Source organism: Phyllostomus hastatus, unplaced genomic scaffold (assembly GCF_019186645.2).
Source record: "Phyllostomus hastatus isolate PE091 unplaced genomic scaffold, TTU_PhHast_1.1 phas_scaffold_39, whole genome shotgun sequence".
Taxonomy (NCBI): Eukaryota; Metazoa; Chordata; class Mammalia; order Chiroptera; family Phyllostomidae; genus Phyllostomus; species Phyllostomus hastatus.
Window position 1 is genome coordinate 11,830,197 of NW_025334028.1, and position 72,089 is coordinate 11,902,285.

A 72,089-nucleotide genomic window follows, 5' to 3' on the forward strand; every position below is an offset into this window, starting at 1 on the left:
CTCTGTCTTAGTGGGAAAGGCTGATAGATATTCATTAATCACTCAGATGAATATGTAAACTACAAGCTAAAAAGTGCTATGGAGGAAAGAACGCTTCATACCATGAGAGTTCAAAGCAGGAGGACTTGACTTAATTTGAAAAAGTGCCCTTTGAACCCAAAGGTGAGTAGGAGTTACCTGAGTTACAGAGGTGGGGCATTAGCATTCCCAACCAGAAGGGGACAGCACTGCCATGCATTCTGGCAGCTGAAAGAAGAATTCCAGGGGGGCTGAAGTACAGAGAAAGGTGGAGAAGGCATGGGGCAGGGCTGAGAGGACAGTGAGGTGTTGGCAGCCTGTGTATGTGTTTTGGCTTGCTAATCTTACCCAGGCTTCTTGTTTTACCCTCTATTCTTGTCTGTATTATCCTTTCATAAAAACAATACTTTTGTGGAACAAGATGGGATATAATTTAAAAGTTATTATTCCAAGTTGCCCTATAAGCTGACTTTATCAGACATTGCATGAAAAGCAATTTTACCCACTCATGTCCCCGCCCCCAACACCAAACTGGGTCAGCACGCCTCAGTGGTGGACACAGGTGTGCTGGCTCACTCTGAGTGAGCCTGTGGACTTGAGAAAACTCATTCGCTTTTCTCTGGAGGCTCATGTTATTCTTCCTCTGCAGCACATCAGGATCCTGGAGTCAGATAATTCTTTTTAAAAGATGGCTTTGTTGACAATTTAGAAATAGCCTGTCTTCTGATTCTGTAAAAACATCATGGTCAGCTGCTTCTTAAAAGAACTCCAGGAACAAAACAGGTGAATAAAAAGGCAGTATTTTTTAGTTGCTTTTTTTATTATAAACTTTCATTCTGCCAGCCCTGCTGAGGATTAGAATGTGTTAGTTAAAGATTCCTAGTGGAAAGCTTGGTGGTTAGATGTTCTTCGCTTCATCTGTTGTCCCTGTTCTCGATATAGAGTTAAACCAAGGCTTTAATAGGAACAAAATAAAACATATCAATGTTGGGTTACCTTTCCTAGTCAGGAAAAGGTCTATTTCTGAGCCCTTACTCAATATAGTAAAACATGTTTCATTCATCAGAAAGGGGAAGAAAGGAAGAAAGAGAAAATGAATTGGAGATACCAGCTGAAGTGGTTACAAACATGGTTACCCACATTCTCTCTTAGCTAGACTGAGCTACTTCCTAAGCTTCAAAGCACACCAGACACATCACTACCATGGGACTTTAGGACTGGCTGCCCCCTCTATCTGGAATTCTCTTCCTCCCTGGAGCCACAAGTCTCACTTGCTCACCTACTTCTAGTTTTTGATTGATTGTTACCTTCTCAATGAGACTCACAATGATCATCCTATTTAAAATTGATGACACATTTGAACTCCTAGGGTATTCTTCTTACCCTATTTCAGAAGTTAACAAACTATGACTCCTCGTTTTTGCAAATAAAGTTTTATTGGAACACAAGCATATTCATTTGTTAAGGTCCATAGGCTGATTTTGCTTTACAACAGCAGAGTTGAGAGACACTAGACTGCTAAGTGCGTGGTAGGTCTTCAATAAGTATTTGCTGAATGAATGAATGAATGAATGAGTAAATGAATATAAAGTATTCTGAAGAAATTAGGCAGTTAGTTATGACCATTATTTTAATATATACAAAACTTTTCTAAAGAGGAGGAGGATATGCATTTTACCAGCATATATTCTCAACCTACCACATAGAAAGTTGTGAGTATCACAAGACTTTTTCAGCTACTGTGGAAAGTGTGCTCTTATAGGTTTGTCTCTGAGCATTATAGACCTGCTTACCTCTACTAGAACACCTACACGATTCAAAAATAAACTCTAGAGGAAAAGACTTTTTTAATGAAAGTAAACATCTTTTGCAGCTCTAAGACATTGGGCTGTTGTCGGGAAGTGCTATTTTCATGTTCAGACAGAGGAATGGCTATTTTTACATTACAGCCAGACAAGACTTAACTTTTGAGCTAAATGGGTAGGTGCATTTTCAAACTATGTCTTTATTTTACTTAAAAGAAGAAAGGAATAGCTAGGCTCACCTTTTGACCAAGGAAATAAAAGCTTCAGCCTTCTACTTCCTCAGCAATTGATAACATTTTTTATATGGGTTACATTTCTTGATAACATCAACAAACACTAATTTATGTAAAGTGGTTTCTTGTTTGTTCATGCAAAATCTCCACATAGTCACTGCAAAAACACTAAGGTTGGATTGCATCTAACCCAAATTCTGAAATTTATTTTTTATTTCTGTCCACATTTAATCTCCACTTCAGTGGTATTTTTTCAAAACTACAGAGATATCAACTTCCTGATCATTTTTAGATAGTTTTGGAAAGTGAACGTGACCTAAGAGTTATGAATGGACCAACAGGGTCATTCCATGACAGCCAAGGTCAACCGGGGGCAACTGCATTGGGCACAGTCTGTAGACATTTTTGATGGTCATGACTGGGAAGGTGCTACTGGTGTCTTAATGCTACTCAGCATCACCAGGAATACTGGTGAACATTCTGCAATTAAGTCCCCTCACCCCCTTCCTTATGTTTTGACAAAGATTTTTTTTTTGTCTAGAATGCTAGTAGTGCCAAGGTTGAGAAGGCTTGCCCTGTGATATAGTTAACATTTCCCCTTTTCCTTTCTAAGCCATTTGCTTTCTTGTTGCCTAGGGTTAATAATAAGTGCCCATTTCCTTCTTCACCGGGAAGAGATAATGACTGTAGATGCTCTAAAGCATTCAAGCATTAAAAATCCCTAAGGAAAAAAAATCATTACTATTTATTAAAATAGAATTATATGTCTGCAGATTTCATGTCTATATTGTCTCAGGGCTGCTTTTTAAAAGTTTAAATAGTTTAGGAGCACTAAAGACCTATATGTTAGCTGTCCCTTTGTGGGGTTGGAGAAAAAAGGCCACAGAACACAAGTTGTAGAAATCCAGGTAAAAAATCCACAGCTGGCATGTTTGTTCTTCTTTGTTCCTTTGTGGTTGTTGTGTTCCACAGTGCTTCTCCTTTCTCTGCCCTTGTCACTGGCCTGCCTGTCTCCTTTCTTCTCCTGAAGGATAGCTTTGCTCCAGCCTCTCATTCCTTCCCCTTAATTCACTGGTATTTCATCAGTTTTCTTTTGTTACTCACACATTCCCCTGGGGTCTTACCTGTCACCAAATAGCTTATAGGCATTTTTTTTTCTGAATAAATACAGTGCCCTTACGAGTTGAATAAAATTTTCTTCTAAATACAAATATAAATATTTCCCCTTAAATGTTTAATAACTTTATGCCACCTAGCCCTTCTCAATTAAGTAATGGATAAATTGTAATTAGTACAAAATGAAAACCAGAGAAAAGAATCACTTCATCGAATTATTTATTTGGGGCTGAAAAGAGAAACCTGTGGCTTTAAATTAGTTTCTAAATGTCTAAGACACCTAAATCCTCAAACTGTTGTTGGAAAAACTGTTTGTTTTTTAATTTTATAGAAGTCCGGGTTATGGGGACGTAAGGCTGGCATGGTTGGAGTAAGCTTTAAGGGTTGGAACCTCCTATCTTCAACATACAGACAATCTTCTCACAAGAGTTTATGCAAACTAAAAGAATATATCTTAAAATAGGATTATGTGCAGGTTTGCATAAGAGTCTGAGGCTAGTGATCAGTATAAAGCACAAGATGTAGAAGACAGAGTTGGATAGGTCATTGGTCCTCTCCATTATGTTCTTTCTTAGGTTTTTTATATATTTTCTTAAAAGAGGTTAGTCTGTCTTTATCAGTTAAACTCAAGAGTAAATGTAATTTACTTCCCATTTACACCCACTCTAACAGCCCACGTCCTTGCTTGCACTGGCCTACAAGGTCTAAAGCTATGGCTACCGTGATCTCGCTGACCCCACTTCCTACTCCTCTCCATTCCCTTGCTGTGTTCCACAGCTCTGGCCTCCTTGCTGCTCCTCCAACCTTTCTGACACACTCTGGCCTGGGGCTTTTGTACTTGCTTTTTCTTATGCCCCAAATGTTCTTTCCTAATTTATCTACTTGACTCACCCTCTCCCAACCTTAATGTCTTTGCTCCAGTTTCTCCTCAGTGAGACCTCTTCTGACCGTGTTATTTAACATTGCAGACTATGCCTTTGCTTCTTCCTTCAGCTCTCTTGATCTTTCTTCCCAGCTAAACAGTTTTTCTTTTTTATATAATAATAATGATTTAACAATCTAAGTTATTTACTCATTTATAATGCATTGTGTTTGTTTTCCACCTTTTCCTGCTAGAATGCAAGCTTCTGATTGGTAGGACATTTAACTGTTTTTCTCACTAATGTATCTCAAGAGTCTAGAATAGTACCTGGCTCATAGTAACCATTCTGGACATATCTGTTGAATAAATGAATGAGTTGGTTCAGCACAGACAGGGACAGAGGGCTGTAGTTAGGGCAGCAGCTTTTATGAGAAATTTGCAACGCTCAAGAGGGCACCTTGGTGACACCACAGAACAAAGACAGAAAGAAGACAAACAGAGAAGGAGTAAAGGAGATTTTATATATTGCACTTTACAATTTTCCTAGGGTTGACCTTGCTGGCAGGCATCTGGAGTCTAGGAAAATGCTTGGATATAGGTGCTCCTAAACAGCTGTCTCCAGTGTGTTTTAAGACTGTGTGTGTGTGTGAGAGAGAGAGAGAGGGAGAAAGAGAAACAGAGAGAGAGAGGGAGAGAGAGAAGAGAGATGGGAAGGCATTGCAGTGGTGTTGCTAAGAAATTTCCCATCACTCACTTGATCTCTCAGACCTCCCACCCTTATACTCAATCTTTGTGCTCCTACCTGCAGCATGCCATCTGGTTTTATTTTTATAGCCAGACAAAGATGACAAACTCAAGATATCTCTGGGTATAACCAGGGCCACAGTGAGACAAAACAACTTCATTTTTACGAGACACAGGACAAAGATGAGTCATCAGACAAAACAAAGGTACTTTTCCAAACCCACCTGTTCCCCCTTGGGAAGCTGTTTTAACTTGATATTCCAGTAGCTCTGGCTGAATTAGAAGGCAGAATGAAAAGGTTATTAGGAGACAATACAGTCATATCAGCTTATGCTCCCTTGCCCAGTATGAGGGTGCTCCTAGTGAGCATGGCTCTGAGCCTGAGATCTGTATTAGTTTGGAGGATAAGTATCAGACTGCCTGGGTTTAAATCCTGGCTCCATTAGTGGATAGGTATGTGGCTTAAGGAGAGTGATCTAATCATTTTAACCCTCCATTTCCCTATCCGTAAATAGTACCATGATACTACTGTAAAGGTAAAATGAGCTAATATACATATAAAGCATATTGCCTTTGTAAAGTGTAGCTCTTAGCATGACCTATGACATAGGAAGGGCTGCCTATATGAAAATGCTGGCTTTACTACTTACTTTCCATGCAACTTATAGCAAGATACTTTACCTCCCTTTGTTTCAGCTTCATTTTCAAGAGGGAAATTATTTATCTCTAAGGATTATTATGAGGACCCAATAAAATAGTTTAGTCAAGTTACTTAGGAAAGACCTGACACACAGCAAGTGAGCAAAAACAGGCAGCTTGTATTCCTCTTATTTACCACTACAATTTCTATGACTTACTATTACTATGAGAAGGTTGCAAAGAAAAAATAACCCTTAAACTTTACTCTCAGAGAGACTTCTGTCTACAATTTTTAGAAACACTTTCCCTCACCCTTCTATCCATATCCCTTTGTGTATCACTCAAGTATAATCACTTATCAATAGAAATTGGTGAATGGTATCAAGATACCAGAGTACAGGGGTGCCCTTCACATTCTTAACTCTATAAGCACTCAGGAAGTTTCTTGGATTTTAATTTCAACCATGTATTTGAGTGCAAAAGATCTTGTTTTTCCAGTTCATGTCACTTATACTTGGACTTGGTGATATATGGAAAATAATGGAAGAGATAAGAAGCTGGATATAACTGAGGAATAACTAACTGGTCACTGTGGGGCAGATTATGAGTTGTCTACCTAAACCTATTTTGTCCTTCTTTCTGTAACAGTAAAACAGCTGGGTCATAGCGGGGCACTCTGCTTTTCAGCTGGGGACTCTATTTCCCAGATGCTTGTAGCTACTTATACTTTTGTGACTCATTTCTTGACAACAGAGTGGCAAACGAAGTGATATGTGCCTCTTCCAGGTTACACCCTTAAAGAAATGGGTAATGCATAGTTCTTTTCCTTTCTTCTTACTCTTTGGGATGTAGATATGATGGGGGGTGTGGAGCAGCTGTTTGAGACCCAGAGGTGGAAGGTTTATAAAGGGAAAGGCAGAGATCATAATCTCTGGATCTTTGTATGTGAGACAACAATAAACTTTTATCTTGTATTAGCCACTAGACTTTGAAATCTTTTAGCCTGTAACAAATACAGCCAAATTAACTCAATAAAAGTGATATTTGACTCAACCACAATCACAAAGGAAGACAATTTCAAACAGTTTGAATGTAATAAAGACATTTTCAGAAAGGAAATATGTTAGCCTTTGAGAAAGATCAATTTAAACTCAAGGAACCAAATAAAGTCTTGAACTTTAAAGCAGTTTCCAGTCTTTTTCTCATACGTTGTACCATGATGAAGAGCCAGCTACAGTGATTAGAATAACTCAGTTGTATTTGGAATGTTAGCAATTACCAGAGCTCTTTTGGATTTGTGGTAAATACCATTTTCTACAGTTAGAATTCAAACAAGGATCAATGAGATTATCTAAATAATTTATATTCAGTCCACTGATAGAGTGACATAAATACCAAAGTAAATAGTGATGAGGCAGTGTCCATGGCATTGTGGATGAGATGAGACAAATTCACATGGACCCCCGAAGTCCTGTGGAGGAAAAGGGGTGGCATGGCCACTCTCTCAAGGGGAGAGCGCCCTGACCCTTGCCTTGGCAAGCTTTCTAATAGCATACATCAAAGAAGGTTCTCATTCATTATGCACAGGTTTGCCTCAGGTGATTACTTTTTACAGATAACAAAGGAAAGGTTGTTACTGATTACTTCTTACAGATTAACAAGGAAAAAATATTGCAAATGCAAGGGAATGATAAGAGCAATTGTTCTGGTTATACTCCGTCCTTGGGAGAATTAGTACAAACTTCAGGAAGTTACTTTAAAAATATGCAGTAAGCCTTTGCTGGTTCAACTCAGGGTAGGGGAGTTTTAGCAAGAGTAAGTCACAAAGCAGCCTAGGTACAGTGCAGGCCTGGTTTCCCACGGGAGAGACAATTCATGGGTTTGGTGTCCTGTGTGCCGCCACACGCCTATGGGCTTTCCAATAGGGCCAGGCTACATTTGCCATTTCGAGTGGATAGGTTTCCTATAAATAGATCTTAAAATTTAGGATAAAAGGTAAGTATATTAAAGTGTCAGCAAGAGGTCAATGCCATCACATTGGGAATGACATGCTCAAGACTTGCAAGTCTGAATTATTTATTGTGGACCTGTACTGTTTTTATATTTAAATATATATATATTTAATATATATTTTATATATAAATAAATATATATATATATTTAAGCCCTGGCTGGCATAGCTCAGTGGATTGAGCACGGGCTGCAAACCAAAGTGTCACAGGTTGGATTTCCAGTCAGGCCACATACCTGGGTTGCAGGCCACGGCCCCCAGCAACTGCACATTGATGTTTCTCTCTCTCTCTTTCTCCCTCCCTTCCCTCTCTAAAAATAAATAAATAAAATCTTAAATATATATATATATTTAAAAAATTACATGCTAAGGTTGCAACTGACTGCTTATAAGTTTAGAATTAATCTACGATTTAGAGGTAGTTTACTGCTCCATAAGAGTAAGCCTCAACTTACTCTTAGGAAGTCAGCTTGTCAAAATATACTAAAACTAGTCACACATTTGGGAATTAACATGTTAATGGAAGTTGAAAGAAGCAGGTTCATGTTGCAATGTTAAGTCTAAAGTAAAGAGAGCCTTCTCTCAGGCTGCAAGGTGTTGCCAAATTGCCTGCAATAATGGCCATGTGCTGTGCTTTCCTTCAGTAAATGTTTGCTCTGAGATTTGGGCTCTTGAGTAGACCCACCATAGATAATACCCTCTCTGTGGGCCAGGTTTGTCTGAGATTATTATACCTGACATTCTAGGTTGCATACAAGTCTCTTAGGAGTTTGTTCAGTACGATCCAACACCTGTGTATCCTTTTATATGTAGGTCAATGAATAAAATAAAGTTTCTGAATATTTAGAGCTGAGATCAGATCACTGAACTCAGTAAACGCCATTGATTGAGATTTCATCTGCAATAGCTATTCTCAGGTTCATGTAATCACTTGTGTTTTTATGATAATTTTATGTTTGGGAAGCACTCTTTTTTATTATTTAAACAGTGCTCAATTTAAATTGGACATATAAAGAAAGGAAGGTAATACTGATCTTGAAAATAAATGATTACTCCACTACACACCAATTAACTTGGGGGAAAATATTAATAATACTAAATGCTCACAAGAATGCAGAGGAATTGGATCACTTGGATATTCCTGGTGAAAATGCAAATGGGGCAGTTACTCTGAAAAAGAGTTTGGCAGTTTCTTATACTTACCATACAACCTAGCAGGTGCACAATTGGGCATTTATCCTGGAGAAATGAAAGCTTATGCTCACACAAAACTTGTACACAAATATTCTCAACAGTTTTATTTACAATAGGCCTAGTTGGAAATGACATAAATGTCCTTCAAAAGGTGAAATGATAAATGAACTGAGGTAAATCTATACAATGGAATACTACTCTGAAATACAAAGGAATCAATTATCAATACATACATCAGTTTGGATAGGTTTCAGGGCATTATGGTAAGTTAAAAAAAAAGCCAGTCTCAAAATTACACACTGTATAAGTTCATGTGTATAACATTATTTTTAAAAAATATTTTAAATTGGCCCCCAGCTGCCACACCACCACCTCCTAGCAAAGCATCCCAGGCCCCACCCGGGATGGCAGCCGCACCAAGTCCATCTCACTCATGTTTTTCCATCGGCTCCACCTGTCCCAGCACTGTCCTGCTCCTTTACTCAAAGGAGCTCAAAGAGTGGGATGAGTTTGAAGATATTTTAGAGGAAAGGAGGCATGTCAGTGACTTGAAGTTTGTGATGAAGTGCAACACCCCTCTTCTGTATAAGAGAATCATTCTGCGCAAGCCCAGCGGTATATTAATGTAGTGTCCTCAATTCTACAGAGGTGTCCTATGTCAATAAACAGCTTTCCAAGGAATTCCTCCGGTCCGTGGACGCCCTCTGAGAGGAAGCCTCTCAGATATTGGATGAAATGAGCCACAGCTGTGTCTGGGAGCCATTCGGTTTTTTGCCCTTGCACTGAGCAAACTATTTAAACAAATTTTCTCAAGTGTGTAAATGAAGAAGGTATTCAGAAATGACAACGAGCCATCCAGGAGCACCCAGTCGTCCTGCTGCCCCGTTATCAGAGTTACATCGACGTTCTGATGTTGTCCTTCCTTTTATACAACTGTGACTTACCTGTACCTGTCATAGCAGCAGGAATGAGCTTCCTAAGCATGAAAATGGTTGGGGAGCTGCTGTGGATGTTGGGCACCTTCTTCATGTGGCGCACCTTTAGCAGGGACAGACTCTACTGGGCTGTGTTCTCTGAATATGTGAAAACCCTATTACGGAATGGTTATGCTCCTGCTGAATTTTTCCTCCAAGGGACAAGAAGGTGCTCCACCAAGACACTCACCCCTAAATTTGGTCTTTTGAATATTGTGATGGAACCATTTTCAAAACAGAAGTTTTTGACACTTACCTTGTTCCACTTAGCATCAGTTATGATAAGATATTGGAAGAAACTCTATGTGTATAGGCTTCTCGGGTCTCCTAAACCAAAAGAGTCTACAACTGGATTACTGAAAGCCAGGAAGATTATCTGGAAATTTTGGCAACATCCACATGTACTTCAGATAGCCTCTATCCCTGTGATCCCTGGCAGCTGGGAGGATGAGCTGAAGCCCATATAACTTGGTTCCCAGGTACATTCCTCAGAAACAATGGAGGACATGCCTTTGTCACTGAGGTTGCCTATAAAGTGCAGCTTGAGCAGATCGAGAACCTGGTGCTAAGCCTGTGGGTCCTTGTCATTGCTGTCCTGCTCCAGAACTAGCCACCCATGGATTTCAACACGCTGGTGGAAAAGACTCTGGCTGAAAGGCTTAACGCAGACCTTTGGGGGGTTTCTCACTTGTCCGGATAATGAAAACTGCAGATGAGGTGATCCAGTCCAGCATTCTGCTGCATGCCAATATCCCCAGCCTTCTCAAAGACTAGGTGGCTCTGAAACTGGATGCCAGAGACTCAGAAGTGGTCAATGGCTTCATCTACCAGCATATCACCCCCTTCACATGCTCAACTTATGGGAACCCATTGCTCAACATCTTTGTTCCTCCCTCTTTAGTAGCTCTGGCATTGCAGGTGGCACCTGGGTGCAGTAAAGAGGATATCTACAGTTACTTTTGCTTTCTATACAATTTTTGTTGGAGGAGTTCATCTTCCTTCCAGGAAATGAGCTACAGGACTTTGAAGAAGCTTGTCACCTGCTTTGTAAAAGTGAGACCATTCAGGTGACAACAAGGGACATCCTATTTACAGAGACAAGAAAAACTCTGCTAGAATTTTTAATAGGACCCTTTAAACCTTTTATGGAATGTTATCAGATCATTTGCAAATACCTCTTGAAGAAAGAAGAAGACCACTTCACTGAGAAACAGTACTTGGCTAGAGTTAGGACGTTCACCAGTCAGCTTCTTGATCAAAGTGCCTCACAGTGCTATGATGTATTATCTTCTTTTTTAAAACATATTTTATTGATTATGTTATTACAGTTGTCTCATTTCCCTCTTTATTACCCTCTGCCCTGCACACCCCCTCCCACCCACATTCCCCCCCTTTAGTTCATGTCCATATGTCATACTTGTAAGTTCTTTGGCATCTGCATTTCCCATATTATTCTTACCCTCCCCCTGTCTATTTTCTACCTACCATCTATGCTACTTTTTCTCTGTACCTTTCCCCCTCCCACTCCCCTGTTGATAACCCTCCATGTGATCTCCATTTCTGTGGTTCTGTTCCTGCTCTAGTTATTTGCTTAGTTTGTTTTTGTTTTTGTTTTAGGTGTGGTTGTTAACTGTGAGTTTGCTGTCATTTTGCTGTTCATATTTTTTATTTTATTTTTCTTAGATAAGTCCCTTTAACATTTCATGTAATAAGGGCTTGGTGATGATAAACTACTTTAACTTGACCTTATCTGAGAGGCACTTTGTCTGCCCTTCCATTCTAAATGAAAGCTTTGCTGGATAGAGCAATCTTGGATGTAGGTCCTTGCCTTTCATGACTTCAAATACTTCTTTCCAGCCCCTTTTTGCCTGTAAGGTCTCTTTTGAGAAATCAGCTGACAGCCTGATGGGAATTCCTTTGTGGGTAACTTTCCCCTTATCTCTTGCTGCTTCTAGGATTCTCTCCTTCATTTTACCTTGGGTAATGTAATTATGATGTGCCTTGGTGTGTTTTTTCTTGGGTCCAGCCTCTTTGGGACTCTCTGAGCTTCCTGGACTTCCTAGAAGTCTATTTCCTTTGCCAGAATGGGGAAGTTCTTCATTATTTTTTCAAATAAGTTTTCAATTCCTTGCTCTTCCTCTTCTCCTTCTGGCACCCCTATAATTCAGATATTGGAATATTCAAAGATATCCTGGAGGTTCCTAAGCCTCTCCTCACTTTTTTGAATTCTTGTTTCTTCATTCTTTTCTGGCTGGATGTTTCTTTCTTCCTTCTGGTCCACTCCATTGATTAGAATCCCAGTTTCCTTCCTGTCACTGTTGGTTCCCTGTACATTTTCCTTTATTTCACTTAGCATTGCCTTCATTTCTTCATCTAATTTGCGACCACATTCAACCAATCCTGTGAGCATCCTGATTAGTAGTGTTTTGAACTGTGCATGTGATAGGTTGGCTATCTCTTCATCACTTAGTTGTATTTTTTTTCTGGAGATTTGATCTGTTCTTCCATTTGGGCCATTTTTTTTTTGGTGCACCTGCTACATATAAGGAGCAGAGCCTTAGGTGTTCACCAGGGCGAGGCAACCCATGTCACTGCTTTGTGACCCTGTATGTGGGGAAGGGGTCAAGAGGGAACAATGGCGCTTACTCTGCTTTCTGCCAGATTTGAGTTACTGGCCCTGCTACCCACAAGCAATTTGGGCCCTTCTGGTGCTGACTCCCAGGAGGGTGAGCTTGAGTATGTTCTAGGACCCTGGGAGCTCTAGGAGAGGACCTGTGGGTCTCTCCAACAAACTCTCCTGTGAGGGTGGGAGTTTCTCCTCCTGCCATCTCAACCCCCACAGGTGTTTTCAGTCTGTGGTTTGAGGCTTTATTTCCCCATGCTGGACCCCAGGTTGTGAGGTCTGTCTCGCTCCCCAGGTGTTCCTCCCAGTTTATCAGCACATGAATGTGGGACAGCCCACTCCACCAGCCACTGCCTTGCCCACCCCGGTCCTCTGCTGCCACTTTGCCATGAGTCCTCTCATGTTCCACTGCCCATCTCCACCCCTCCTACTAGTCTGGATGGATGTTTCTTCTTTAACTCCTTTGTTGTCAGACTTCTATACAGTTAAATTTCTGTCAATTGTAGTTGTTTTTGTTTTTAAATTGTTGTTGTCCTTTTTTTGGTTGTGTGAGGAGGCACTATGTCTCTACCTATGCCTCCATCTTGGCTGGAAGTCCTATTATCTTCTGATGTACAGAAAAATGCCTTAGCAGTTTTGGTGAGGCTAACTGGGGTAGAGAAGAAGAAGGTAAATAATAACTGTATATTTAATGTGAATGAACCTGCCATGACAAAATTAGAAGAAATGCTTGGTTGTAAGATACCAGTAGGAAAACCAGCAACTGCAGCAACTCCAAAACTTTAATAATTGCCAAATGGTTATGGAAATTTCAGTCATAAAATCTCCAAGGACTCTTATTACAGCAAATAGGGGTGTAAAGGGAAAGATCCTTCTTTCTTCCAAGACTTTGAGACTCAGGGCTCCGGGAGAGGAAGGCGTGATCAGTTAGAGCAATCGGTGTGATCATTTCCACCACCGTGATCCAGAAGGCATTTGTGTCCAACCCTGTGTGTTTTTAAATAAAACAATCTTTTGGAAACAGGTTTGGAAAAGCAAAAAGAATATTTTAAATTATTTTTAGTCATTTTATTGTGTTTTTCCCATTACCATTAAGCCCCCTTATATGCCTCTCCCCCTGCAATTTTGACCCTGTTGTCCATGTTCACGAGTCCTTTTCTTTTTGCTCAGTCCCTCCATCTCCCACTCTCCCCTTACCTTAGCTGTCATCCTGCTCTCTATCTATGAGTCTGTTCCCATTTTCATTGTTAGTTCAGTTTGTTCATTAGATTCCACATATGAGTGAAATCATATAGTATTTGTCTTTCTCTGACTGGCTTATTTCACTTAGCATAATGTTCTCTAGCTCCATTCATGCTGTTGCAGAGGGTAAAATTTTCTTCTTTTTATAGCTTAGTAGTATTCCAAAATGCAAATGTCCCATAGTTGTTTTATCCACTCATCTACTGATGAACACTTGGGCTGCTTCCATATCTTGGCAATTGTAAATAATCCTGCAATGAATATAGGGGTGCTTATGTTCTTTACAATTAATGTTTTGAGTTTCTTCAGATATATGCACTGAAGTGGGATCACTGGGTCAAAAGGTAGATCCATTTTTAATTTTTTGAGGTATCTCCATATTGCTTTCCATAGTGGTGGCACCAATCTGCATTCCCACAAACAATACAAAAGTGTTCCCCTTTCTCCAGATCCTCATCAACCCTTGTTTTTTTTTTTTGTTTTTTTTTTTTGGTTTATTGATGATAGCCATCTGACAAATGTGAGATTGTATCTCATTGTGGTTTTTATTTGAATTTCTTTGATGATTAGTGATGTTAAGCATCTTTTTCTATCTGTATTGGCCATCTGTCTGTCTTCTTTGGAGAAGTGTCTATTCAGGTCATTTGCCCATTTTTTAAATTGGGTTGTTTGTTTTTTTGGTGTAAGTTCTATAAGTTCTTTATAAATTTTGGATATTAATCCCTTATCAGATGTATCAGCAAATACATTCTCCCATTCCATGGGCTGTCTTTTTATTTTGATAATGATTTCCTTTGTTGTGCAAAAAATTTTTAGTTTGCTGTAGTCCCATTTGTTTATTTTTTCTTTTGTTTCCCTTGCCTAGGGAGATATAGCTGATAAAATATTGCTATGAGCCATGTCTGAGATTTTGCTGCCTATGTTTTCTTCTAGGATTTTTATGGTTTTTGTTTAACATTTTAGTCTTTAATCACTTTTCATTGTATTCTCATGTGTTGTGTAAGAAGATGGTCTAAGTTTCATTTTTCTGCATGTATCCATCCAATTTTCCCAACACCATTTATTGAATAAATTATCTTTAACCCATTGTATGTGCTTGCTTCCTCTGTCAAATATTATTGACTATAAAGTTCTGGGATTATTTCTGGACTCTCTATTCTGTTCCATTGATCTATGTGTCTGTTTTTATGCCAATACTAGGCTGTTTTGATTACTATGGCCTTATAATAGAGTTTGATAATAGGTGGCATGATTCCTCCAACTTTGTTCTTCTTTCTCAGAATTGCTGTTGCTATATGGGGCCTTTGGTGCTTCTGTATAATTTTTTGAAATATTTGTTCTAGTTTCTGTGAAATATGTCATTGGAATCTTGATAGGAATTGTGTGGAAGCTATAGATTACTTTGGGTAGTATGGACATTTTAATAATGTTAATCCTTCCTATCCATGAACACAGTATGTGCTTCCACTTACTTGTATCTTCTTCAGTTTCTTTCTTCAATGTCTTATAATTTTCTGAGTACAGGTCTTTTACATTCTTAGGCTTATTGTTAGATATTTTATTCTTTTTGAGGCAATTGTAAATGGGATTGTTTTCTTTTTTTCTTTTCTTTTTTTTTAAAGATTTTATGTATTTATTTTTAGAGAGGGAAGGGAGGGAGAAAGAGAGAGAGAGAAACATCAATGTGTGGTTGCTAGGGGCTGTGGCCTGCAACCCAGGCATGTGCCCTGACTGGGAATTGAACCTGCGACACTTTGGTTCCCAGCCCATGCTCAATCCACTGAGCTATGCCAGCCAGGGTGGGATTGTTTTCTTAATTTCCATTTCTGTTAGTTTATTATTGGCATATGCAAATGCAACTGATTTCTGGATATTAGTTTTGTATCCTGCTGCTTTGCCAAATTCATTTGTCAGTCTTAGTAGTTTCTTGGTGGAATCTTTGGGATTCTCTATGTACAGTACCATGTCATCTGGGAATGAGAGAGTTTTACTTCCTCCTTTCAATTTGGATGCCTTTAATAACATTCTTGAAATAGGAAAATTATATGGATCAGATTAGCAGAGAACAGATCAATAGTTGCTAAAAGGTAGTGATGGGGGTGAAAGAAAAGTGTGATTATAGAGGATATCATCAAGGTGTTCCTTTGTCATCATGGAATAAATATAAGTGATAAAATTTCATAGAACTATATGAGACAATGAGTGTATGTAAAAACAAGTGGGATTTGAATAAAGTGTATAGTTTACTTCAGTGATTTTCAACCAGTGTGCCACAAGAATTTTTAATACATGCAATACCTGACTATTTAGTCAGTGGCATATACCCCTTTTCCCTTAGACTGTCAACTAAAAAAAATAACAACAGCCAACACAACAATAGCCACCAAGTGTGAATGGATCAAATTATACATAGCTTTTATGAGACTAGCAAAAAATATATTTTGGTGTGTTGCATAATTTTAGTAATTAGTTTATGTGTGCCATGAGAGGGAAAAGGTTGAAAATCCCTGGTCTAATTAATAGTATTTCTGGTTTTGATAATGCACTACAGTTATGTAAAATGTTACTTTTGGGGGAAGCTGGGCGAAGGGTTCATAGGACTTTTCTGTACTATTTTTGCAACTTCTTGTGAATCTATAATTATTTAAATATAAAAATTTTAAAAATAATGATTACATTAGCTTACCAGCTATGAAAGTTTCTTTTTTGTCTTTTTATTTTATGGGGGTAATGAAGGGGGGATCATGCCAAACTACTTTAATCAGAACAGTCCTGCATTTATCTGTTTATCCATTGGGGAAGAGTTCTGATGAATGGAGAATTTCTGGGATAAAGTTTGAAAAGAACTTCTAAAAAGTTACAGAAAATTTTTCAGATAATTAAAATCAAGTCATGTGCAATAATTTAGGAAAAGTAAGTGTGGTGTGCTTTATAAGGCAGTGTGATTATTGTAACAAAGGGTTATAGCTTTCAAGGGAAGTGATTATAAGTAACCAGATATTTTAGATATGGTATCAGAATTGGTTTGTTATGAAATTATAGCTGCTGATGTTAACCATAGCTAATATACTGTTTGTTGCAGTACAGGGAAATGAAATTGTTGATGGACTCTTCCTAGAAGTTATTTAAAACAAGCAGCTAGTGGTGCAGTGATTTTTTTCAATCTGAGAGCCTGTGAGGCAAGACAAGACAGCTACAAAACTGCTTAGCTTAACTACCACAGGATTTGTTGCCAATATAAACCACATCTCTAAACATTAAAAAAAAAATTGTATTTGCTTCCCCATGAAATTTTGTCCTCCTTCAGAGATTTTGGACAGCAGACAGCCTGAGGTGGTCGTCAACCGCCTCATGTAAAGGTTTCTTGTAGCATCTGTGGAGGCAAAGCTTTCCTGGTTGGACCTGACCAGATGTGGTTTGACCCTTCAATCTCCATCCCCAACATATCTACTCAGAGCCCCAATAAGTTTCTTCTTCCGGTGACTGGTGGCTGATTACTGCTGTGGTCCTGAGATGGGTCCTCTGAGTAATTACAGAGTTAGCTTTGTGGTTGTCTTCCAGGAAATGGCAAGTACCACTTGCCCTAGTGTGTCCCTGCAGATTTCACTCGGGGACAACAGGAAACAAATGCCATATAAGGACATCCTGTAGCACTGCTGCTTTTCTGTGGACAGCTGAGTAGTAGACATGTTCTCAGTCACCATCTCCATTTCTCCTTCCTAAAGCAATCTGAGGCTTATCATTGAGAAGTATACACACAGTGATCTTCAAAAGGATTTACGTGAAGTTTCACACCAGAATTTTGAATTCTTGGTTTTGACCTTCCTCTACTTACAATGATTCTGAGAATGGTTTTGCAGCTAACTTTTTAAACACTGTTATCTTACTGCCAAGTCTCCTGGAAAGTTCTTCAAAGAGTTTCTCTGTTTTCATCATTTATTTGAGAGAACAGTAGCTTTATTAGCTTGTGGCCAAAAATGAATTTTAAAAATATAACTTAGTTCTCAGAATTAAACTTAGTTGCAGAAATTTAACTTTTCTCTGAACTGTTAAATTTGGATGTGTAATGTGAAATTGGAGTAGGACAACAGGAAGCCTGCTGTTTGTGGGGAGACAAGCCAGACAGGATCTTCTCAGGTGTCCTCACCGTCTATTGCTCTTGGCTACTTGTCCCATTTTCCTACCACAAAAGGAAATGTGAGGGAGTTGTAATGTGAAAGGAGGCCATAGGAGGAAAAGCTTTGGAATGTCCTGGAATATTATGAGGCCATTAAAAATAATGAATTAAAGCTAATCCAAATAATTTTCAAGAATTTCCACAAATTATTGTTGAGAAAGGAAAACAAGATGCAAAAGAGTGTGATGCTTTATGGAGCACTTAGCATTCATCTCTCTTGCTTGTAGGTTGTGCATTAGGCAGGGGCAGTTGATAAATCAGCATTGGTAAATAGGAGTGTAGGCTGGACATATACATAGCCTCTCTCCCTGACTCAAAGCAACTTCATCCACTTGCCCATTGTGCTTGCAGTAGCTGGCTGATGGCAGAGGATGGCTTATGTTGACTGGCTGAGTCATTTTTGTGTACCTAATTATTTGGTGCCCTTCAATGTTGGTGCTCCCTTGTGAGTGTTCACATGTTTACACGTATTATGAAACTCCTAAGACCTCATGGTTGATCTCTATTGTTTCATTATGTGTCTGTTTCCCAGTGTCCCTTTTTCCTGATATTCCAGGTTTTCTCCTTTTAGGCTTCTGTAATGAGTTGAACAATGCCTCTCCAAAATTTGTGTCTACTTAGAACCTCAAAATGTAACTTTACTTGGAAATATTGTCCTTACAGATGTAATTAGTTGAATATCTTGAGACAAAATTATTCTGGGTTTAGAATGGGCCCTAAGTCCAATGTCTGGTGCTCTTGTAGAAGAGGAGAGGACACTGAGAGATCCAGAGAGAAGGCAGTATGAAAACAGAGGCCAGGATCAGCATGATGAGTGTGTAAACCAGGGAATGTCAAGGATTGGGGGCAGTCACCAGAAGCTAGAATTGAGGCTTTGGATGGTTTCTTCCTCAGAGCCTCCAGAAGAATCAACTGTTCTGACACCTTGATTTCAGATTTCTGGCACCCTTGAACTATGAGGAAATAAAATTAAGTCAATCAATTCATGGCAATTTAAATAGCAGCTCTAGGAAATCAGCACTGTATCTAACCAGCCAACCAACATTTGTCACTGTCTTTGAGTCCATGTATATTCTAAACTTAGACTAATTTTATCTTCACAAAAAGTAGATGATAAGAGCTTCCATAACTGGAAGCTCTACCTATTGAGGGGATTTCCCTTATTATTTTCTTTCAAGGCTACTACCCTTTGGACATCTCTCACACAATAAAACTGACATATTAAGTGAAAAATTTCTGTATATTGAAAGACATCTTTAAGAAAGTGGAAAAATAAAGTGAGATAAAATATTTACAAAGATAAAATATGGCAAATAACTAATAGCAAGAACATAAAAGATATCTACAAGCTAATAAGAAGGCCACAATGAGATATCTTTTTAAAACCCAATCAATTGGCAAAATGAAGAAGTCTAATACCATTAGATATTAAGATAATGGAGAGGATGTGGATTCGTATACTAGTGTATACTTCACTGGTAGGAGTATAAATTGATTCAACTATTTTGGAAAATAATTTGGCATTATGTTGGCATTAAAGTTGGAGACTCATATAACCTATGCTAAATAATTCCACTCTTAGATATGTTTTCCTACAAGGAAAAATATTTTGCTATATAACTTGAGTAAAAATTAAGCCTCCAAAGATTAGATACACCTCCTTTTAAATAAAAATTTACATTACCAATACACTTGTTAAAAAATCTATTTATTTTTAGAGAGAAGGGCAACAAGGGAGAAGGAGAGGGAGAGAAATATCAATGTGAGAGAGAGAGAGACATCCATCAGTTGCCTCTCACTTATACCCCAACCGAGGGCCAAACCCAAAACCCAGGCACATGCCCTGAACGGGAATTGAATTGGTAACCCTTCATCTCTCATAATGACGCCCAACCAATGGAGCCATATCGGTCAGGGGCCCAATATACTTTCAAGAAATATTCATATTGTGGTAAAACAATAGTTCTAAAAGGCAAAAGGAATAATAGTAGAAGTTGCAGAATAGAGGTTACTTCTAGTGGAGAGAGACAGGGTACAAGATAGGGAAGAGAATGTAGATAGCTGTTGGAAATAATAAATATTGTATTTTTATTCTAGATGGTGCACACATAGGTATTTATTGGTTAACATACAAATATGCATGTAACTGTGTAAGTATATAAGTAAGTAAAGGTCAAGGTAAGTAAAAGTCTGGGTCAAGAATGAGACTGTGCCATAGACAAAGAGTTATGATTAGTTAAGTCAAGTTATGATTAGTCAAGTCTTAGGCACCTAGTATTGGAAACACACCTGGACTTTTCACTGTACAAAGATGTTCCTGGTTGAATCAACATTGGGATCAAGAAGAGCCCTGGACCTGGGACAGAAGGAGAGACAGGATGGGTTTGAGAGGGAGGGGAAAACAGATCTGGAAAAGTCACAACATGGCCTAGGGAGGAAAGCTTGTCAGAAATTCCCTGTGAGAGATGGTCCAGGAGCTTGGAAAACAGATGCTTAAGCATTCATTTTAAGCTCTGATATAAGTAACCTCCCTTATCCATACCCCCCAATAAAAGTCAGCTACAGAGATAAGATAAATAATAATTTTAAAAAGTCTTCATTCAATCACTTGTTCATTACACACATGTTTGTTGAGGTCCTACTGTGGGGGGTACAGCACTAACATTGTAGCAACACACCAGACAGGCCAATCTCTGTCCTCATGGGGCCAATATATAATTTTCCAGAAGACATTAAATGCTAATGCAAAAAACCAAAGCAGCAGAAAGGAGAAGGAGAGCCAGGAGTGAAGGTGCTTCATACTGGTGGTGTTTAGAGTGAGTGAAGAGAAAGCAAGCACAGGGATGATTACTTGTACAACGGGTGAGAACAAAGGAATGGAGACAGTGAACAGGGATTCAGGATTTAGGATTCAGGATTCTGCAGAAGCAGGAACTTACAATTACAAATGTCTAGGAGGACATAAGTCTCTTTTACAGAAAATCATAGAAATATTGGAGAAGGCTCTGGATTGTTCATCGTATGTGGAATGGTATTTGCATCACTTAGTTTATAAATTAAAAGAAAAGTTCATTCCAGGGGTTGAAGAACTTGGGACCACTGCCCCTATACTTCCAACACGTCAACTGTGAAGCTGTTTCTCCACCTTCTTCTGCATCACTGGTTCTTAACATTGAGGAGCAGTAGAGAACAACGGGCATCTGTACTCTGAGAAAGTTTTCCAAGTAATTCTGCCTCAGGACACGGCTCCCCCAGTCCCATCCATCTCCATCAGTGAACATTTTTATATACTAGTGATTCCTTGTTTGGTCATTCTAGGATAGTTCAAATGATCCCAGGTTATAAAATGTTAACAAAGTAGTAAATGAAATTATTAATAACATATTTAATTAAAAAACTAAACTAAAAGGATAATTGTTTAAAAAATAGTATATTTTGCCCTGGGCAGTATAGCTCAGGTGGTTGGGGCATAGAACTGTAAGCAGAAGGTTGAGGGTTTGACTCCCAGTGGGGGCACATGCCCAGCTTGAGAGTTCCATCCCTGGTTTGGGTGCATACAGGAGGCAACCAGTGGATGCTTCTCTCTCACATCTATGTTTGTCCCTCTCCCTTCCTCTCTCTCCAAAAAGCAATAAAACAATGTCCTCTGGTGAGAATAAAATAATAAAATAAAATAAATTAAAATAAAATAAAATAGTAGTATTGTTAAATGAAATGCCAAGATCCTCGATGTCTCAACTTGAGAATATTTGTGTTAGAGTCTGTTTTAAAAATCATTTTTGATCCTCTTTAATAATAGTTCCATTTTGCTGACATTGTTTCCAATATAGTGAAATTGAAACTGGACAAAAAAATGTTAGAAGAATGTTGAATTTAAATAAAAGTCTCTTTGATCTTTCTGTGTGTGTTTTTAAAGTTTTTATTCAATTTATTTAATGCTTTCTATATGCCAAGAACTATTTTAAGCATGTTGTATATATCATTCACTTAATGTTCACAGAATTCCCATGAGTTATATTCATTCGTATCACCACTTACAAATGGGAACACAAAGGCACAGGTTCATCCAGCTGATAAATACAGTGCTGGATTGTCACCAAAGTAGTCTGACTCCTGAGCTTGGTGCTTTAGTTCATTTGCAAAACTGTGTTCAGTAAAATACTCACGTAATTAATAGGTAATGTCCTAATATTGCCCAACAGTAAAAAAACTAGAATACAGAAAACACTTTTTCTCACAGAAAAGTGAAGTTCTTCTTGACTCATATTTTAAAGTTTCTTGTTAAACTGATTCAAAAAACTTGCTGCCTTGAATTTTCAAGGTCTTCCAAGTTCATGATTATCAGCTCATAAATGCTAGGAGAAAAGATGATTCATTGCTGCCTAAATTAAAGTGCAGCAGGTCCTCAGCAAAAACAGTCCAGGGTTAGGAGATGACTAAACCTAAATGCCACATAGAATGTCTTTTATTTTTAGGGGCTTCAGGAAGCGAGATATCCAGGTACAAACACATAACTGACTCAGTGGGATTTGTCAGAGACTATAACTTAAGCATTTTCTTTTGAGTATAAAGAACTTGGTCTTTTTGCCTTACAAATGCCACACTACTTGCTTTCATACCATGTTCTTTCATCTGTGTTTACTACTTTCTTCTAAAGTATATGGAGAGAAATTTTTGCATGTGTGAAGGGAAGCTTTTCCAAATTCCTATTTCTTCACCACATTCCATAGTAAAACAATAATTTTTTTAAAAATCTCAAGTTGCCTTTCTTCTTTCTACAGCTATTTTAGTATTTCCAGGACTTGAAAACACACCCCCACACCCCCACAAGCACCATCTCTGAATAAAAAGTCTTGTGAGCTTATAATGTCTCTATTCTGAAGTATGTTTCCCTCAAGTCCTGTAACCAAGTTACTTTTAAGGACATAAAGTGAGATAGGTCCTTTATGCTTAGTCGAACTCCAGGTCATTCTTTTTTGATTTAAATAGTTTCTTGTTTCCCCAGGACAAATGTTATAGATTTTCTTTTGTTTTGAAACAAAATAAAAGTTTAACAAAAACCACTAATCTTGTGATACATGCTAACCTATTCCATACCATTGAGACAATGTGGGTACCCACTAAAATGATTTCACAACCCATAATTAGGGATGACCCACTCTTTGTAAAGTAAGTATCCTCAAATGTGACATCCCTAGCATATTAAGATGGTAGTTTTCAACCTGGGCTATATATCTGAAATACATGTGGAACTTTTCCAAAGTACCAATGCCTGGGTCACAGATAGGATCTAAATCAGAAAACCAAGGGAGTCATGAGGAAAGTTCATGAAACTTTTCACTTGACAGATTTGGGAGTACAGTTGGGTTGGGGGACGGGTTCCTTTGTCACTGAGAAGTGAGATAAGTGAAGTGAAGGGGTGGGTCCAGGTTTTGTGAAGCCCAAAGCTTGTATAATTTTGGAATTTCTTTTAAGAAAAATAATACAAAATTTGGTCAGAAAATAACTGGTTTTTGTAGCTTGTGATAATAAAACACAAAAATTATAAATTTTAAAAAGCTTACAAATTTCAAAAACATAAAAAATTCCATGAAAGTATTTAAAAAAATGATTTTATATATTTATTTTTAGAGTGAGGGGAAAGGAAGGAGAAAGAGAAGGAGAGAAATATCAATGTGTAGTTGCCTCTCACGTGCCCCCAACTGGGGGTCTAGCCCACAACCCAGGCATGTGCTCTGACTGGTAATCGAACCAGTGACCAGATCGACAGCCTGGTGCTCAAACCACTGAGTCACAACAGCCAGGGTTATATTTGTATTACTTAATGTCTTACATGGCTCTTTAATACTTTTTATTTTATATTTATTAGATTCATACTATGTTTAGAGAGAATAGAATAACTTTGCAGCCTTTCATTTAGCATAGTTGATTAAAGATTTTTTAATTGATGATAGTTGAGAAAACTTTCTTTTTTTAACCCTGTGAAAATTATTTTTATTTTTTATTTTTTAAATATATTTTATTGATTATGCTGTTACAGTTGTCCCATTTTCCCCCTTCACTCCCCTCCACCCTGTAAACCCTCTTCCACCCACATTCCCCCCCTTTAGTTCATATCCATGTGTCATACTTACAAGTTCTTTAGCGTCTACATTTTTCATATTATTCTTATCCTCCCCCTGTCTATTTTCTACCTACCATCTATACTACTTTTTCTCTGTACCTTTCCCCCTCTCTCCTCCTCCCACTCCCCTGTTGATGACCATGTGATCTCCATTTCTGTGGCTCTGTTCCTGCTCTAGTTGTTTGCTTAGTTTGTTTTTGTTTTTGTTTTAGGTGTGGTTGTTAATAACTGTGAGTTTGCTGTCATTTTACTATACATGTTTTTTTTTAATCTTCTTTTCTCAGATAAGTCCCTTTAACATTTCATGTAATAATAGCTTGGTGGTGATGAACTCCTTTAACTTGACCTTATCTGAGAAGTACTTTATCTGCCCTTCCATTCTAAATGAAAGCTTTGTTAGATAGAGCAATCTGGGATATAGGTCCTTGTCTTTCGTGACTTGGAATACTTCCTTTCCAGCCCCTTCTTGCCTGTAAGATCTCTTTTGAGAAATCAGCTGACAGTCTAATGGGAACTCCTTTGTAGGTGACTGTCCCCTTATCTCTTGCTGCTTCTAGGATTCTCTCCTTCATTTTTACCTTGACTAGTGTAATTATGATGTGCCTTGGTGTGTTTCTTCTTGGGTCCAACTTCTTTGGGACTCTCTGAGCTTCCTGGACTTCCTGGAAGTCTATTTCCTTTGTCAGAATGGGGAAGTTCTCCTTTATTAGTTGTTCAAATAAGTTTTCCACTTGTTGCACTTCCTCTTCCTCTTCTGGTACCCCTATAATTCGTGTGTTGGAACATTTAAAGATGTCCTAGAGGTTCCTAAACTTCTCCTTATTTTTTTGAATTTTTATTTCTCCATTCTTTCCTGTTTGGTTGTTTCTTTCTTCCTCTGGTCCACTCTATTGTTTTGAGTCCCAGTGTCCTTCCCATCACTATTGGTTCCCTGTGCATTTTCCTTCATTTCTCTTATTGTAATCTTCAATTTTTCATCTAATTTGCAGCCAAAATCAACCAATTCTGTGAGCTTCCTGATCACCAGTGTTTTGAACTGTGCATCTGATAGGTTGGCTATCTATCGGTTGCTTAAAAGGATGAGTTCTGGGGTATTGATTTGTTCTTCTGTTTGAGCCATCTCTCTCTCCCTCTCTCTCTCTCTCTCTCTCTCTCTTTTGGTCTGGTCGTGCCTGTTACAGTGAGGGGCGGAGCCTTAGGTGTTCACCAGGGCTGGGCACCCCAGTCGCTAGACTGTGATATTGTATGTGGGGGCGGGGTCAAGAGGGAACGATGGTGGTAGCTCTGTTCTCCAAGGGACCTTAATCCCTTCTCTGGGATCCTGGGTTGCTCGCACTGCCTTGCTTTACAATTGCCGCCTCACTGGGTCTGCCAGCTGCTGCTTGCGTACTCAGGGTCCACCCACTGCGATCTTGTGCACCCCAGATGCCTTACATGCCCCCGGGTGCCTTATGCACCCAACTCTCCCTGTTCTCCATGCTGCAACCCACGCCTGGCTGCTTGTCTCTGCCCCTCCTACCGGTCTGGATGAACGGGTCTATTTCAACTTCTTGGCTGTCCAACTTCCATTCAGATAAATTTCTGTCAGTTCTGGATATTATTCTGCCTCTAAATTGTTGTTGTTCCAATCTTGGTTGTGCGTGGAGGTATGGTGCATTCACCTATGCCTCCATCTTGGCCAGAAGTGAGAAAATTTTCTTACAGCTTCACAACTTGTTATTGAAATACCATGTAAAATTTTCTGTCTACATTAGTTTGCTAGGGCTGCCATAACAAAATACCACAGACTGTATGGCTTAAACAACAAATATTTGTTTTGTTACAGTTTTGAAGGCTGAAAGTTCAAGATCGAGATGGAAACAAGTTTGGTTTCTCCTGAGGCCTCTCTTCTTGGCTCATAGATGTCCACCGTCTTGCTGTGCCCTCATATGTTTGCACCTCTGTCTTTGTTGCCTTTGTCCCAATGTCTTTTATTATTAAGAATTAAGATTCACCCCAATGATCCCATTTTAACTCAATTACTTCTTTAAAGGCCCTCTCTCCAAATACAGTCAGATTCTGTGGTGCAGGGTTAGGGTTTCAAAATATGAAATTTGAAGGGACACAATGCAGCCCATAACACTGTCAAATTTGGAAAAATATCTCTCAAATTTGTTTCATTTATGAGGGTAAGGAAATCAGAGCCTTAAAACTGTCCCTGTGTGGAGGTGGAATGGTGTAGATACTGCTACAGAGAAGCCTAGGACAGGCCGTTGTAAGGTTTCCTCCAATGCTCTCATGAGGACTAAGTGCATAGACTTCTACTTTCACTTGATCATAGAGTAAATTTAAAACGTATTCACTAGGAACATATTTTTGCAATATTAAAGGACATAGAAATTTGTTAAGTTTCAACTCTCATTGAAAAATAAGAAGAGACAATGGAGAACACTGGGCAGTAAAATCAAAAAGAAAACAAAGGAACTTAAAACTATATAGTTCTACATGGTCTCTTCTTATTTTTCAATTATAGTTTATATTCAGTATTATTTTGTATTAGTTATCATGTGTACAGCATAGTGGTTAGACAATCATATACTTTACAGAGTGTTCTTCCTGATATTTCCAGTATTCACCTGATACCGTACATTGTTACTATAATTTTATTGACTGTAATTCGTATGCTGTTATCTACTAATGGAGTTTTGTGCACTTCTTTTTGGATTTTGTTGAGAAATAAATTGGTAGCCAAGTAGTGTTATAGGGCCCATATACTGGCTATATATTTTCTATGTAGTAAAATAAACATGTTTTTATATAATCATTTTAAATAAATTGGAAATGCTAAGGATAAGGATACCCAAAATTTACATTTTGACTCAAAACTGTACAGACTCCTCCTCAGTCTGTCTCCCAGGTTTGTTTATGAGAATTCAAATGGTATAACACAGTTTTTATTCTTTGACAGTGTGATATTACGGAGAAATTATTCCTCTGTTATTGTTCAGCTCAATCATCATATATTCTTAATCCTTAATCATCATTTGTATTACCTCATTTTCTTTCTTTTTCAGTTTCCTTGGATTATTAGTGTTTTTGTTACTGGTCTTTAAGAGCTCATTTATGACTAAAATGTTAACATTTCTCATGCATTGCCCATGAAATGTCATGCTTTTTGTTATTTTACTGTGGTGTTTTATTTTGGTTGTAATTAAGTTGTGTATTAAAATATAATCATGTTCCATTTAATGAAAAAAGTTACCCTGTGAAATTATTACTTGTAAATACTCTTAATTGGTGACATGTTAAACTAGTTTGATATCTACATTCTAATTACACTGATTTGTGCTATGTCTCTGTAGATGTCAAATCAGCAAAAAAGAAAATTGAAAACATTATCCAATGATTTACTTTTCCTCGTCACTTGTGTTTTTAGACAATCTAAGTGTTTACTAGTTAATTCTATTTGAAATTTATCACTTTCTCTTTATTTCCATTTTCAATATAGTTTATTGATTATGCTATTACAGTTGTCCCATTTTCTCCCTTTCACTCCCCTATACCCTGCACACCCTCTCCCACCCACATTCCTCCCGTTTAGTTCATGTCCATGTGTCATACTTACAAGTTCTTTAGCTTCTACATTTTTCATATTATTCTTATCCTCCCCCTGTCTATTTTCTACCTACCATCTATACTACTTTTTCTCTGTACCTTTCCCCCTCTCTCCTCCTCCCACTCCCCTGTTGCTAACCTTCCATGTGATCTCCATTTCTGTGGTTCTGTTCCTGCTCTAGTTGTTTGCTTAGTTTGTTTTTGTTTTTGTTTTTGTTTTAGGTGTGGTTGTTAATAACTGTGAGTTTGCTGTCATTTTACTGTACATGTTTTTATCTTCTTTTTCTTAGATAAATCCCTTTAACATTTCATATAATAAGGGCTTGGTGATGATGAACTTCTTTAACTTGACCTTATCTGAGAAGCACTTTATCTGCCCTTCCATTCTAAATGAAAGCTTTGTTAGATAGAGCAATCTGGGATATAGATCCTTGTCTTTCGTGGCTTGGAATACTTCCTTTCCAGCCCCTTCTTGCCTGTAAGATCTCTTTTGAGAAATCAGCTGACAGTCTGATGGGAACTCCTTTGTAGGCTACTGTCTCCTTATCTCTTACTGCTTCTAGGATTCTCTCCTTCATCTTAATGTTGGGTAATGTAATTATGATACGTCTTGGGTCTAACTTCTTTGGGACTCTCTGAGGTTCCTGGACTTCCTGGAAGTCTATTTCCTGAAGTCCAAGTCTATTTGCCAGAATGGGGAAGTTCTCCTTTATTATTTATTCAAATAAATTTTCCACTTGTTGCTCTTCCTCTTCCCCTTCTGGTAACCCTATAATTCGGATGTTGGAACATTTAGAGATGTCCTGGAAGTTCCTAAGTCTCTCCTTATTTTTTTGAATTCTTGTTTCTTCATTCTTTTCTGTTTGGTTGTTTCTTTCTTCCTTCTGGTCCACTCCATTGATTTGAGTTCCAGTTTCCTTCACATCACTATTGGTTTCCTGTACATTTTCCTGTATTTCACTTAGCATAGCCTTCATTTGCTTATCTAATTTGTGACCAAATTCAACCAATCCTGTGAGCATCCTTATTACCAGTGTTTTGAACTGTTCATCTGATAGGTTGGCTATCTTTTGGTTGCTTAGTTGTATTTGCTGTGGAGCTTTGATCTGTTCTTCTGTTTGGGGCTTTTTTTTTTTTTTGTCTTATTGAACCTGTTATGTATGAGGGGTGAAGTCTTAGGTGTTCACCAGGGCGGGGCAACCCAGTTACTGGGTTGTCACACTGTATGTGGGGGTGGGGTCCAAGAGGGAACAATGGTGCTTGCTCAGGTCTCCATCAGATTTCAGTACCTTCCCCCACATCCCCCAAGCAAACTGGGTCGTTCTGATGCTGATTATCCTGTGGATGGGTTTATGTACGTTCTAGGACCCCATGGGTCTCTCCAGTGAGCTCTCCTGTGAGGCTGGGAGTCTCTGCCAACACTTCAACCCCCACAGGGTGTTTTCAATAGGTGCTTTGAGGCTTTATTTCCCTGTGCTAGGACCCTGGGTTTCGTCATCTGTCTTGCTCCCCAGTTTCGCCTGGTTTATCTGTGTGCAAATGTGGGACCGCCCAGCCCACCAGCCTCCTTGTGTGCAGTGCCCAACCACAATTCGCCACCTCACTGGGTCTGCCAGCAGCCGCCTTGCCTAGAGTCCTCCCCACCCAGCTGCCTGACTCTGCTCCTCCTACCGGTCTGGATGAAAGTTTCTTCTTTAACTCCTTGGTTGTCAGACTTCCACTCAGTTCAATTTTCTGTCAGTTCTGGTTGTTTTTGTTTTTAAATTGTTGTCCCTCTTTTGGTTGTGTGAGGAGGCACAGTGTGTCTACCTATGCCTCCATCTTGGCACCACTTTCTTTTAATTATTGCTTTTGGTATAGTCTGAAAAAGATTTTACAGTTCCCTTTTCAACATTGGATTAATTTTTATTTATTTTTGCACATCTTTATTGCTTTTCTTACATAGTAGATTAGTTTTTATTTTAAACCTTTCTTGGTTATTTATGAAATAAATAAATTTAAATTATAGAAGAAATTATGCTTTACATAAACCAAATCAGAAGGTTGTAATATCTCACTGTTTTGAGAAAATTGAGCTAAACTTCTTGCCAAATTGAAGTTGCTGTTTCTTTTAAAGTCAAGTATGTAATTTTTATTTAAAAAATGATGTGTGGTATTTTTATAAGTGTATATACTGCATCAATGACTATATAATCTTAACAGGAGAGAACTTTGGTTTTGAGAAGCTATAGATGAGCACTGAATTTCCCACTACCATTTTGTTTGTCTGATGTTGAAAGCACTTTTACAGACTAATTTCTCTCTCCATACATTTCAACCCTTGCTTCTCAGTGATGACCCACATTGTTCTGGGGCCAACTGAATATAAAAGGGTTATTCTTTGAACTGGCTCTGACCCTGCCACTTTTTGGTGCCAGGAGAGTTGTCACTGAGGGGTTAGGGGTATTCCCAGAAACCATTTGTCCTCTGGGACAGCTAGTAATAACTTCACTATTCCCAGAAATCACTGAGAACCACATAAATACCCCACTCAACTCAGACTGAATGTATCCCCATTTTACCTTTTACTTTAACTAGACTCCAAATGTGCTTGGGGCCACGCGGCATCAGTGGATATAAGGGAAGTCAGAGTGAAAAGACGCAAAGTCTTCACTGATTAAAATTTCTAACTTTTGCATATTTCACAAAAGCATATGACTATATGAATATGTTGCTAGGGCTGCTCCCAGGGCTCTGAATTAAGCTTTGTTATCTTCATGGCAATCTGACTCTGGAAACATCTAGGAGCCCTGCTGTCTACACACCATAAATGCCATTTGAGATTTCCTCTTAATACAATGGTTCCCAAACACTTGTCTTCACATCAGTACCAGTTATGACAAAAGTTTCAATAATATAAAAAGAAATGAAAAAGATGACTACAGTGTGATAAATACCTGTCACCTAAGGCTATCAACTGTTCTCTCTTGAGAAAGACTGTCATTTTTTAATGAGTATATCCTTCCTATTGATTTGGTGTTAAAATATCCTTCCTTATTTAAAATATTGGTGATAATAGAGAGCAAAATGTAAAGCTTATACTTATGTCAGTCCTTCTATCTCCCGGATAGATTTCTTCACGTTCAGCATGTATGAACAGGGGGAGAGAGAAATGGAAGGCTGCATGGGACAATGTACTGCCAGGAGGCTCAGGAGTGCATTGGTCTCTTTTGCCCACATTCTTTCAACCAGACCTCAGTTCCCCAGTTCCACCCTGTATGCCCGAACACCTGGGAAATGTGTGCCCAGCAAGAGAATGCATCGGTGAAGGTAACATTTTCTCTATTGCACTGTCTTTTCTTGGGTTCTGATAAAGTTTTAAGCAGAAGTAAGAAATGATCATTTTTTTTAGGCCTCTAGTCTGTTTCATTACCTTTTACTACAATAAGATGACAACATTAATACCTAGTGTATTGTTTTCTATTGTCGTCTAACAAATTATCACAGACTTAGTGGCTTACCCAATTATTATTTTACAGCTCTGTGGCATAGCTGGATTCTGGATACTGTAAACCAAAATCAAGGTGTTGGCTGCAATGCATGCTCCTCTGGAGACCCTGAGGAAGAATTTATTTCTGAGCTCATTCAGGTTGTTCATAGAATTCAGTTTCTTGCAGCTGTGGGACTGAGGTTCCCACTTCCTTGTGGTTGCATCCATCTTCAGATCAGCAGTGATGCATCGACTGCTTCTTGTGCTTCCAATGACACTGAACACCACCCCCTCCCACACTTTTAAGGTCTCAGGTAGTCATCTTGGGCCCACCCAAATTATCTCAGATAATCTTGTTTTAAGGTCAATTTAGCCATAACTTTAATTATACATGCAAAATCCTTTTTTTTTTTGCCATGTGAGACAACATATTCATGGATATAACACCAGGAAGCAGAGGTCACAGGGGCCAATATATTGCATGCCACACTAGGAGTATCCCACAGTGATAGCCTTCCTTCTCTTTTTACTAATTTTCCAAATACACGATGTTCCAAGAGACACCCAGCACTTTGCCAGCCTTGCAGCCTGAGGTACCAAATGTCACCAGGTTTTCTCCTCTGTTCAATTACAGGTGTGTGCAGAGGAGTGGGCTGGTGTGTTTCAACAGGGGCTGGGTGGGTGTAGAGGGGGTAGAAGGGGTGGAGGGGAGTCTGATGCTGTAAATAGCAATGAGACACTGCTTAGCTTGATGCTTCCCTATTTTTAAAAGCAAACAGGCCGTGCTATGGAGCTGATACATTTTCAGTTCCACTCTCACTCTTATCCTAATCCATAGGACTGTGAAATTAAATACAAAAGAAAAGATCCCAAAATAAAAACTCTTTTTCTAATAATAAGAAAGAATGTTTCTGGAATTCTTAAAAAAAACACAAACAACTCACGTTCCACATACATTCACATCCCAGGAGGTCTCCAGTAACTTGCAAACTTCATAGTCCAAGGTACAGAATATCACTGGATTTTCCCCTCTGCCAAGTTCAGGTGTAGGCCTAAGTGCACTAGGTACACATTTCTGGCATACTTCGAAGCAAGCTGATTAACCAATCTACAGTGCTCACAGGCAAGAACAACCTGTTACATGCTTCTTTGAAACTCTCAAGGAGCTTTCCAAGTTGCTATGCACATAGTAAGATTTGATAAAATATAGTATAACCAATGAAATGTTGTAAGTGAATAAAATTTAAGTTCATAAAGTGAGGGCAGTGTGTGTCAGGAAAGCTATCAATGTCAGAAAAACAGCAGGTTTGCAACTAGTATTTCAACAGTGGTTTTACTTGTTATGTCTAAATTCCCCATGACTTATAAAAGGGTCTTTTCTGTGTTCTCGGACACTAGTTTATATGTTTTAAGATAGCATCACATAAACTGCTTTCCATAACAATGGTACTTATATAGAAAAACAGTGTTTTCATAGACAGATAATTATAATTTCTTCATTGTCTTTCAAAACTAGACACACCATTTGCCTCAAAGTTAGAGATTTAAGTCCAGAGGTGAATACACAAAAAGCCTAATCTGCTGTTACTTTCTGTGATAGGAGTAAGTAAGCACCATGGATCACCTCAGTCAAAAAACATTTGTAAAAATTGTGTCATGTGGCAATGTAACTCTCTGAGATGTTTGCTTTTCATTAAATTGTCTTAAGATTCTATCAACAAAATGAAGATATTTACTTTTAAATTTCTTAGTAATTTGATCATATTGATCAGATTTGATCAGATTGAAGCTTGATCAGATTTAGTTTTATTAGCAAGACTACATTACAGGTAATTTTGTGTTGTTTCATCTGGAAACACATGTTAAGTTGTTAAAGAGCTATATTATTAGCAGGCCTCAGTGTCTGGATCTCTTAGAATGTTGATTTCAAAATTGTGATATTCTAACACTCCCTTTCTTTATTACCTTGAATATTTTTATAGTAATCATCTTATCTATTGTTTGATTACATAGTAGTGATGTTTATATAAGAAAGAGTGGATGAATTCTTGGCTACTATGTTTAGTTCACTCACATTGACAATTCCCCCAATAATTACAACTATTTTTTAAAATTTTTATCATTATAAATTCAGTAATTTAAACATATTGTATTGCATGTGTCAATACGTATATATTGCAGTTACTACTATATTTATTGATGCTCAAATGATCTTATCATTAGCTAGCGGGGAGCTTTTCAAGTTGACTCCTGAGTCTTTTCTGATGTTCCTGGATCATATTGTACAATTCTTGTCCCAGACCTCGAAGTCAGCCACATATTCAGGAGTCCTTTATTTGTAGTCAGAAATTATACTTGCAACCCGCAATAGATACTAGGGGTGTTCATTTCCACTGGTTTGCTATTGTTCTTACACACAAATGTGTATGTGGTGTGTACATACACACACCACACACACATTTCTAGAAGATAAATCTCTTTGTGTCTTCATTCCGATACTTCCAATTCAAATTCTAAATTAAAGGAATTTCACTTAAACTTTTAAATCTTTCATCTCTATCTTTTGCATCTTGTCTTGAGAACCCTAGTTCACAAAGATACTATAATAATATACAGGTAGCATTTACTTAAGTTCGATTTGAATAATACAATTTTTTAAAATATAAAATCTATAAGAAAACTCTTAGGTCAAATTCATGCATTACAACTCTTAAGAACATTAATATTTGGCAGTATATGAACAGGGATGAAGATGGTGTTATTTTAATGTGTTGGTTGAAAAGAGAATTATTTGAAACCATTATATGTTCCTTTATTTAGGGATATACATCTTGTCTAACATCTTTCTTGGTCTTTTCCTTGGTCATTAGGGTAGGGGTGATCATTAAATACCTGAAATCTGTTCCCAATCTGTTCCCATGAGCTTCAACATCCATTTATAGTTTCTGTCTCAGTCAGCCTCCATTATAATGGTTGCAAAATGGATATTCTCTATTTTCTAATTTTCATAGTTGAAACTTCATAAGGAAAGAACTTTCTCTTTTACTGTTTACTTATTCCTTTATTATGTATAACTGTATGGACTCATGGATTTCTATTTTATTATTGATTGCAATCTGTTACTATCATTATTTTAATGTTCAAATTTGTTCCCATTTTGGCCGGTGGGAGTCTCTTCAGTCTGGCTCCTGTGCCCCTCTGACATGATCCCATCATTCTTTCAGTATTTATGTGCTTTCTTTTACAAAAAGTCATTCCAGGTTCATCTTGTATTTTATTTGTCTCAGTCCTAGAATCAGCCATTTCTCAAGGAGCTTTGATTTTTTTCCAGAAGAGAGTGGTATTTAGAAGCCAAAATATGGTGTTTAGTGTACTCATTACTACTGGGGTATCATTGCTTCTGGGCTTCTTGGTAGACAGAGCTGGGATTATATAACCAATCATATAAATATACACATACATTTGTAACTATTTCTATTCTTATCGGTATATATGTATTACAAAACCATGAACTCACATCGTTACTTCTGATTCCAATGTTGTATCTCAAGGTTCTTTCTAGCCCTCTTCCTTTCTATGGTTTAAATACCTTTTTGGGTAGTAAGAAACTTGTCTCCAATTTCCCCCAATTTATTTTCTTATCTGCTCATTGTAACCAGTTTCCAACTATATCAGTCATTTTCTCCTACTGCCACCTTGGTCTCTGTACTCGCCATTGTCCCATGTCCTTGGTCAATGCAGTTGCTGGTCTTTGCCTCCCCATCATGCCCAAACTGTTTACTGTCCTGACACCTCCAGCCACCTTGCTGTCTTCTCCACAATGGGAAAGGGAAGGGGAAGGAGAAAGACATTGTTTTTGAAGTTTCATTTAACAACAATACTCTGAATTTTATATGCTACCAAACCAGCCAAATCCCATTTAATTTTCATTGACTAAATTTTTGATATTTTTCAGTAGGATATTATGAATAAATATACATGTTTCATATTTTTGATGATGATGATTATGGTTAATTATAAACAACTATATTTTGGAAAAAGTCCTAATTGGCATTTTCTTTATTCATAACTGCCTTGATTAAGGAGAAAGAATGGAGGGAACCTATAAAAATACATGTAATAAAGATATTGGAAGTAGTTTATGAAAGAAAGTGAAAACAAGAATAAGAACATAAAATTGAGCCAAAAAATTATAGTAACAAAAGTGTATTTCATAGAATTCTTTAGACTGAGCTAGAAATGTGATTCTAGGTTTTCTCACGCATTCTGCCTGCTTTTGGCTCTTTTCTCTGCTATTCACTAGCATAGGTCCTGAGCAAGGCACTTAACCTTCCTGTGCCTCAGTTTCCTTATTTGTGAAATGAGGATAAAAATAATGGTAACCTCATGGTTAATATATCCTGGTTAATATACTGTTACTTTCACCAGATTAGGGAAGTTTTCAGTCATTATTTCTTCAAATAGATTCTCAGTCCCTTCCTTGCGCACTCTCTTTGTCTTCTGGCATCCTTATGATGTGGATGTTGTTACACTTCATGTCGTCCCAAAGGTTTCTTAAGCTCTCCTCATTTTTTTAAATCCTTTTTTTTCTTTTGCTGCTCTGCTTGGGTCCTTTTTTCTACCTGCTCTTACAAATCACTGACTCGATCCTACACTTCATCTAAGCGACTGTGTATTCCCTCTAGTGTATTATTTATTTCAGATATTATATTCTTTATTTCTGATTGGTCCTTTTTATGGCTTTTATGGCTTCATTCTGTTGAATATGTTTATAATCATTACTCTAAACTCTATGTCTGATAAATTGCTTGCTTCCATTTCATCTGGTTCTTCTCGAGAATTCTCTTGTTCTTTCATTTGGGGTATATTTCTTTGTCTTCCCATTTTGGCTGCCTCTCTGTATTTCTTCATATGTATTAAGTAGATCTGAAGAGACTCTGGTTCAGGCTTAAGTCATTTGTTGCCTGTGACTGGCCCTGGGCAACCTGTTTGGAGCTATCAGCAATTCTCAGTGTGTTACTCCCTCAGTTGGGCCTGGGTGTGTGCATAAAGAACAAGGCTGTGCACCAAGGCTGGCTTTTACCAGCATCCAGCCCAGGAGAGAATCAACTAAAGCCTCAGAGCTCCCAGAGAGCTGATTTTGTTGTTAAACTTAGTCACTGAGATAACTTCCAGCTATACTCCTTAGCAGCTCAGCCTAAACTCCACAAGGTGGGGCATAGTAATTCATGTGGGCAGGGCTATTGCTTCCCCTCAGACTGATGCCACATTGAAGGGACTGATCATCCTGACAAAGATGGCTCTTTCAGTATGGGGAATGACTCAGCACATGGATCCTGGTGGCTGACCCTTCATCTCTCTCCACAGACCCAACAACCCAGACTCTCCTCAGGCATCTCTAGTCCACCCCAGGGTAAGTAGATGAAAATGAAATTTCATCCATTAGCCTTTAAGAGGCTTTCTGCATCTCTAGCCATCTCTCTTTGGTGGGAAAAACCCTGCTGCTTTTCACAGCCGGATTTTATTTGGGTTCCTTTCTGGATCCTAGGCTGCCCTCTTGTACTTTCATACTTCTTATCAGTCTTGTTGTGGTGAAGTGGTTTCTTCTCTCTGTCCTTCGTTATGAGGCTTCTCTTCAGCTAGTGTTCAGTTGACTATTCAGGATATTTTTCCTTTAATTTGGTTTAATTACAGTTTGGTTCTGGGAGGAGGTTAGTGTAGCTTCCATTTATTCCTCACCATCTTGGGTCTCTCCCCTGGTTAATATTCTATATTACAGTTTTGCAAGAGGTTGTCATTGAGGGAAACTGGATAAAGGCTACCTCAGAGCTATTTTTACTCACAAAACTTCTGACACCAGATATGTGGGGTTTCCGGTATAGTAACCAATTTTCCTGCACCAGCTGATATGCTGCAGTTGAATTCATTTCTGACACTATCTGAAGTTAGCATCTGATCTCACAATTTAAAGGCTCAGTTTCATAAGACTGCCTATTTCAGAGGCTACTCTCAAGTTCCAGGCCTCCTGTACTTCTGGCTGACTGACTATAAATCAAGGGTCCTCACAAGCCCCCTCCTTAGGTTTGATAATTTGCTACAACTGCTCACATAATTTAGGTAATCATTTTACTTACTGGTTTGTTATAAAGGATATTACTCAGGAGCAGCAAGATGGAAGTGTAACTGGAAAAGACACTGGCGTTCGGACTGCCTGTCACTACCAAATCCAATAAGCAATGACAGCAATTGAATCTTTTATGGGCGCTTTATTCAGATGGCCAGCACTCCGAGAAGATGGCGGGTTCATACCCTAACAAACCATCTTCTCTTCTCTTTCCTGGCCAGATCGTTTATAAGGGGGTGGGGGAGGACAAATAAGGTGCAGTGAGGGCTTTGAAATCCAGGGAGGATTAGGTGAGTGAAGCTGAATCATTCTTATTCTCAGCAGTTAGCTGTTCCCAAGGTGGTGGTGGTGGTGGGGGGGTCATACAAAAGGCCCAGATGCCTCCAACTTGTCCCCAGGCAGTAATCTCTAGCCAGTGTCCCAGGAGGTTGGCTGCTTTTCCCCAGGATGGACCTTATCTGTAGTTTCTGAAACAAAAGCTTAACATACATATTACTTGCTAGACTTATAACTTTTTACCTTAAACTAAAATTTCCCAAGTTTTGAGTCCCCCATTAGAAGTAACGCATTCATTGGGCAAGGTTCAGGATGGAGGGTAAGGGTGCTGAGCTTCTATCCCCACTCTGGGTACACCAGCCTCCCAGCACTAGGTGGGAACCTCTCCAAACCCTGTCATTTAGAGGCAGTTACGGAGAGTCTATTATGTAGGCATCATTGGTTAATTTATTGGCAGTTGGTGATTAAATCAATCTTTAGCCCCTCTCCCTTCCCTTGTGTCATAGGGCTGAAAGTTACTACTCTCTAATCATGCTTTGGTCTTTCTGGTGACGAACACCAGATCCTAAAGCTATCTAGGAGCCCCCAGCCACAAGTCATGCCATTAGCATACAAAAGAAACTCATTACTCTAGAGATTTCAAAGGTTTTAGGACTTGTGTGCCAGGAACCAGTGTCAAAGACCAAGTATGTTTCTTGTTATCACAGGTACAGAAAATTTCTTTGTATTATTTTTACTACTGCATGTGATCTGCCATTATCTAAAACAAAAAGTTTAATTTAAAAAGAAGAAATATATTTGTCACTTGGGATTTGCAACACATTTCAACAAGAATCTCTCTGATTCAATAATAAAATGACCATTTTATTAAATTAGGCAATTGTAGAGAAGGCACCTAGTTCATCTAGTTCATCGCTTTTATTTCAAAATAGAAAACTGAGGCCAAGGGAAATTAAATGACTGTTGCTATGGTACTTGAATCTATTTATACAGATGATACCTTAAGTGGAAAGAAGAACACTGACATTTAAGTGATGGTTTTGGAGTAGACCTTTAGCTGAAGGGATTTATATGCATGATCCCATTTTACTTTCTAGGAATTCTGGGAAGTATTATTCCCATTTCACATTTGAGGAAATTGAACTTGTCACAAGTCATAAAATTAGTAAGTAATAGAGCCTGAATTCAAACTCCTTGTGATTCCAGAGCAATTAAGCTTTCTGCTACACATTTCCAAACTTTTCCCAGTATACAGTCTACAATAAAAAATAACTATTACATTATAACTCAAATACACATTCAAACAAAAACAAATATTTTCCAGATATATTTACTGTATGTATGCCCTATTCTATTCTACTCTTTCATTACAAGTACACTAAAATTGATTTTATAATCCATTAATGAGTAACCTACAGTCTGAAAAACTGTATGTCATTTTCCCTTTCTATTAATTCTATAATTCTATTAATATTTTGGAAGAATCTTTTCAGCCTTTTAAGCTTTGATCAGATATTGCATATCAAAGGTAAAGGGAATGTTATCTTAGTTGGCCTTTGTTTATTTCAATTCATGCAAAACATTGTATCCTGATTCTTCCTGTGGCCTCAGGCATTTTAGTCTCTCTCTTTGTCTGTCTGTCTGTCTCTCCACATCCTTGTGAGGGGACAAGTAGACCCATTCAATTGAACTCTGTCATTTTCTGAACTAATGAGTGGTTTGTTGTTTGAGGGGAGTCCAAGACCATGTCCATAAGAGGCATTTTGTCTATTGATTTACATGTGGTTCGAAGCCCTTTTCTAGTGCGTGTCTTGGATGGTACTAGTGATGGAGCTGGGCTATGTCTCACCACCCTGGCAATGCTCCATGGAATGGAGTATGCTTGGGTGGCTTGGTGTTCCTAACTCACTTCCTAGTGGATGCCATGGTGTGTCCATTGGAGTCACATACATCATTCATTCACAACTCTTCCCCGAGTAATGTGAATTAAGGACTTGAATTTCTTGGGCAACTGTGAGATTTACTTTTATTATTTTATTTTATTTTTTAAAAATGTGTTTAATTACTTAAATGAAAATATTTTCTATGGAAAAAATCACAAGGTTGAAGGACTAATGACAACTGCAACAAGCAGCAAATACAAAATAAAAGGAAAATTTCTTTAATTTATAGAAGACTCATATAAATCAAATTCCAATAGAATAATGAGCATAGGATAAAGAAATACAGTTTTTAATAGAAAAAGAAATATAACTGGTGCGTAAACATAAAAAGATGTTCAAATTCACTTATAATTAAAGACATACAGATCAATGCAATGAATTCCCTCCCCACCACCCCAACCTAGCAGAGTGGAAAAGTAAAAAGTTCAGTGATATCCAAAGATGACACAAGCCTGGAGGGAAAGAGTCTCTTATGCACTCTGCAGGGAGAGCACACTTTTCTGGAAGTTAGGCAATTTGTCTGAAAATTTAGAAAGCACATGCCTTTTAACTCAGCTGTCTCACTGCTCACAAGCTACCTTGTGGAACTTTGAAATTTCATCAAGACACATGGACAGGATGTTCGTTAGAGCATTTAAAAATAGTATTAGAAAACTGGAAATACCTGAGGTGTCCATTTATGGAATTTTAGTTTCAAAGTCCAAACCGTGGGATTGTATGCAGCTGTTAAAACACCACTGATACCCTGGCTGGTGTGGCTCAGTGGATCGAGCACAGGTCTGTGAACAAACCAAAGGGTCGCCGGTTCGATTCCCAGTCAGGACCTGGGCCATGGGCCAGGTCTCCAGCAGAGGGTGTTCCAGAGGCAACCACACATTGATGATGTTTCTTTCCCTCTCTCTGTCCCTCCCCCACCCCATCCAAAAATAAATAAATAAAATCTTAAAAAAGACATTGACAAGAATGAGGAGAAAGTACATGTTAGATGGAAAAATTGCCAAGATATATGTTTAAGTTAAAGACAACAGCAACAAAAGCTAAGCACAGAGAACTATGTCATTAACTTTGTGAAATAAAAACCAACACGAGCAACTCTGCACACGTGTGTGCGCATCTCTACAAACAGATAGCCTGCCTCTCTCCCCAAGCAGTTATTAGACAGTGACTGCAGTGGTTACCTTCAGAAAGCTTTTTTTTTTTTTACTTTTAATTTGGTATCTTTCTGGACATCTAACTTTTCTAACCTTTTATCACATGACTTACTTATTTATTCTTTTTTAAGTGTATTTTATTGATTATACTATTGCAGTTTTCCCAATTTCTCTCCCTTTTATCCCCCTCTGCCCTGCCTCCCCAGCCCTCCAGCATCCCCCGACGTAGTTCATGTGCATGGGTTGTACATATAAGTTCTTTGAGTCCTCTGTTTCCTATACCATTTTTGACCTCTCCCCATCTATTTTATGCCTACTAATTATGCTCCTTCTTCCCTGTACCTTTCCCCTGCATTCCTCCCCTCCCCCTCCACACTGAAATCCTTCTATGTGATATCCATTTCTTGGATTCTGTTCCTGTTCTTGTTGTTTGCTTAGTTTTTGTTTTTGTTTCTCTTTTCTTTTAGTTTTATTTTTTGATAGTTGTTTGTTGTCACTTTATTGTTCATATTTTTTATCTTCTTTTTCTTAGATAAATCCCTTTAACATTTCGTAAAATAAGGGCTTGGTGATGATGAACTCCTGGACCTTATTTGGGAAGCACTTTATCTGCCCTTCCATTCTAAATGATAGTTTTACTGGATAGAGTAATCTTGGATGTAGGCCCTTGCCTTTCATGACTTCAAGTACTTCTTTCCAGCCCCTTCTTGCCTGTAAGGTCTCCTTTGAGAAATCAGCTGACAGTCTGATGGGAACTTCTTTGTAGGTAACTCTCTCCATTCCTCTTGCTTCTTTTAAGATTCTCTTTATCTTAAATCTTGGGTAACTTAATGATGATGTGCCTTGGTGTGTTCCTCTTTGGGTCCAACTTCTTTGGGACTCTCTGAGCTTCTGGCCTTCCTGGAAGTCTATTTCCTTCGTCAGATTGGGGAAGTTTTCCTGCATTATTTGTTCAAATAACTTTTCAGTCTCTTGCTGTTGTTCTTCTCTTTCTAGCACCCCTATAATTCAGGTATGGGAATGTTTCAGATTGTCCCAGAGATTCCTAAGTCTCTGTTCACTTTTTTGAATTCTTCTTTCTTCATTCTGTTCCTATTGGATGTTTATTTCTTTCTTTTCCAAATCATTGCTTTGAGTCCTGGTTTCCTTTTTGTCATTTTTGGTTCCCTGAATATTTTGCTTTATTTCATTTTGGGTATCTTTCATTCGTTCTTTAATTTTTCGACCAAGTTCAATCAGTTCTGTGAGCATTTTGATTACCAGAGCTTTAAATTCTCCATCAGATAGGTTAGCTATCTCCTTATTGTTTAGCTCTCTTACTGAAGCTTTGCTCCATTCTTTCATTTGGACCCTATTTCTTTGTCTCAGCACACCTGTTAAGTTTTAAGGGGGTGGGGCCTTACATATTCACTGGGGCAGGGAAACCCTCTTTGCTGCTCTGTAGTGCTGCCTGTGTGGGAGGGGCCAGAGAGGGAATAGTGCTGCCCACCTGCTCATCTTTAGTGCACTTTCAAATGGACTCTGTTGTGAGACTGGGAGTTTCTCCAACCGCAGCAACAGCTGTAGTCCACAGTCAGCTCTGAGTCTCAGTTTCTCGTTCAGTCAGCCCTGCCCACTCAGTTCTTACTGGTCTGGTTGTTCTGACTGACTGTTCCTTTAATTTCTTGGTTGTCAGAGTTCCATGCAGTTTGATTTTCTGGCACTTCTGGTTGTTTATTGATTTTAGATCAGTTGTTATCCTCTTTTTGGTTGTACAAAGAAGGGAAGGGTTTCTACCTATGCCTCCATGTTGGCCAAAACTCCCAAGAATTACTTTTAGAGCCCAGTAAAACTATAGATCTGTCTGTACTTATGTTAGATTTAACAATTATTGGCATCTATGTAGCCATCTGGGTTTCAGGAAGTGAGTTAAACACTTCACACCCATTATCTTATTGAATCCTCATAGCAGTCCTGTGATGAGGATGTGGTTATATTATTTAATAGTAACAAAAGACTAGATTGGCAGGTGACATTTTTTCAGTAGACATTTAGAAGGGTGGGAGAAGGTTGAATCAGAAAATGTGATGAGAAAGGAAGTGGTAGAGCTGAGATTTACACACACACACACACAATAAAGTTTTGAGGAGTTTTGCTGTCCAAGTCAAGCCTGTCTTGCTCTCTTCTTTTTCTGGCCTTGATCGTCTGAGCTCTGTCATTATCTGTTTCAGCCAATATTATGACAGTTTAAATCACAGAATTTTCTATCTTTGGCTTTTCTCATTTAGAAAAGAAAATTGTAACTGGTTCTCAGATCTGAAGTTATTTTGTAACCACAGGCACACTCAGCTTTCAAGTGGAGGACATTTTAGTTCTATTTTGAGGCAATGGCTCTCAAGTACTAGTGCACTCATGCCAAAAAAAAAAAAATAATCTGAGAAGCACCTTTAAAAAGCAGATTCCTAATTTTCACTAAGAAAGATTCTGATTTAACAGGTCAGAGGCAGTCTCCTGAAATCTTCATTTTTGGCAAATTTAGATTTCACAGTTTGAATCAAGGTGACTCAGATTCCCGTTATCCAGGAACCACACTATGAAAAATGCTAATCCCAGCTACTACAAGATGTATGTAGGAATGATCCACATCACTGGCCTGACACTTTCTTAGGCCCATCTTTAAAACAGTTTTAGAGAGAACCTCAAATATTTTTATTAAGGACAATAACAACAATATTTCCTAATAACAAGAATGGATAATGAGAGTCAAACAGTGGTGCAGAGCTATCTAAAATGTTCTCAGCCTCACCTAATTACTTAAGATACAGGTCCCCTGCATAAATGGAGGCTAGAGACCCTTTTGTGCCTGAGGCAGAGACTATGGATTGCTCTCCCATATCTGAGTCCTCTTCCAAAGTTCCCAGCTTCTCTTGAACTTGGGTTGGCTCTGTGAATTGGTACTGGCCAACAAAATGTGAACAAAAATATAGAACCACTTCCAGACCTGATCCCTGAAAAACAGGCATACCTTGGAGATACTGCAGGTTTGGTTACAGACCATTGCAAAGGTGAATATTACAATAAAATGAGTCACATGAATTTTTTGGTTTCCCTCTACATATAAGATTTATGTTTATACTATGCTGTAGTTTATGAGTTATCCAATTACATTTTGTCTAAAAAATGTGCATACCTTAATTCCAAATACTTTATTGCTAAAAAATGCTAACCATCATCTAACTGTATTGAAAAAATGATGATGATAGACTTGCTCTATTCAGGATTGCCACAAATCTTCTGGGTGTAAAAATACACAATATCTGGTGACTTCTGGCCAAGATGGAGGTGTAGGTAGGCACACTGTGCCTCCTTGCACAACCAAGATAAGGACAACGACAATTTAGAAACAGAATAACAACCAGAACTGACAGAAAATTGAACTGTAAGGAAGTTGGACAACCAAGGAGTTAAAATAGACACATTCATCCAGACCAGTAGGAGGGGCAATTGGGCAGTGGGGCAGAGAGAGGTCATGGCACAAAGAGCGTTGGGACCCGTGTAAGGCATCCTGGGCATGCAAGACCACAGCGTGCTGACCCTGGGTGCTCAAGCTGTGACTGGCAGACCCTGGGCGAGGGGTGGCAACTGGCAGACCCAGCGAGGCACTGATTGTGAAGCAAGGCACTGCACGCAAGGCTGCTGGCTGACCCTGTGGTCCCAGGGTCCCAGTGCCAGGAAATAGAGTCTTGGGTCACTGATTGAAAATGCCTGTGGGGGTTGAGGCACAGGGAGAGACTCCCAGCCTCACAGGAGAGGTCGTTGGAAAGACTGACAGGGTGCACAAACCCACCCACATGGGAATTAGCACCAGAAAGGCCCAGTTTACTTAGGGGAAGTGGTGGAAGGGACTGAAGACTGAAGAAGAGCAGAGCAAGCACCATAGTTCCTTCTTGGACCCTTCCCCCACATACAGTGTCACACCCAGCAACTGGGTGGCCCCACCCTGGTGAACACCTAGGGCTCCACCCCTCATACATAACAGGTGCAACAAGACAAAAAAAAAAAGATGGTTCAAACAGAAGAACAAATGAAAGCCCCAGAACCAATAATTTTAAGCGAACTGAGAGATAGCCAACCTATCAGATGCACAGTTCAAAACACTGGTGATCATGATGCTCACAGAATTGGTTGACTTTGGTTGCAAATTACATGAACAAATGAAGGCTACAATAAGTGAAATGAAGAAAAATGCACAGGGAACCAATAGTGATGGAAAAAAAAGCTGGGTCTCACATCATTGGAGTGGACCAGAAGGAAAAAAGAAACAACCACACAGAAAAGAATGAACAAATAAGAATTCAAAAAAGTGAGGAGAGGCTTAGGAACCTCCAAGACATCTTTAAATGTTCCAACATCTGAATTATAGGGGTACCAGAAGGGGAAGAAGAAGAGCAAGTGGAAAAGTTATTTGAACAAATAATAAAGGAGAACTTCCCCAATCTAGCAAAGGAAATAGACTTCCAGGAAGTTCAGGAAGCTCAGAGAGTCCCAAAGAAGTTGGACCCAAGAAGGAACACACCAAAGCACATCATAATTACACTAGTCAAGGTAAAAATGAAGGAGAGAATCCTAGAAGCAACAAGAAACAAGGAGACAGTAACCTACAAAGGACTTCCCATTAGACTGTCAGCTGATTTCTCAAAAGAGACCTTACAGGCAAGAAGGGGCTGGAAAGAAGTATTGCAAATCATGAAAGGCAAGGACCTACATCCATGATTGCTCTATCCAGCAAAGCTTTCATTTAGAATGGAAAGACAGATAAATTGCTTCCCAGATAAGGTAAAACTAAAGGAGTTCATCATCACCAAGCTCATATTATATCAAATGTTAAAGGGACTTATCTAAGAAAAGGAAGATGATCAAAAATATGAACAGTAAAATGACAACAAACTCACAACTATCAACAACTGAATCTGGAAAGAAAATAAAAACAAAAACAAAAACTAAGCAAACAGCTAGAATAGGCGCAGAATCACAGAAATATAGATCACATAGAGGGTTATCAATGGGAAGAGGGAAAGGAGAGAATGGGGAGAAAGGTACAGGAAATAAGACACATAAATAATAGATACAAATTAGACAGTGGTTGGTTAAGAATAGTGTCGGAAATGGAGAAGCCAAAGAACTTATATGTACAACCTATGGACATGAAATAAGTGAGGGTAATGCTGATGGGAGGGGGGTGAAAGGCAGAGGGGCATTAAAGGGGAGAAAAAAATGGAACAACTGTAATAGCATAATCAATAAAATATACTTTAAAAAATAAAAGAATGAAAACTAATAAAAACCTAAGAAGCTAGTACTACCGCTCTTCAAATTTTTTTCTTTTTTTAAAGTACTCTTCAAATTCTTTCAAGAATGCAATCATTTAGCTTGGTTCAGTATCTTTCACATAAGCTGTGAATACTGACTTTATTAATCTGAGAAAAATTGTTTTTCTTTCTGTGTGTGCTGGAATAGTGTTTTCTAACTGCCCATCATGACATATTAGTGGGTTACAAATCAATTCAGGGAATTGAAACCATTACAAGCAGTATTACAAAAGAAACATAAGAGCGATTATGAAAGTGTGTCACACATAATAAGGGTATTCTTATAGTTCATGAAAATAGATTCTGATATGAACACACATACACAGTCAATTCTCATTATCAAGGTTGTTATGTTCTGTTCAGTTGCTTTGAATACTAAATTAGTGAACACTGAACCATTGCTCCTAAGGGAAATACAGATTTAGGTTCCTGCTGGCCTTCAGTGGCATTTTCATCCTCTGATCAACATATAACCTTGTTTTACGTGCATTTCTGTTTAAGTACACTAGCATTGAACTCAATGGCTGATAGCACTTTAACTCATGCCTTAATGCAGTTCATCTAACACATATTTTCTCCCTATGACACATTGTAGCCTTATTTTTTATTTTTTTTAAACAATTTATATTTATTATTAATGTCTATTAGTTTCAGGGATAAAGCACAGTGGTCAGACAATCATATACTTCACAAAGTGCTCCCTCTGATATTTCCAATACCCACCTGTCACCAAACATAGTTATAGTTATTGATTATATTTCCTATACTGTACTTTACATCCTCATGACTATTTTGTAACCAGCAATTTGCACTTCTTCATCCCATCACCTTTTTCACCTTTCCCAACAACCCCCCTGGAGTGGTCACAGGAGTGAACCACTTACTGATTGGCTTCTGTCTTTGAGGTTGTCACTGCCTGGCAGTCTTCTGGAAGCTTGGGCTAGCATTGATTTGCAAACTTTCAGAAGCATAGTTACTGGAGTGAGGCTGTCACTGATTGGCAGAATTTCAGAGCATGTATACCACTCTGTTATCACCAGTTAATGGTGGTTGTTTGTTCATCACTTTGAGAACAGTCTTTTCTTATATATGAAAAAAAATATGTATTTTAATTTTAATTGACTCTTTTTGGTAATGCCTCAGACAAACCTGCAAGGGAGAATGTATTGGATTGTTCATATCTTTGGCTAGTGTTGCCAAATAAGAGGTTTAAGCACCAATTACTGTGGTGAAAAACTAGTGTATAAAGCCAACATTTTGTGATTATTGAGAAGAGTTGAATACAGGGCATTTAAGTCATCCTCACAAAGTCAGTTTGGAGAACAGGAAAAATCATTAAAATACAGGACATGTCCCCTGTATTCAGGACATCGGGCAACCTGGTCCCAACCATGTCTTTGGCTGGCTTCTCTGTGACTTCCCAGCATTCACAGCTCATGCTCTAGGCCTTAAGGCTTCTCAAAGGGGAGTGGTCCAAGGTGAGGCTGGATAGTTTAAGATGTTCTAAACTGTATTAAAGAGTTTGAATCCAAGTAGTGGCATGATTAGATTTGCACTTCAGAAAGATCAGTCTGGCATTTGTGTAAGAGATTTGGGAGCAGGGCTCAGAAACTGGGAGCCAGTAAGTCTGTTAGGGGTTTTAGCATTCAGGAAGAGAGAAAGAATGAGAACCAATAGACTTTTGTTTTCACCAAAGATTAGTAATTTATTTATAATGTTGAAAAAATAACTCACAGTTTTGGGTCTTATTTAAGGCATCATTTTGCCAATAATCCTAGGAAAGTTTGGTCAGTGACAACTAAAGGACTTGGACTTAGTGAAGAACCAAGAAATTCATAATAGCTCCCCTTATTAGGACTTCTGTGTATGTTGCTGGACACTGAGTGGTTTTCCGTGCAGTGCCTTCCCCGTGTCATTCAGAAGTAAGCAGTTAACTTGGTGCTGTAGCTAAGGGTCAGGCTCTATGTCACAATTCTGAGGTTTAAATCTGGGTTTTGTCACTTATTGGCTGTGCCACTTTAGGACCTGATTTCTTCACCTCTGTGATGTAGATAACTGTGTAATCATGTGTGAACATTTTAAGGATGACATGAGGCAATAAGCTTACATTGTTCTGTATCTAGAGGTGTTCAACAAGTATTAGCTATTATAACATAATTTCACAGATGAAGAACTCAATCTTAGATTAGGTTACTTTTCTGATGTCACACAGTAAGTGACAGGTGGGGGCTTGACCCAGATATGTCTGTCTTCAAAGCCTCTGATCTTAATTATTACTCTCTACTAGCTCTTAATATCTGAGACACAGTTTTAAAGCATATATGCACATGCAAGGAGAAAAGTTAAATATTTCTTTTTTCATAGGAAGAAAAGATTATGAGGACTAGCAATTGTTGTGTTTTCAGTCAGAGTAAGGCAATGGAAGCTAAGACTGGCCCACAGACAAGTTTGTTACATAAGGTTCAGTTTTAATATCTTTTTAAATAAAGATATTTCAGAGAACATTATGCCAACTATAGACCTGAGGGAAACAAAATAAAAAATTTAGAAGGAATGGTTACCACTTTTTAAAAAACTATGGTTGTTTATTCAAAAATTAATATTGTATCTCTTTTCCCAACTGCACTGGCATTAATTCAATACTGGGAAATTTAATTGAAGGTTTTTGTCCTTTAAATTTACACCAATCAAGGATGCCCTGCTGGGATGTTGTACATCTGCCAACACAGAGAACCACTACTCATGTGCCTTCTGCTGGTTGGCGAGCTAGTTTGAGCCAGCTTGAAAAATCTGAATTAAAACATTTTCTCTGTGTCTGTACTGCAACTGTTATTCTTGCCTTAGTTTTGACATTTGGCTCAGCTACTGTTTATCCAAATTAAAGAAAACAGGAAGGCAGATAGTTCAAAGTCATGCTAATAGAGTCGCCACTAGGTTAAGAGTTCCATTCCAAATTCTTTCCTAGGAACAGAATAACAATCCTAATTAAGGGGTTCTAGAGGACTTGTTTAGTTACTAAATTGACATAGAAACCTGAGTCCAGATCTTAAATTTTAGTTGTTTGGTTTCCATCATAAATTGGGGTTTATGTTTCCTTTTGGGAGTCCTTATTAAAGCCATAGTTTTAAGTTATCAATTTATAGGATTTGAATTGGCTTAGTTACTCATTTTATTGAAGTGGTAATTGACACACAACAAACTGCATGTATTTAAAGTGTACAATTTGATATTCTGACATATATATAGACACCAATGAAATCAGCACCACAATTAAGATAATGAAAAGTATCCATAAAAATTTCCTTATAACCCTTATAATCTCTTCCTTCCATCCTCTGCCTCACTGGCACCCTAGCCCCATGAAGCCACTGATATGTTTTTTTTCAGTATAGATTAAATTGTAGAATAGGCAGAATTTTAAAGTGACCCCCGATGATTCTCACTGTCCTTTGAGTATGGGGAGAAAGGGTAAATGTGATGAAGTATCATGTCCGTGATTTTGTCTTGTTATCTGGCAAAAGGGATTTGACAGATGTGTTTAAGTTTACTAATCAATTGACCTTAAGATAAAGATATTATTCAGATAAGGCTAACCTAGCCAAATGAGCCTCCTAAAAGCAGAGGTATACTTGGTGACTTTTCAGGCAGCAATAGATAACTAACACAGATTTTAGTATATGGGAGTGGGGGGCTGCTATAAACATTCCTAAACGGTAGAAGTGGCTTTGGAATGAGGCAGTGTGTGGAGGTTGGATGACTTAATAAAAACATAGATGTTAAAGATGCTGCTGGTGAGGTCTCAGAAGGGTGTGAGTAAGGCATTACTGAAATGTGAAGGGATGAGGATTCTTGTTATCCTCAGCAGAAAGTTTAGCAGAAATCTTACCTGAATTATACTCTTCAGTTATGTGCAAAGCAGAACTTGTAAGAAATGAACTTGGATATATAGCTCAGGACATCTCCAAGCAAAGTGTTGGGGATGCTGCCTGTTTTCTTTCTGCTTACAGTAAACTGCAAGAGGAGAGAAATACATTGGGAGGACTGTTAAACAAGAAGAAACCAGGACCTGATGATAGTGAAAATTCTCTTTCTCTTCAATGGCAAAAGATGCTAAAATGTAAAGATTCACTGTAAGAACAGCATAATCTAAAAAACAGGGGGAGAGGGAATAATTCTGTAACCCTCTGCTAAAAGCTGGGAAAGTTAGCAAAAGATCAGAATATCCATCCATTAAGATATTAAGAATGTTCCTCACAGATCTTTTCACTCAAAAAACAGGCCCTTTAAGTATTCTCAGAACATTGGCCCTTTTCAGCTATCCCAGCAAAAGCCAGAGGGACAGAAAAATCTGTGGATATGACTTTGTCTAAGTGAATCTTTGTGAAATCCAGGAAAGGCTTCTTGAAAATTTTATATCGATAGAAGTGCTGCCTGCTTAGATTAAAAAGGACAATCTGGAGAGTACGAAATGAAAACAGGCTATTGTAGGAAGGCTTTTAACTATGAGTTTAACTTCTTTAATTGGTATATGGCTATTAAGTTATCTATTTCTTTGGGGGTGAGCTTTGGTGGTTTCATGCAATCTACCCATTTCACATGAGTTATTGAATCTATTGGCATAAAGCTGTTCATAGTATCCCCTTTTTAATCTCTTAATGTCTATAGAACCTGTAGTGTTTCCCCTCATTCCTTATACTGATAATTATGTCTCCTATTTTATAAATTTTATTGAGCTTTTAAAAAAGCATAGCTTTTAGTTTCATAGATTTTCTGTTTAAAAAATTACCAATTTCAGTTCTGATCTTTACTATTTTTTTTGCTTAATTTGAATTTAATTTTTTCTTTTGTAGTTTCTTAAAGTTGAAGGTGAAGTCATTGTTTTGAGACCTTTTCTTTTCTTTTCTTTTCTTTTCTTTTCTTTTCTAATACAAGCATTTGGTGATATAATTTTCTCCATATGAACTGCTTTAATGACATCCTGCAAATTTTGATAGAGTGCTGTGTTTTTATTTTCATTTAACTTCAATACATTTTGAATTTCCTCTCAGTCTCTTCTTTCACTCATTGATTATTTAGAAGTGTACTATTTAGCTTCCAAATTTCGGGCCTTTCCAGAGATTTCTCTGTTACTGATTTCAAATTTAATTCTATTGTGATTAGTAAACATACTTTGTATAACTCAAATCCTTTTAGATTTATTGAGGTTTGTTCTGGGACCTAGAATACGATCTCTCTTGGTAAATGTTCCACCTGTACTTGAAGAGAATGTTTATCTGGCTGTTGCTGGATAAAGTGTTAAATGTCAATTGGATCAAGTTGGTTGATATTTCTTTTTACACATGGTTATCTGTACTGATTTTTTTCTGCCTACTAGTTCTATCAACTATTGAAATCTCTGACTATAACTCATGTTCTTTCAAATAAAGGGAAAGGAAGGTAGGCTCAGTTCACTAACCTCCATTGGAGTCTGTGTGAGTGAGGGTGCTATGTTACTTCCTGGAGTGACCTCAGGCCCCTTAGCACTTGGTTAGGCCTTTTAAGCAACCCACATAAACATGCTGTCCAAATAAACAAAAGTGATTGCTATGAAAACAGCTTTAAGGCAAATCCTCTTTTCATTCCCTGTACTCCCTCTCAACCTTACTGCCTTCCCTGTAATAGTGCTATGTATAAATTCTGTAGTTATTCTGTATGACTGTTGGGTGGCAATATATTAGTGGTGGAACATGATTCATATCCTTTGATGTGACAACCTACAAAAATATTAGATTATTCCTGAAAATTCTGAGAAAACTCATAGAAAGATATAGATTGTCAAGTTTTTGAACTCACAAACTGAAGGCATGGGTTAGAGATTAACTGAGTCATAGCACGTGTCAGGGTTCAAGAGGATGCTGAGTCCAGGTACCAAAACTTAGTCCGAAGAACATGAACCAGTTTTCTATTTTGTCCTCCACGACTGACAGGTAACAAAGATCGTTGAGAGCTAAATCCTTTGTACATACTTTTGCACATCTAACTACCTCACAATATTTTGAATGTCTATTTTAAAACTTAGGTTGAATAATAAATTGATACATTTTAAAACTTCACATCAGTGTTTAGGTCAGAGAGATTTCATGGAGTTACTATTTATAGATTGTTAAAGACACCTCTCAGGGCAATGTCAAGGCTGTTGTATGTGGACAGCGTCTTGAATTATAGCGCAGAAACTTTAATACCTACCTCAGGAATGACAGGGATCTTAAATAGGTAGTCATATTTACTAAAGAAACCTAGAGTTTCCTTAGATTGCCAACCTTAGTAAGACAAGAAATGTCAGGGTGACAGAGTTTAAGTGGCTCTTTTCAGATATGTTATACTGATTCTCTATATTTAAGATGCAAAACAGCCTTCCAAAAGCTATTTAATTAAGTGAAAGTAAGTCTAGTCCCTTTGGAACCAAATGGTTCAGTGAGCAAATACACATCAGCAAGTGAAGGAGGTGGAGGAGGTTATTATGTGCTTCATAGACACGGTGACACATTATAACCCTATATCAGAGATCCTAAACAGTGATTGGTTGAGAAAATTATCAAACTGAGTTTAAATTTCGGCAGGTACAAAATTATTTTGCAAAAGTCTAGGACCGTGTGCTTCTCAGTCTTCAAAGAAAAAAGATAAGAAATCCTGGATTTTCAAAGTCCCTTTGAAGGCTTTTAAGGTAAGATGAAACATCCTTTATATTCAAGACCAACAGATGCCTTTAGAAAAAAATTTGAATTTCAGAGAAGCCAAGTAGATTTTTAGAAGTGAATAACCCTGTATGGTTGGATTTTTCCCTCCCCTTTTGACTCGTCAAATCAACAGTTTGTATTAAAAGATAATGGAAAATTACATGGTAAGAAATACTAATTCTATCTGGCAAAATATTGCATTACTGAAGGATAGGGTTTTTTTTTTCCACATTTGTTAATATAAAGAGTATATATAAGATGAAGCAAATATTTTAAATCTGAAATATTAATAACAGAATGAGTGATTAGAACCTTTTGTATATGATTCAGTAAAGTTCCATTACTGTTATTTTTATCCAGAAAAACCATCTTTAAGAACCTTGAGTCTGGTTAAAGCCATATTTCAGACTCACCATTGCAATGTGAGATGTGATGGGCCTGAGTGAAAAAGACAAGAAACAATCTCTTCCTCTTTTAAATAGTAACAACCCTAACATTTAAAAACAGAGTTTTTAGAGAAATAAACATGAATTTGATTTAACACATTATTTTACACTTATTTCAAAGACTGTCTAATCTACTCAGTGATAAACTCACATCTGTTTCTAGGGCTCAGTATCTGGCCCATGTTAGGCCTTCAAATGTTTGAAGGATGAATGAATGAATGAATGAATGAATGAATCTGTTTCCATTTAACTTGTTGGTCCCTAAAAAATTAACTTTTGACTTAAAAATTATTTTTTCTTTTTGCCAGTTGACATTAGAGTTGTAAAGCAATATTAAAAACACTTCTACTTAGAATATGTAGAGATTCTAGCTTCTTTTCACACTCCTTCCGCATTTTACAATATGATGGGTTTGAAAAAAGGAGGACATGTTACTATAATATTGGCAAACTAAGAAATAGAAATTGTTGGAAATTATTTTGATAATTATCAAAATGGAGATTTGATAATTATCTGGTTGCTTTGGTTAGTTTCAGTAAGAAATTAGATAACTCCGATTTTAAAAATCCAGCTTGAACTTTCAAACAGGGCCTAGCTGGGCTTTGCTTTTCACCTAAAAAAATTGTCCAAATTAACTAGGTATTTTCTAAACCTCATTTCATTTGTGACAATACATGAAACAATCTGAAGGCAATTATGGCAAGCCAGAATATCTATCTATCTATCTATCTATCTATCTATCTATCTATCTTTGTTGTTCTATAACAGTTGTCCCAATTTTCTCCAGTTGCTCTCCCCAACTCCACCCATCCCCGGCTCCCACACCAATCCTCACTCTGTTATCCATGTGCATGGGTCATTTATATCTGTCCCTTGACTAGACCTTTGGAAGTTCACACAATTCTTAAGCCTCTGTTTTCAGACTGACAAAACTGAGGCTGTTTCTGTAGGAGTCTTTCAGGCCATTTAGCTACCTGTGTACGCAGTGATGAGCATCATTGGAGTGTATCTGAAACGAAGCTAATGTGGTCAGATTTCTGGACTGCAGTTTAGAAATGGGCTGCATATGACCTTGGCTTTCACTACAGGTACATTTCCAGGACACTATGGTTCCTCCAAATCACAGTGTAGATTGGCCTTCTGCAGAGTCTGTGTAATAATTAGGTGTGGGGTTGCAAAGTACAGTGCAACCCCTGTGTACTGAACAGCTGCCCTTCAACATGTTTGCCTAGAGCTCTGCCTTATACTTGTCCTGAGGTCACCTCAGCCTCATTTTTAACCTGTAGCATTTTGGAAGCAGGTCTTGGCTTTCTGTTGAGCAGCTCTAAGAGCAAGCATTTTTGGTTTTCTCTCAGTAGCTGTAGAACTGTGTCCTCTTTCCTGTAAAGAAACACCAATAAGTCTATGGCAGTTGATGTTCACTGACGTTTTCTGTTTTCACTATCAATGTTAAATTGAATAAAGGCTATTTTATAACATGCAGCATTATAATCTACAAATCCAGTGGGAGTTCATGAAATAGGAATAAAACTCCCCCTTCCTTTCTATAGTAATGGTATCATTACATCAAACAATCCAATTTGCAGTAAATAGAAATTTAAATTTTTGATTCACATGGACTATGATATGCCTATTCCAATGTATTAAAGTATATATTAGACCACTTCTGAACGTGAGTTTTAACAGGAATAATGGATCATATGTTTAGAATGCCTTCATAATCATTGCTATCATTTGTTACAAGATTACTAAATACCCAGGATAGTGCCAGGTATTGCTTATACTAGTAAGTATTTATTCATCAACAATATTTATAAAATGTGTTTTACTGTGCTGTGCATTGGAATGCAATGACTATCAAGACATTATCCTGGGTCTTAGGAGCACTCAGTAGGGCAGGGGAACATGCAAGTAACTGGGCTATTTCAAAACAGTACAATATGTTACCAGTGAGGTATGCAGAGCATCTGGGTGAAGGGACAGAGAGAGAGAGAGAGAGAGAGAGAGAGAGAGAGAGAGAAAGAGAGAGAGAGAGAGAGGGACAGAGAGAGACCAAACACCCTCTGAAATGGAGTCAGTGAAGACTTCTCAGAGATTTTTCTGCTAAAATAGTGGGAGTAATTCTGAAATGCAGGAATTATTATTATTATCCCAGATGGAGGAACCAGGCTTAATATAGTACTTAAATTTCTCCAACTCACACATCAAGTAACAAAGGTAGAATTCAAACCCAGGTCTGTAAACTCTATGTTCTTTCCATTAGCCTAGGCTCCCTCACATCTGTCCCTTACAATCTAGAATAGCCCAATTGTATGAATTTGGAAAGGGGATGGTAAGTGCTTCATCTTTTAGGCACAGTCTTAGTACAATTAGTTACTCTTGATTAAAACTATTCAGAAGAGCCCTGGCTGGTGTAGCTCAGTGAATTGAGTGCCAGCCTGCAAACCAAAGGGTTGCCAGTTTGATTCCAGGTCAGGGTACATGCCTGGCTTGCAGTCCAGGTCCCCAGTAGGGATGTATGAGAGGCAACCACACATTGATGCTCTCTCCCTCTCTTTCTCCTTCCCTTCCTCCCCCTCTGTCTAAAAATAAATAAATAAGTCTTTAAAATAGAAAAAATCTATTCAGAAGAGAGATTATTACCATCAAGAATAGCAGAAAGACAAAATTATGATTATGAATTTGTGGCTGCATGGCTATTTCCCTTCCCTGGCAGAAGCAGACAAAGTCTAGGTGGTTACATCGGTGCTGAGCCTGATGATGCCCCCCATACCTCCACAAACAGTCCAGGTATCAGGAACATTGAGTATTGACAGGCACCTTCTCATATTTGATAAATACTCCTTTTCCAGGAGAAAAGCAAATGCTTACAAACCAAATATTATGTTACTGTGGTTATTATCTTTGCTTTATAAGTAATGTTGTGCTATTCTTTTTTTAAAAAACAGCCATTAACTAATATTTCTAAAGAAAATGAAGATAATCATATATTTTTGCATTTGGGCAGCAACATGGGCCATTCCGGTAAGCAAGCCTTCCTCAAAAAAAAAAAAAAGAAAATACGCACACACACACACACGACTCTGTGTCTGTGGATAAACTGAGCCTAAACATTTAGATTTGAATGAAAGACTTGACAAGATATCTCTAGGGTCTTCCCAAAACTAAATATGACTTCAAATTCATGCTTCCATTTCTCCAATCAAAATCCATGTTAGTAGGATTCCTATTTAAAATTCATTGAGATCAATTTACATTCAGTGTTCAGAAATCACAAAGATTTTGTTCATCTTTGCTCATGTGCTCTGAACTTCATTCCAATATCAGTGAAGCCTGTATCATTTAGGAAGTTTTCAAGAAAGAAAAATAGGAAAAAATAGAATTTTTTTTACATAGGAGAAAACTAACATTTTACTCAGAGACATAATTTTTATATGCTCGCTGTACAAAATTTGGAATATAAAGATAAACACCAACAAAGAATAATTCACAAAATACAACCATTTGTATATAATTTTATTAGCCAGCTGCTATGGTTAACATTTTGATATGTTTTCATAATACCGAACTCTTTGGTATTTATATAGTTGAGAATTTTCTCAGCTATTTCAAATGTGCTCTTAAGAACACAGAAGTAGCCTGTTACTTGATTTTTCATATGCACTGGCTCTGGTCATACCAACTGTTCTAGAGGCTTTGGGCATGTTTATCTTTAGTGGGGTCTGGTTCTTTGCAAAAGGCTCATTATACAGAAATATCAAAAGTCTACCTTTTCATCTTTAGAAAAGACTGTTCCTCTTCTGTAGTTGAGATAAATGGTCTGGTTAATTCTTCAATAAAATTGGTAACACCATTGTGAAAAAAAATATCTGTATGCCAGTTTAAATCCCACATCAGCCCTAAAAAAGCCATTTCTCTTTCTACCTGATTAGAGCACACTTTGGCCTTTGTGCTATATCCTTTTTTTCTTCATTTAGGGAAAATGTGTATCTGTGTCTGTGGATGTGCATGTACACAAAATAAGAATGTTTTCAATTTTGTTAGGTTCCTCATATAAAGCCATTGGAGAGATACGCTGTTGGCAAATCTGTGAATTTGAATCTCCCAGCAAAATCAAAAGTGCCAATACAGGTATAGGATATAAAATGTGATTCTAAGGTGTTTTTTAGCTTCCATTACCTTCCCTCAAAATTGATGCTTATCTTTTCAGTTTATGTTACTTCAAGATGATATTCACAACTTATTTCAATTTTTTTTTCAGGATGAGCTAAATGCTAACGATACCACCAAAGAGAGTGGTGTCCCCATGCATGAAAGTGAAATGGGAAGGCAACAGTATACCAAAGATGGTTACAAAGTAGAGAGAAATTGCTCTGAGTGGGCAGAGGTAGGAGGGAGAAGTTCTTCTATACATTCCATGTTAGTAAATGTAGAGAAGCACCCCAAGGATGAGAATGGGGGCACAGGAAGACCAGGAACATACAGTCATGATGGGATACATGGAAAGGAAGAGAGCACCACAGCCAATGGTCTTAGGGGACAAGTAAGCATTATTGATAATACTGGAGCAGCAAATGGGAGTGATATTAATGGAAATACTGATGAGAATTCAAAGAATGGGACTGTTGGAGATGCAAGTCAGAATGAGAATGTCGCTGTTTTTGAAAAAGATGAACATCAAATTGCTGGAAGCAGTAACAGTACAGGCCACGAGGATGAAACAAATGGGGATTCCTGTAGAAATGAGGGTGCTACATGTGAAGTAACACCTCAGAAAGAAAGTGAGAGAAATGGTCATGAGGAGGCAGGGGAAACACCAGGGGGAAGTGGAGCTGGCAATAGAGAGGATGCTGGCCTGGATAATTCTGATGGGAGTCCCAGTGGGGATGAAGAAGATGAGGATGAAGACAACGGCTCTGGTGATAATGAAGGTGAAGAAACAGGAAATGGAAAAGAGGACACTGATAATAGTAAGGGCCAGGAGGGTCAGGGTCATGGAAAAGAAGATGACAATGATAATAGCTTAAATCAAAACTCAATCAGTAGTGAAGACGATGACCCTGACGATGAAGAAGATGCCCAGCACATGGACAGAGACAATGCCTCCAAGAGTGAGGAGGATTCCGATGGTATTCCAGAAGGAAATGATAGCAAAAGAATAGAGGACACCCAAAAACCCAATCACAGAGAAAACAATGATGTGGAAAATGGAATTACCAAAGAATCAGAGCCAAGTACTAATGGAAAGAGCCAAGATAAGGTTAGTTTGTGAAGCTGATTTTTTTTAAATGACAGTTTAAAATTTCCCCTCCACCCTACTAATGGTATTATAAAAATAAATCGCGACAGCCATTTGTGTATTTTTTGCACCTAAATTTCCTGAGTATTGGATGGGAAAGCCAGAGTCCTTACCTGACTTTGAGATAAAACAATTTTAAAACTCAAACATTTCTGAAAATTTGGTTATAGTTCTGGAAAAGTCTTATGCTAAATAATGGCTGTACCATGTAATGGCTTATAAAAGTTCCTTCCTACTGGGTAAAAATGTGAGTGGGTTGTTGTATAATCTGAACACTAGAGAACTTTCAAGTGCTGAATAACACACATTTGCTCAAGTAGATGTTTCTGAAGTGTTGGAAGTTGAACTTCTGTTTCTCTGGTCACTTTCCTCAGTCAGTCTTCCTCAGATCAATGCAATTTTGCAGTGTAACTTTCACTAAGTAATGCTTTTATTCATTCTTCCACAGGGAATAGAAATTGAACTTCCCAGCAGAGGCAACAGAAACAATATTACCAAAGAAGCTGGGAAAGTCAACAGAGAGAAAGAGAGCAAAGGACAACATGGAATGATTATGGGCAATGGAAATGTTAAGACACAAGGAGAGGTTGACAACATGCAAGGACCTGGCCAGAAATCAGAACGTGGAAGTAATGTTGGACACAGCATAACAGGTAGTGACAGTAACAGTGATGGATATGATAGTTATGAGCTTAATGATGAATCCATGCAAGGAGATGATCCCAATAGCAGTGATGAGTCTAATGGCAATGATGATGCCAATTCTGAAGGTGACCATAATAGCAGTAACCAAGGAGATATATCTTATAACTCTGATGATTCAAAAGATAATGACAATGACAGTGACTCAAGAGGAGAAGGAGATGATGAAAATGACAGCTCATCAGATGCTAATTATAGTGACAGTAATGGCAATGGTAATGATGAGAGTGATGATAGCAAATCAGACAGCAGCAAAGATAAATCAGACAACAGTAACAGCAGTGACAGTAGTGACAGCAAATCAGAAAGTAGTGACAGCAGTGACAGCAGCGACAGCAGTGACAGCAGTGACAGTAAATCAGATAGTAGTGACAGCAGTGACAGCAACGACAGCAGTGACAGCAAATCAGATAGTAGTGACAGCAGTGACAGTAGTGACAGCAGTGATAGCAGTGACAGTAGTGACAGCAGTGACAGTAGTGACAGCAGTGACAGTAGTGATAGCAGTGACAGTAAATCAGATAGTAGTGACAGCAGTGACAGTAGCGACAGCAGTGACAGTAAATCAGATAGTAGTGATAGCAGTGACAGTAGTGACAGCAAATCAGATAGTAGTGACAGCAGTGACAGTAGTGACAGCAGTGATAGCAGTGACAGTAGTGACAGCAGTGATAGTAGTGATAGCAGTGACAGCAGTGACAGTAAATCAGATAGTAGTGACAGCAGTGACAGCAGTGACAGTAGCGACAGCAGTGACAGTAAATCAGATAGTAGTGACAGCAGTGACAGTAGTGACAGCAGTGATAGCAGTGACAGTGACAGCAGTGACAGCAATGACAGCAGTGACAGTAAATCAGATAGTAGTGATAGCAGTGACAGTAGTGACAGCAGTGACAGCAGTGACAGCAGTGAGAGTAAATCAGATAGTAGTGACAGCAGTGACAGTAGTGACAGCAGTGACAGCAGTGACAGTAAATCAGATAGTAGTGACAGCAGTGACAGTAGTGACAGCAGTGACAGCAGTGACAGTAGCAACAGCAGTGAGAGTAAATCAGATAGTAGTGACAGCAGTGACAGCAGTGACAGTAAATCAGATAGTAGTGACAGCAGTGACAGTAGTGACAGCAGTGACAGCAGTGACAGTAGCGACAGCAGTGACAGTAAATCAGATAGCAGTGACAGTAGCGACAGCAGTGACAGTAAATCAGATAGTAGTGACAGCAGTGACAGTAGTGACAGCAGTGATAGCAGTGACAGTGACAGCAGCGACAGCAGCGACAGCAGTGACAGCAAATCAGATAGCAGTGACAGCAGTGACAGCAGTGACAGTAAATCAGATAGTAGTGACAGCAGTGACAGCAGTGACAGCAGTGACAGCAAATCAGATAGTAGTGACAGCAGTGATAGCAGTGACAGTAGCGACAGCAGTGACAACAATGACAGTGACAGCAGTGACAGTAGTGACAGCAAATCAGATAGTAGTGACAGCAGTGACAGCAGTGACAGTAGTGACAGCAAATCAGATAGTGACAGCAGTGACAGCAGTGACAGCAGTGACAGTGACAGCAGTGACAGCAAATCAGATAGTAGTGACAGCAGTGACAGCAGTGATAGCAGTGACAGTGACAGCAGTGACAGCAGTGACAGTGACAGCAGTGACAGTAGTGACAGCAAATCAGATAGTAGTGACAGCAGTGACAGTAGTGACAGCAGTGACAGTAGTGACAGCAAATCAGATAGCAGTGACAGCAGTGAGAGCAGTGATAGTAGTGACAGCAAATCAGATAGTGACAGCAGTAACAGCAGTGAAAGCAGTGACAGTGCATCTGACAGCAGTGATGAGAGTGACAGTAAGAGCAAGTCTGGTAATGGCAAGAACAATGGAAATGACAGCGACAGTGATAGTGACAGTGAAGGCAGTGACAGTAATCACTCAACTAGTGATGATTAGAATAAAAGAAAGATTCCTTTTGTGAAAAGTATGGTCAGTGACAGAAAATAAAAAATTCCAAGAAAACAAGGAGAGAGGAGAAATAACAGAAGATATGCAAACATTCACAGAAAACAAAGGGAATTAAGTCAAACTGGTGGATTCAGTCCAAGCCTCAATTCCCTCAGAGAAAGGATCCAAATGTTTAATGTTTGGTACATGTGTATTAAAATATATTCTGAAAAGATTTTGCTAAAAGTGTAAATCTAAACATAAAGTTAAGTATAAACTAAATATAAAAGGACAATTAAAATATTCTTTAATACTTTACACAGAAACCTCAAGTAATCACGTAGTGCATGATAACTTCAAATGAAATGCCAAGTGCTTTAGAAAATGTGGCAAGTAAACAAACACACAAACACTTGTGGCTTTGCCTTAATCTTTTGAGTAATTACATGTTCTAAATAGATGGTCTGCTGAGTAAAAGATGCTGCAACTATATCCAGCTTGGCTACTGATTCATTTGCTTGTTCTAGGAAATGCACCTGTAACATAACAAAAAAAAGCAGCAATAATTTAATCTTTCTGGACCATGGGAATAATCTTTGTAATTATTGAATAGCGTAATTCCAAATTAGGAAAATTCTGAAGAGTGTTAGAGAAGAATTCAGAGGCTGATTTAAACAAAATTTGACATCTAGTATCACATCCCTGAAAACCACTGGAAAGTTAGTATAAAGTGCCTGAAACTATTGACAAAACTGATGCAGTGCTTCAGCAAGATCAGTGTCTTGCCTCCACTAGCCACTCTCCAAATAGGAATAAATAAGCGAAGACACAGATGAAAACTCTGGGAGGCAGGTGTTCAATTTTTGAACTCTGTGAAGTGAAAAAGTTGTTTTCTGCTTCAGTCTCACCAATTCAAACTTGGTTAACATTTCCCTTTTAAACCCCTACAAACCAAAACTTCCAAATCAGACCCTGAGACTCTCTCCTCACTATCAATCTCTTTCACAAAGCCAATAGTTGCTGGTGGGTAGTGCTTGGAAACTACATACTTTCATTTGAGTCGTATATGCAACTAAAATCTGAGCACTGATCATTCGGCCTCTGCATGAAGGAGGGTAATTTTTAGTTTTGAGATGAAACCAAACACTAGAACATGAGGATCCTGAAGATTGGAGTCTAGACTGTGATACTTCATAGGGTGGAGATACAATTTATTACCCTAGGATATAAATTTATATGTCCTCGGAGAGTAAAGGATACTTTTTTAAAAGAAGTGCTATCAATAACTACAGGAGGTGTAAATTGGAATTGTCCATGGACACTGGGAAATATAATAATCATAGACATAAAATTTCAGGGCATTTTTTCAAGATTTAGTAGTGATGATTTATCATTTTCCTCTTTTTCCACTTGGACAATTATTTTAGGTTTGTACTAATTTAAAGGTAAAAATCTATCGAGCAAATTTTTGATGCAACTTCTTTAATGTTTCTTTTCTATCAGGCATTAGTTGACAATTTATGTTCTAGCATTAGGCATCTTTTACACCAAGAGTTTCAATAGGTTGTTTTTTTTTCTGCCTCTTCTCTTGTATGCAAGTTTCTTTGTCAAGAGATCAATATAGCAAGGAATATTTCTGAAGTCTTTAAAAACACTGCTATTTATAAACTACTTGATAACTCAAAATACTGTGAAATTTCAGGTTTCAATATCACAGTCATGTAAATCACTCTAAACTTCTTTTGCGAAAATATACTCTAGATTTTGAACTCATTTAAACTTCAGGGTTTTCATGAAGTGTGTCTTCTAGTATTTGTCCCACCTATTTCAAAATGTTGTGATGAGCACTCAATCAGGTAATGGGTGTGAAACTCTTTGTAAGTTCTACAAGACATGTAAATATAAGAAATAATGAATTTTGGTGTTATAATAAACATCTATTTATACAACTCTTCACAAGGAAATCTCCCTTTATCTCAATGAGGTTGCAAGTACTTATTCCCTTCATCACATGTTTAAAAGTTAACTATTGATATTTTTAATGAACAAAATAATATATAGACACAAAATAAAAAATTCAAATGCTCTGAAAATGTATACAAAAATACTAAATCTTCATCATCCCAGAACCTAGTCTTCCATTTCTCTTCCCTAGAGGCAATTTCCACTACTAATATCCTGTGGAACTTCTCAGAAACATTGTATACACATATTAGTACATATGTCCCCCTTTTAAACACATGGAATTCTACTATACACAATTTACTTATTTTAGTCTATTTAACCTAAGAATACACCTTGAATAAACACAGATGGACAATCTGTACTGTATTTCTTATTTAAAAAAATTTTTAATTGTCATTCAAGTACAGTTGTCTCCATTTTTCTCCCACTACTCCACCCCATGCCCCACCTATCCCACCTCCCACCTACGAACCTACCCCCTTTGGCTTTGTCCATGTGTCCTTTATACATGTTCCCTAATGGACTTTCTCTATTTTATCCCCTCCCCCCTTTCTTCTGGTGCATAGCTGTTGCAGAGTCTTCTCTACTTCTTGGCCTCACTCAAAACTAGCAGCTTTTTGGGTCATTGAGTAAATGGGACAGAGTAACACACTCAGATGAAGACTATAGCACTTCCCAAATCCAAAGAGGCCCACTAGGCATTATGCCTCTTTCTGGGTTATAGGACAATCCAGATGAAGGAACTTATCTTTCCTCTTAGAAGGGATATTTCAACATGCTCCACACCCCCACAACCCCCTAGAAATTCCACTGAGGTCCTGAATTTTAGTAAGGCCTCTGAATTCTAGTGAGATTTGTTTCCCACCCTCTGATACACAAATGTCTTTCTAATAAATGTAGAGTAGTTGCTACTTCTTCCTCGCCTTTCCAGTTAGAATATTGTCATCAATGCATCAGTGCAGTGGACCATATGATATCTTGTGAAATGGAAAGACAATCAAGGTCCCTGCGAAGTGAATTATGACATAGGGCTGGAGGGTTGATAGGTGTAGTGCAGGTACAAAGTGAAGGTATATTGTTGGCCTTACCAGCTGCATGGAAACTGCTTCTGGTCATCTTTATGGACAATGAAGGCACTTGCCAGAGCAATGATGCACACCAGGTACCATGGATGTGTCAATTTGCTCAAGCACTGAAACCACACCTGGTGTAGCACCTGCAACAGGAGTCACCATCTGGTTAAATTTACAATAATCCATGGTCATTCTCCAATATCCATTTGTTTTCTGCTCAGGTCAAATAGGAGAGTTAAATGGTGGGAATCACCACCCTTGAAGCTTTCAAGGCCCTGTTGGTGGCATTAATCTCTGTAAACCTTCCAGGAAAGCAGCATCACTTTTTTCTTTTCTTTATTGTTGTTCAGTTACAGTTGTCCCCATTATTCCCCCATTACTCTCCTACATCCTACCCACCCCAACCTCCCACATTCAATCTACCCCCCAACTGTCTCTGTCCATGGGTCCTTTATACAGGTTCTTCGATGACCCTTCCCCTTCTTTCCCCCCATTATCTCCCTCCCCCCTCCTCTCTGGTCATTGTCACTTTGTTCTTTATTTCCATGTCTCTGGTTCTATTTTGCTTGCTTGTTTGTGTTGTTGATTAGGTTCCACTTATAGGTGAGATCATATGGTATTTGTCTTTCACTGCCAGGCTTATACTTCATCTAGCATAATGCTCTCCAGATCTGTCCATGCTGTCATTGTATTTCATTTTGTAAACTGCCATAAATATGATTTCTTCCTATTTTCCATTACTTTCTAAGCCATTCATGCAGAGAACTCTGCAGAGTAGTGGAATCTAATAGTCTGAGCTGGACTATTTGTCCAGAAATGTACAGAACTGTCTGTACATTTTCAGACAGTTTTAATAAAGATTTCATCTTAAGAAGTGTTTCTGGGGGTGGAAGATCAGAATCTAGAGCAGATGTCAGAAATAATGAAGGGGAGACTAGGATCCTGATTTTCTAATATAACAGTTCTGGCATTATTATCCTCTGATCCATTGAGGCAAAAATGGAGACACTTGAAAAGAATGTCACAAGAGTTGATTCTTTGTATACTTTGAAGCCTGATGTTAGAAAACAAAATTGGCTAGGGTTATTTTCTGGAATAAAGATTCATAAGATATCTGCTAATATTGCCCGTGATAGTAGTATTTTTAAACTGCAGGATATCACTCATTTAGTAAGTCATGATATCAGTTTAGTGACTTATGACCATTTTGTAAAACAAAGGAATAAAAAAGAAAAAAACATAGTGCATCATATGTAATGTTTTGTGAAACTTCATATTTATATCTGTATTCACAAATATGTCTAAGTATGCTTATCCTAGGCCATGATGTAAAATGTCATCCCAACTATTGGTTGCAGTATAAAATATTTGAAAACCATTGATTTTGAAAAGCATTATAAAACATTATTACCATTAGTAATTGTTTTATATTTACTTTTCACACTTATGTTTCTCCTTACATCTAAGTTTCTTTTTCACTTTTGAAGCAGTGGTTAAAAAAATAAACAAAGAAATAGCGGTATATATGTGGAGGCGTGGAGCAAGAGTGGTGGTGGGAATGGCTTTCAGGATTCATTTGTGCCGAAGTAAATGGGCCGAAGTAACATCGTCATCTTTTGAGTAAGAGTCTCTTACAGTTGCACTGGTGGTACTGGCTGGAAAGTCATGATTTCTTTTTGGTTGCATGGGCTGCTCCACATATGACTGAAAATGCATGATCTTAAAAAAATTTTTAATTAAATGTATTGGGGTGACATTGGTTAATAGGATCATAGAGTTTTCTGGTGTACATTCCCATAATACAAGATCTGTATATTGCACTATGTACCCACCACCCAAACTGAAACCATCTTCTGAAGATGCATGATCTCAAAACTGGCTCTCAGAGGTCATCTTATTCTTCCCACCTGACCCTGGAATTCCTTCCACACCTGCTCATACTACAAATCAGTAAAGATAGAAAGTGTGGTTTTTTCTATAAAATCTACTTCTTAAATTAGATTATAAAAAGATAACTTTTAGAGAGACATACCTCACCATATAAATACATTTTAAGTTAACTGGGATAGAATTTCCCAGAAGTCAAATTTGCTTTATGGTTTGTAATGGAAGTTTTGAAAAACTTTAGACCAAAATAACTAGGAACAATTTTCCTCTCCATAAAAGGAGCAGGAACAGAATGGAATAGTTCAGTCATAGATGAAAATATCATTGTGTTCTCATAGTAATCCATTCACAGCTGCTGGCAAAAAAAATCCTCGAAATAAGTAAAAAACACAGTGTTCCCAATCTCTCCCCTCTGAACAGAGATCTTGGGTTCATATGCTAAAAAATGGGGGAGCGGCGGTCAATTCCTATGGGGCATTCATGTAACTCTGAAAAATGGTGTGAGGTCTAAAGATCAACAATACATCAGACCCCATGTGTTTTCTGTTAGTCTAGTCGGCAAGCCCCAGCTCTAGCACAAAGCACCATTTACAGAGTGTTTTATCATAAGGTGCTTCCTTTACTACCAAGTCCATTATTTTGGGCTTTGCCACTGGCTACACCCTCCCTCCTTTACTCTTTCCCTCTTTTCCTCCCTAGTATTTTCCCCCTCAAAGAAATAAAAAAAAATGTGGGTGAGGAAATGCTTTGTCCTTTGCAGAATTTAATTCCCAGGCATCTACCTGTGTGAGGCTCCAGGCAGACCCCTTAGTCAGGGGCTGCTGTGTTGAGCTTCTGTCACTGGCCATTTTTCCTGCTCGTATACTTCAGACAACCAGCTGGAACCCAGCTCCTGCTTCTCTTGTACTTTCCTCAGTTGAAAACACTGAATCTTTCCTTGCCATCTAATACCATCTCCCTACTCTCAGACTAATCTGAACTGGAGGCAGGAGATATTCTAACAGACCAATACTTCATCTTGACACCAAAGTACATTTGCTTTTTGTCTTACTCTAATATCCTGGTTCTGGTAAGTGGACTCTTACCTTGTCCCCATGTGAAGACCCCCTTTGGTCTTTCTAACAGGGTTTCTGCATGGCTGCCTCATCTCATTCTGGTATTGATGAGAATTTTCCCAGCCCACCCAGTCTACAATGAGCAGGAGCAAACGCGTTGTCTGACACAGTCTGACTTACTGAGACAACACAAGGAAAGAGACTGACTGCGTACCAAAGCTACCTCAATATCTCAGTAAACAAAGGACAAGATAAGATTTTGGGAAAGGGAGAAATTTAGGTGATACTTAAATAAAGCAGTGTTTCGGAGGCTCAAAGCAAAGCAAGCCGTGGCTGAAGGTGTCAACAGCAGGCTTGGGCTGTGAAGTAGACCCAGGCTCCTGTGTCCTTGGAAGGCGCAAAGTTAAGATGGGTGTGGACTGTTGTAGTCAGAGACCTCGTATCTGAATCTCTGCATCTGGGGTATAAATTGAGAGTGATTCCGTGTCAAGGTGCCTTAAACCCTCCAAGCAAGAATGAGCTGTTTAATTTTTACTAATATTTTAAAAAGCAAAATCTCAGATAATCTGATTTAGAGAGTGAAGTTCCTCAGTACGTAAAAAAGGCAGGAGTCACTTAAAGTAGGGGGTTGTTATGATACTGTACAGCTTCAGTGTCCTGGAGAGAGATATTATTTTCTGTTAAGTTTGCAGCTGCTGTTAGCCCAGTCTAATAATGTTGGGTAGATTTTTACTCTCTCAGTTCCAAGCTTATTTTTACGTTCTCAGGATGTTTTGTGCTAAAACCAAGATTCTGCTTATCTTGCTAGCCCATTTCCCAAATTCTGGCAGAACATGCAGAGGCCCACCTTCTCTTTATATATTGCCCATTCAGCATATGTTGGACTCTGCATTACTCCCATAAATTGTGTTTCTTTCTTGCTGATTACTCTCTATACCCTGAACACACATTGTCATTTCCTTAGTCCCAATGTTTTGCACACAGATTTTCCTGTGTAAACCTGCAGCATGGCTTAACTTCTCCACTGCCATTTCTCACTGGCCTCTTGCAGATGGGGAGGCCTCTGTCTCCTTCTTGCTTATTTCATTCTGCTACTAGGAGCCCGCCCTAATTGGTTAAGTTCTGGGGTTTAACAGTTCCCATCTCTAAACTGAACTCAAGGCCTCTTCTGAAATTCAGGTGTTATGCATTAATTTTGCAGATGCTTTCTTTCTCAGGAGCCTCTCTGACCCTGAGTTTCTGGTTTGTTGACCTATTTCTCCTCACCTTTTGTGGTTTGTCTGAAAGACAGTTAAGAGGCTGATGTTTATAACTAGTTCTGGGCTTTATCTTTTGGTAAAACTCAAATATTCACCTGTCATTATCTGCCAGTTGTTGGGACTGAATTTCATCTTCAAGAATATAAATGACTAATGTAAATTTTGTTCAACCAAGGAATCTCATCACAGTCCTCTTTTGCATTCTGACTAGACCCAGGACAAACAAGATAAGCAAAAACTCCACAAAAATGAACAATCAGAAATAACCAGAAAAATAAATCCACAATATTCTTCATGGTGCTAGATTTTAGGAAGAGGAAGCCTAATATCTTGAATCAAAATGGTCATTGATAAGTAGGCTTATCTTAGACTTATCAGATAGATAAACAGCTCAATAATGTTAGGGTTATGTACAGATAAGTTTATTCACATGTTTTCTTTCTTGTTTTAAGTACCTATCTTCAGAGCAGTGTTTGATGAAAAAATGTCCTAGTCTTGGCATTTTTGGCACACCATGTCAATTCCAACTTTTTAGAACTCTTGAAATAATTTTCAACCTATAGATGTTTATAATATCTATATCAGTGCTAATAAAAGTTTGACTGGTAGAGTGGTTACATCCTATAAACAATTTGTTAAAGTTTAGAAGTATAGAAATTGAGAGTAAGCATTCATAACCTTTATAGCAACTTGACATTGCCATGAAATTCAAGTGTGATCATTTTTCTAGTAATTCATTGTCACTGTATTTCTATAAACAGAAATTTGGGAAACATGTGGGAATGGGATATGAAGGGTTGGGATAATGATGGAAAGAACATAAAGTTGGATTAGGACAAATTTGCTGATATGGGCTCACTAACTAGATATTCTGCATTTAATGTTGCAGTTTGAGAATTAGGGCTCTAAGGGTTTGATTGATTGATTGATTGATTGACTAAAATATTGACAGAAAGTGGCTTTTAGTGAGCGAACTAAAATTGCTTGACCTTCCTTTGTTTCGTGTGGAGGAGGGGATTCGGAGACTCAGGGAGATTGGAATGTTGAATGGATTTGTCATTTAACACCTATTTACCTATACTGAGAAGGTTCAGCAGACATAGCTTTCATCAATACTCTGAAAAAGGAATTTGTGGGGGGATTATTCCATGATTGCTATTCTCTGTAGGCCAGATATGACATGGGAATTACAGCCATTAAATTTGAAAACTTATATGCAATAAGGATAATTGGATCTTGGGGTGACAGGGGCAAGTGGCGGTACTCAACTGCCAAGAAGCAGAAGGGTCATCAAGGAATATGTATAAAAGACCTATGGGCAAAGACAGTGGGATTGGACAGTGAATGTGGGAGGTCGGGGTGGGTAGGGTGGAGGAGAGTAATGGGGGGACTAATGGGGACAACTGTAATTAAACAATAAAAAAAGTTGGGTGTGATTACTACAATGAACAGCAGAGGCAAAAGAGTAATCAGAATAGTCTGACTTGCACAGATCTATGGCATTGACTGGTTAATCATGATGTCCCTAGAAGTGAAATAAATGGTGAACTTACTAAATTCTTACTTTATCTGTATAACCAGAGAAGTTCTACTTCAAGTGAACAAAAGTCTAACTTAAGTAAAAACAGAGAGGTACCGTGTCTCAATCAATTTCCAGACTTGAGAGTACATAGTTCCAGAACTGCTTTAGTGAAGGGAAGACCAGATTCCCTTGAGGAAAAACCCTAGTACCCTATCAAAAATTTACACAATTAATATTTCTCTCAAAGAGATATATGGCCTTTCACCAGCATAATCATACACCAATGTGGAAAATGAAATAATCAGACCTGTAGGGATTATTGGACACCTGCTCTGAACTGACACTAATTCAGGAGACACAAAATGTCACTCTGGCCCACCAGACAGAGTAGGAGTTTATGCAGGTCAGGTGGTCAGTGGAGTTTTAGCTCAGTTCCATCTCATGGTGGGTCCAGTGGGTCCTCATACCCATCTTGTGGTTATTTCCCCAGTTGAAGAATGCATAATGGGAGTAGACATACGTAATAGTTGCCAGTATGCCCACACTGGTTTCCTGACCTGTGGAGTGAAGGCTACTATGGTGAGAATGGTCAAGCAGAAGCATAAGAACTGATTCTACCTGGGAAAACACTACTCTTTGTGACAGCATGGACGGATCTGGAGAGCATTACACTAAGACCAGAAGCAGTTTCCTTGCAGCTGGTAAGGCCAGCAATATACCTTCACTTTGTATCTGCACTACACCTATCAACCCTCCAGCCCTATGTCATAATTCACTTCGCAGGGATCTTGATTGTCTTTCCATTTCACAAGATATCATATGGTCCATTGCACTGATGCATTGATGACATTATTCTGACTGGAAAGGCGAGGAAGAAGTAGCAACTACTCTACATTTATTAGAAAGACATTTGTGTATCAGAGGGTGGGAAACAAATCTCACTAGAATTCAGAGGCCTTACTAAAATTCAGGACCTCAGTGGAATTTCTAGGGGTTGTGGGGTGTGGAGCATGTTGAAATATCCCTTCTAAGAGGAAAGATAAGTTCCTTCATCTGGATTATCCTATAACCCAGAAAGAGGCATAATGCCTAGTGGGCCTCTTTGGATTTGGGAAGTGCTATAGTCTTCATTTGAGTGTGTTACTCTGTCCCATTTACTCAATGACCCAAAAAGCTGCTAGTTTTGAGTGAGGCCAAGAAGTAGAGAAGACTCTTCAACAGATCCAGGTTATTTTGCATGTGGCTCTCCCACTTGGGCCTTATGATCCAGCAGATCCAATGGAGCAAAGTGTCAGTGGCAGATAGGGATGCTGTTTGGTGCCTTTTGCAGGCCCCTATAGGAGAACTGCAGCATAGGCCTCTAGGACATTGCACATAACTACCTCCTTTTGACAAACAGCTCTTGGCCTGTTACTGAGCCTTTGTAGAGACTGGGCACTTGGCTATTGGTCACCAAATTACCATGTGATCTGAGCTTCCCATCATGAACTGAATGTTATCTGACCGATGAAGCTATAAAGTTAGTCATGTGCAGCAACACTCCATCATCAAATGGGAGTAATGTATATGTGACTGGGCCCGAGACCTGAAGGAACGTTACATAAAGGAATCGTCCTAATTTCCATAATGCCCACTCCTGCTACACTGCCTTCTCTCTCCCTGTGGTCAGCTGACAGAGGATGAGGAGACTCAGGCCTGGTTTATAGTTGGTTCTGCAGATTATGCAGGTACCACTCAAAAGTGGGCAGCTACAGTACTACATCCTCTTACTTAGATATCCTTTAAGGCACAGGTGGTAAACACACAGACTGCAGGCTGAATTCGGCCCTCCACCTTGTTTTATCTAGTCCAGCATCTTGTTTCTACCTGGAAGCAGCACTGACTTCCTTGTCCCTAGTTAAGGAGTAGTTACATTTATACAGTCCTAAAATTATATTCAGCCCTTTGAAGGCATCTGTGAGGCTGATGTGGCCCCTGGTGAAAATGAGTTGGACACCCCTGCTTTAAGGAAAGTGGTAAAGGTAAATCCTCCCAATGGGAAGGGTCTGGGCAGTACACCTCATTGTTGACTTTTTTTGGAAGGAAAACAGATGTGCAGCTATATACTGATTCATGGGCTGTAGCCAGTGGTTTGGCTAGCTGGATAAAAGACCTATGTGGACAGACCTACCTTAGTCACCCAAAATTGTGAAGATATTTGTGTACCATGCAAACACTCACCAAAGGGTGAAACCAGTAGAGGAGGATTTTAATAATCAAATGGATAGAATAAACTGCTTTGTGTCTACCAGTTAGCTTCTTTCCCTAGCCACCCTTGTTAATCACCCAATGGGCTCTTGAACATAGTGACCATGGTGGAAAAGATGGAGGTTATGCATGAGCTCAGCGATGTGAACTCCCACTCATGGGTCAGCCTGGTTATGGCCACCAGAGAATGCCCAGTCTGCCAGGAACCATTCCCCCAAGTGATCAGCCAGCTACCCCCTGGCAGGTTGATTACACTGGGCTCCTTCTGTCATAGAAAGGGCAATATTTTGTTCTTACTAGAATAGATGC

General features: G+C 38.4%; 1 protein-coding gene and 1 pseudogene across 1 annotated transcript; both read left to right on the forward strand.

Annotated features, from left to right (window-relative positions):
* Positions 1 to 9,026: 9,026 nt before the first annotated feature.
* Positions 9,027 to 13,005, forward strand: LOC123806731 (annotated as a pseudogene).
* A 42,797-nt stretch (positions 13,006 to 55,802) lies between these two features.
* Positions 55,803 to 60,781, forward strand: LOC123806966 (dentin sialophosphoprotein). Its single transcript, XM_045820451.1, has 4 exons — positions 55,803 to 55,853; positions 56,874 to 56,960; positions 57,091 to 58,089; positions 58,577 to 60,781. Exons 1-4 carry the CDS (start codon positions 55,803 to 55,805, stop codon positions 60,779 to 60,781), a joined length of 3,342 nt encoding a protein of 1,113 aa, XP_045676407.1.
* Positions 60,782 to 72,089: the final 11,308 nt, after the last annotated feature.

Excerpts from the sequence above, each read along its gene's own strand:
- LOC123806966 (XM_045820451.1), top strand. The coding sequence starts at position 55,803 with ATGAAGATAATCATATATTTTTGCATTTGGGCAGCAACATGGGCCATT. Across the intron at positions 55,854-56,873 it reads CAGCAACATGGGCCATTCCG|GTTCCTCATATAAAGCCATT; the intron begins GTAAGCAAGCCT and ends CAATTTTGTTAG. Across the intron at positions 56,961-57,090 it reads AATCAAAAGTGCCAATACAG|GATGAGCTAAATGCTAACGA; the intron begins GTATAGGATATA and ends TTTTTTTTTCAG.